Raw genomic sequence first — 60,127 nt, forward strand, 5'->3', positions numbered from 1 at the left:
TTATTTTAAAAAGTAACTCTGATTTTCAAAATCACCAGAATGAGCTGTAAGTATATAATTGGTATAAAAGTAAAATCTCACACTCAGAGCCCATTGAGATGGTTATATTATTCTCCATACCTGGAAAAAAAAAAATCACTAAACTCACTTCCTGCCTAATGCTTCAAGGCAACTATGATGCCGGCTGCAGGTCAATGGGGGACGTGTTCATACGCCTCGGGTGCAGCCTAGCCCCTTCGTGGTCACCATCTCCTCATTCACAGAACAAGAACGTTACACTTCCTACGTGATAACAACCACATCTAGTGTGGGCCAGGCCCTGGACACACTTCCTATGTCTGACAACAGTTACTCAAGATTCATATTACTGTCTCTATGTTACAAACTCTAGAGAACTTAAGTAACTTGTTCAGGTCACATTATTAATAAATAATGGAGAAAGGATTCGACCCCCATCTACTAATGTCAAGGCCACCATCTTCCCACCACCCCATGATTGCCGTTCTTGAAAGACCTGTGAGGCTCCTTCCCAGGGCTTCTGCACACGGCTGTGCTGGTTGCACCCCGCCCAAGGGGGTATCTGCTCAAAGCTAGTCCCTGTTCCCCTGGCTTGTCATGGCCTGAACACCCAGGGATGCTCCCACCAAAGGGGGGGGGCGGCTTTTCCTTATGCTCACCAAGGTCTCTAATGGGCTCATAGTGCCCCATCCCAGTCCATGTAAAGTCCAAATGTTCATTATAATATTAGTTAATGACACGGATTACAGTATGATAAAGATGATTAATTTTCATATGTCCCTGAAAGGTAACTACCATATGTGTTCATTGCGAGATCATCACTCATCCTCCTCCTTCTCCTTTTAATTTTGGCTGTAAAGGAAGAGTAGGGCTTCATGAGACACCCATGTTATTAGGACCCACATGAAATTCTTGCCAAATACACGACGTGTTATGCTCTCTGCTCATAGAATCTCCTTTTCTTTGCAGCTGCAATTCATCAATGAGCCAGCAGATGGCGTCACAACGACGTGAGCAAGGCCCCATTGCAACTGAGCTTCCGCCACCTGCGGGCCTTGTGCTGCGGTCGCCACACGCACGATCTCCCGTCATCCTCACTAAAACCCTGAGTGGTCACTCTAGTGACCAGTTACTGAGTTAAAGAATTAGAAACCTAGTTTTCTCTCTTGTAAAATAACCAGCTTGAATAAGATGATCTCTGATTTTGCTTTTCACTGTAAAATTTATGATTTTTAAAAAATATTATTTTTAATTGATTTTAGAGAGAAGAAGGGAGAGGAAGAAAGAGAGGAAAGGAAAGAAGGAGAAGAGGAAGAGGGGGAGGGAGGGGGGAGGGGGAGGCAAGAGAGAGAGGGAGCTGAGCCTTTTGTCTTGAGGACTTTTATCACACAATTTCCAAAGGTGGGGACCCAAGGGGAGGTGGGGGAGGATCTCAGTAGCACCTTCATCAGGTTTGGGGTGTGTCCTTTGGCCCCAGGGCAGTGAGTCATTAGTCAACACAGCTGGTCCTGATGTCAGCCATGGCTTCACTCTGCCTGTTTTTCTGCTTTTCTGGGCCTGGAGCTGAAACCCAGCTGAAGCCTAGATATTATCTCTATTTGACCAAAACTCTGTCTCTGTGATCAGCAGACCTGAGGCTTTGTCTCTAAGATTAGTCGATGGAGTTCAGAACCTCACTGTCCTGAAGGCTTAATGCTTAAGGGAGTGGTCATGCAGGGGCTTGCATGGGACCTACGAGGCTATCCCCGCACCTTGTTCATCCTCGAAGGGCGGTCCACCTGTGACTAGCGGCATGCCAGAGGACGAAAGGTCACCCTGGGGTTAAGGTCCTAGCCTATAAAAGTTGTTTTTTCTGATTTTTCTCATTGCTCGGCACCTGGGACCTTCCACCCTAGTGACATTCCGCACCTGGCTTACGGTCTCTACTCTGCTCACGTCTGACTGCCTACGCTGTCACACGGGCTTACGGGAAATATCAGTAAAGGTCTGCTTGTCTGTGTGTTATTTCATCACACATGGTACTCTTGGCCTGTTTGTTTGTTTTCACAAATGTTTACTGAAGAAATCACTTGTAAAACTCCACAGTTTCAAAGCAGATTCGTGGGGGAGAAGTGGTGAGATAATGACTTTATAAAGTTATTCATTGCCTCTTAATAGCGTTAAAGGACTTTTAACAATAGCTGTGTTATCTGATATAATATGAAATAGGGGCATTGATATAATATGTAGTTAAAACTAAGGGTTTTAACAACAGGGAAAGAAGTGCCTTTTTTATTTCAGCAAGATGAAAAGCTTTTACATGGTATGAAATTATTCAAATCTACATAGATATGTTGAAATCTTGAAGACTGAATCAAGGCAAGCATTACATATCTTTCGGTATCATATTGTGATAAAATATACAGAATATAAAATTTACCATTTTAATTATTTCACTTCATTTTCAATGACGGTTCACTGTTGTGTACGTTTCAGGTGCGCAGCATAGTGGTCAGACAATCCTCTCCCTTCGAAGTGTTTCCGCCGCCACGTGGTGCTCTTCATTGTGGTCAGTGGCTGGAGAAGCTGCTACAATGAGGCTGGGGCGGCTGAAACATGAACACAGGGCCGCTTCTGCGAGTGAACCTTTGATCTGGTGCACTGGGGGTGACTGACAAGCTGGAACACCCAGGGAACCTCCAAGCCACCGTGACAGCCCCTCCGTTTCCCTTGGCCGCTGTCCTCCCCTGCGGCAAGGAGGCCTGGGGTCTGCAGTCGGCCGGAATGGGGCAGGGAAAGGATCCGAAAAGAGGAAACATAAGTTACTATCTCCCCCCATCAGTACCAGCCTCCCAGGTCTGAGTCTAAGTTAAAATGCATATAAACATAGAAATATACAGATAGCAGCTGTAAATGGAAAGAAATTGCGTTGTCTATGTGAAACCCTGAAGAAGCTTCATCTGCCCGGGGGCTCACATGGGCCACCTGGTCTACGGCTGCTGACACCTCCTGGGGTGTAGGAGACAGCTTGTTGGGATAGGGAGTCCCTAACATCAGACCTGGACCACCATTTCCAAACACACCGGTCCAACAGTAAATGACACTAACTTTCCCATAGTCCCTCTCTCCTAAAGCACCGGGATGTACTCGTGTTCCGAGGTCATTCTGGGAACCAGAGCTATGGTCTGCCTGAAGGAACCAGGAACAGCTCCCACCACTGTTTTGAAGAACGGGGAAGAGATGGGCAGGTGAAGGAAAAGGTCTTAGGGTGAGGGCATACATTTAAGCAAAGACATAAAGGCATGAAACAGCATGGCCTGGTCACAAAGCAGTTTAGCGTCCATGGGGGTCAAGTGTGAGACAAGAAGTATGGAGGGAATTGAGGCGGGTGAGAGGCAGGACCAGGCCCAAGAGGGCTCCTTTTGTCCTGTGAAGAAACGTGGGCTTGACTAAAGGATTAGAAGCAGGAAGCTTGCACAGTCAGACCTGTACAACAGAAAGACCCTCAGACCTGTACAACTGAAAGACCCCCAGACCTGTAATAACAGAAAGACCCTCAGACCTGTACAACAGAAAGACCCTCAGACCTGTATAACAGAAAGACACCCCCAGACCTGTAATAACAGAAAGACCCTCAGACCTGTACAACAGAAAGACCCTCAGACCTGTAATAACAGAAAGACCCTCAGACCTGTACAACAGAAAGACCCTCAGACCTGTACAAGAGAAAGACCCTCAGACCTGTAATAACAGAAAGACCCTCAGACCTGTACAACAGAAAGACCCTCAGACCTGTAATAACAGAAAGACCCTCAGACCTGTACAACAGAAAGACCCTCAGACCTGTAATAACAGAAAGACCCTCTGACCTGTACAACAGAAAGACCCTCAGACCTGTAATAACAGGATCCAGGTGGGAACATGCCGCAGAGGGAAGGGCAGAAGGGCGGCAGCCTTCGGTTTGGAAAAGTAACAGGGTTGTTACGGGCTATATTGTGTCCCCCTAACTTTCTTATGTTGCAGTCCTGACCCCCAGCACCTCAGAATGAGACCATGTATGGAGACGGGCCTTTGAAGACATAATTAAGTTAAAACAAGATTAGCAAGGTGGGCCCTAATGCAACATGCCTGATACCCCTATAAAAAGAGGAGATTGGGGCCCACACACACAGAAGAAAGGCCTTGTAAAGCCAAGGAGAGAGGTTTCAGAAGAAACCAGCCCTGTTGACCCCTTAACCTCAGACTTTCAACCCCTAGAACTGTGAGAAATGCATTTCTGATGTTTAGAAACTGATTCTGAGGTCAAACACTTTTGAAACACGGAGGTGGTATTATCACTTTTCACCACTAGGGGAAAGCAGTCCACTGGCTGTAACTACTTCGTGTCCTGGGGTGTGACCGCTGGCTGGACAGGGGAACTTCAGTGGTTCCTCCAGCTAGATTCAGTCTGATCCTAATATGCATTTCAAATTTCAATCAAATTATAAAAGCCCTTTTATATTTTATATAAAATTGCTGGCTAAGTATCATGAGTGTCATTTCTCAGGGAGGTGCTTCAGGACCCTCCGAGACAGAAACTGTAGAATTTTAGAGGTCTTTTATCTTACAGTGATCTGTAAAGTCACAGCCATAAAGTTTTTCTAAAAATAAACTATCTGGTTAACTGACAACTCGTCAAGTATAAAAAGAAACAGGGCAACCCTGACTGGATCATTTTTTTATCCATAAAGGTTCACTCTTTAAAAGTTATTATCATTATAATAATATATGCCAAGAAAATTTGGAAAACAAAAAACTATGAGAAAGCAGATAAAGTTTAACCCTTCATTGATATTTTTATTTTTCTTAAATCATTGATTTCCTAAGTTACTGTATTTAAGTCAATACCTTAAATCTTTCCTGAAGTAAGGAAAGCAGGATGGATGGATGGATGGATGGATGGATGGATGGATGGACGGATGGACGGACGGACGGACGGACGGAAAGATACACAGGAGCTCAGCCAGTGTGGCTCAGTGGTTGAACATCAACCCATGAACCAAGAGGTCGCTGGTTCGATTCCCAGTCAGGACACATGCTCAAGTGTGGGCCCAATCCCCAGTGGGGGGCGTGCAGGAGGCAGCCAGTCAATGTTCTCTCTCATTGATGTTTCTATCTCTCTCTCCCTCTCCCTTCCTCTCTCTCTCTAAAAATCAATAAAGAAAAAAAATTTTTTTTTAAAGAAAGATACACAGGAACCATCTCAATCGTTTTTAAACCTGACTAATGGTCAAAATTACCTGATGATCTTTAAAAAACTAAACCAGAATCTACTGGGGGGTCAGGGGAAGAGGGTAGTAGATTCCTAAGTGAGTGAGTGAGTGTGTACAGTGTGTGTGTGTGTGTGTGTGTGTTCTCCAGTTGACAATTTAGAGTTGGCATTTGGGAACTACTAATGTCCTCAAATTTGTGGGTGGTGCCACAGAAAATATTCAGTGCCTGCAAGGTGACGGACTTAAATTTAACCCAAACTGTGGAGACTAAATGGGAATTAAAGTACTTTTCAAAAAAGAAATGATTTTGCAATAGACAAAAATTGTAGAAGGCATATATTTGACACATTGACATCTAATCATACTTAATTTTTTAAGTCAGTAATATTTTACTAGAGAAAGGACTTGATCTGAAATCTCCACCCTGAGAACAGGTTGTCTCTGGAAGTATAAAGAGAACAACTGCTGAACAAGGAAGTGAGTGCTTTCACTCACCACAGACCTTTATTCATATTACAAGGAAAATTATTCTCCAACAAAATAAAGTTCAGGGGATTATTGAAGGAATATTCCAGACCTACTCATGGTGAGATTAAGAGAAGATGACTCATCTTCTTTACTCTGAGCATGATCATGGAGGCAGAAGAATGTAAGGACATTCTTTAAAAGGTTTGTGGGCACATGTTCAAGTATAAAGACCTTGAGATTTGGCTCTTACAAGTCAGCAGGACTGGATTCCCTGCTAAGGTTGGATGAGGGGAGCTGGGAGGGGGAGGCCAATCACCTCAGGTGAGACTCCTGCTCCCAAAAAAGGTGACTCAGACCAGAGGTGTCTGAAGAACAGAAAACCCAAATGAGCCTGAAAGCTAAGACAAGAATAAAAAAAAACAGAAACCACCACCCTGGGATGCAGACACCGCGGAACCACTGAAGGCTTAGGAGATGTCTAAGGTCAGTCACGGTCACTGTTCACAGTTCAGGAGACACGTGAGGACAGGCAGACCAAAAGTCCAATCTTAAGTTCCCAGAGAAAGAACTAGCCGGTTAGAGAGGTTCACAGTTGAGAACTGAATTGGGTTGGAAGGGAGAGGACTGTTACAACTCACTGGCCACCAACCCAGCATACACGTCAGGAGCTGCTGAGAGCAGAGTCCACGCAGGTGTTCGCCTGCCTGGGCCAGCAGTCCAACTCAGAGATACCCAGGGACCTCAGAAAAGCCTCTCTGGAGGTCAGAAAGAAGATGGTGCTTCTTAAGCTAGACTGCTACTCATTGTGGTTCATGGACCAGCATCATCAGCATCACCCAACAGCTTGTTAGAAAGGCAGAATCTCAGGCTCTACCCCAGACCCATTGAATCAGAAACTGCATGTTTACAAGACCCTCAGGCAATTCTATGCACTTGAGGTATGTGGGAGACTTTTTGCATGGCGTCAATTTTGTTATAATCTGCTCTGCCATCGCCTGCCCCAAGGCAGGATATCTCTGCATTTTGCATTTCTTTAAGTAACCATTTACTCATCAGCCAGTCTTTACTGACCTTTTGTTCCTTTTGTAGTATTTCCTGGAATTGCTTCAGGCAAGCCTGGTGCTTGGCAACAGGTGCTTCTTGCCCTATATATTGTGTGAATTACCCCTGAATAAACAGACTTGATCAGAGCCCTGTCTTGTCTCCATTTCTCGTGTCTCTTGTCCCTCCTCATCCTCACTCCCCCTCTAGAGTCCTCGTTGCTCGACCTGCGGGACGGGTCAGAGGTAGATGTTCTGGACCACCCAACCACAGTGGGAGTGAATGGCACCAAGAATGATCATGGCAGACTTGTTCATCCGTGAGCTTAGGAAGACCTTCAGACTGAGGGTCCCAGTGTGAGTGCTGAGTTACCTGAATCAGTAGGTTGATCGATACTCTCCCTGAAGATAAGTATCCAGATCTCAAACAGAGTGCTCAAGATATAGCCATTTAGAGTTACATTTGTAGTCACTGGTAGAATTGATAATACCTCTATTTTTGTGTATTTCACTTCTCTGAAGCAAGGCAAAGTATTCCCTTAGCTCCAGGAAAATCAGGACTCCACACGTTGCGTGCTCAGGAGGTTTCAGGAATTCTTTCTCACACTTCACAAATCTCTTCCTCGATTTCAACTCATACATAGACTCAACTGGCCTCCACTTCCACGCCTTATATTCCACTCGAATTGTTGGGCACTGACTTTCTAACCCTAGAAATAGATTCTGTGAGACTCAGAAACATGCATTTTTATAGTTGTCAAATTTCAGACTCACCCGGAAAGCTTTTGAAAAATGCAAAGTTTTAACTCACGTTCCCAGAGATTCTGAGTCAGAGTGTCTGGGGTGAGACCTGGAGCTCTGTGTCTTTACAAGTACCAGGGAAATCTTGCACACATGGGCCACACCCACATGCTGAGTCTAGTGATTAATGATCGCTTCCTCCCGGGAGGCGGGCCTCCTCCCCAGGAGTGAAGAGGGATGGACTAGAACAGCCCCAGAGACGCGCTGGCTTTACAAGCACTTCTTTACAAGTGATGCCAATGAAATCCGGTTGAAACAGGGCAGCACTTGGAGTAAGTTGCCTGGTGATGCTTCCCTGGCAGGGCGAGTTACCTAGAACTTGAGCCTCTGCCACCCAGAGGGAAGGACAGTGACTCAGGTCAATCCTAAAATGTTAGGGATTTTGTATTCTCCAGTAATTCGGTCAGAAAACTGTCCAAATATAATACTCGTAGAAGCAGTGAATTGCACAATTATGCGGTTGATGCTGTGGTTTTATGCAAAGGGATTATAAAGGTGTTAAAATTGTTGGTGAAGGAGACTACAGCCAAGATCCTTGCAGGTGGGTTAGGAAAGGATGCCTCCTAGTGACTCTGAGGGGCACATTTAATGGCGTGGTGCCTCAGACTCACACATAAGGTTTCAGTGCAATAGAAAATGTAATGTCGGGTACATCAGTGACAGTCAGTCTGATGAAAGTATGCTAACTTCTCTGCATCAAGCATTCTCCTTGGACAATGCAGGGGACATGTAAGAATTGCTAGCCTTTGTTGGACCTTGTTAGTGTACAACACTCTACTCAAAGTATTTTATCTGTATTGATGAATTTAATTTTACAACAGCCCTTGGAGATAGGAATACTGAGAAAATAGAGGTAGAGAAGCATCAAATAATGTGCCCAAAGTCACACCATGAGGTAGTTTTGAGGTAAGCAAGCTGGCTCCCGATCCCCGTTTACTAACTACCACAGTGTCTGTTTGCATCTCACTTATGGTATTTCTTTATCTGTTCTGGATACAAATTCTCTGCTGATTCCAAGGATTGCAAATATCTTTCCTCATCCTCTGGTTTGCTTTTTCACTCTCTTAATGTCTTTTTCTTGAACAGAAGTTCTTAATTGTAAGTGATCTATCTTTTTCTTTATTGTAGTGGGTTTTGCTACCTTATTTAAGTCATCTTTGCTTACCTCAGGTTCACCCAAATCATCTCCCATGTTATGCCCTACAAGTTTGATTGTTTTACCTTTCACATCAACTTGGAAATGAGTTTTGTGTTTGATGTGAGGTAAGGGTCAAAACTCCTATTATCCCTTATGATATCCAGTTCAACCAACTTCATGTATTGAGACCAAAGGGCTTCATTTATTTTAAAAAAAACAAACAAAAAACACTGATTCCTGTCCACAGCTCTGCAGTATCAACTTTATAATAAATCAAATGCACAGATGAGAATGCTAACTCATTTTTAAATAGCAGTTTGGCATAACTAGTGCACAAAATAAATTATTTCAGAATACTTTTCAACATGAGGAGATTTTAATAAAAATCTGATCATGATACTCTAATCCCACATATTTAAATTTAGACTTACCCTTCCACTGGTGAAATTCCATGGAGGTTTTATTGCAGATATACTCTATCCCAGATCTTCCCAATGTTGTGTGAACAGAAAATTGTTCTCTGGGGATTTTGGGTGGGGGGTAAGGGAGGGTTTAGAAGTAAATGCAGAGAGGGAAAATATTAATCCTTCACCACATAAATTCATTTGTTCAGGCCAAAGAATGAGACCACTTTCTTTTTGACCCTGGGATTTTTCTAAACATGTGATGTGCTAATACCTAGGGAGCTGCATTAAGAAGAAGCATTTCTCAATTCAGTTGAGGGCTACAATCCAAGGTTCATCAAGTAACTGAGACTAATATCCTCTAGGCAAAAAGCTAGAGGATAACTAAACCTTTCCTGGGCTTGCAAATCTACCCAGGAAAGTAAGATTTGACAATGGTGTTTAACATGGGTCTTCCCACATTCATTTAAACCCAGTAGAGGGTGCCACAATCAGCAAAACACCAACACCCACAGGGAAAACTTGGCAGGCTCCAAAACCTACTGGGATAGCCAAAATGGTGAAACAAAGAAACAAATCCCAAATAAAAGAGCAAGAGAACTCTACTGAAGATGAAATCAATGAAATGCAGTTAAGCAAGTTATCAGAGGTAGAGTTCAAAGCCATGTTAGTGAGAAAGCTCAACAGCATGAGTAAGGACATCAGCACCATGAGTAAAGATATAGAAACATTGATAACCAACCAATTGGAAATGAAGAATGACATAACAGAAAGAAAGAGCACATTGGAAGGAATAACTAGCAGAGTAGAGGAAGCTGAGGACTGGATCAGTGACTTAGAAGACAGGGTAGAAAAAATTATCCAATCAGAAAAGCAAAAGGAAAAAACAATTAAAAAACAGAAAGACAGTTTAAGAGAATTGTGGGACAATTAAAAACGTAACAACATCCACATCATAGGAGTTCCCGAAGAAAAAGAAAATGAGCAAAGGTTAGAGAATATATTTGATGAAATTGTGACAGAAAACTTCCCTAACTTGGTGAAGGAAAAAGGCATTCAAGTTCAAAAAGCACAGAGAGCCCCAAGTAAGAAGAACCCAAACAGGCACACACTAGGATACATAGTAATTAAAATGCCAAAAATTAAAGACAAAGAGAGAATCCTAAAGGCAGCAAGAGATAAGCAACAGGTTATCTACAAAGAAATCCCCATAAGGCTATCAGTTGAATTCTCAACAGAAACACTACAGGCCAGAAGGGAATGGCATGAAGTAATCAAGGTCATGAAAAACAAGGATCTGCATCCAAGACTACTCTATCCAGCAAGGCTATCATTAAAAATAAAAGATGAAATAAAGAGCTTCCCAGACCAAAAAAAAAAAGACTGAGGGAATATATTAGCACAAACCAGCACTGTAAGAAATGTTAAAAGGACTGCTGTAATTAGTAGAAGAAATAGGAAGAAAAATATAACCACAATAAACAAAAATGTCCATAAATAAGAAGAAACATTTCCCAACCTTCTTTGACCACACAGTCCCGTGATCTCAGAGCATGTCATTCTCAGCATGGACTCCGTTCTGTTTAATGGGGATGAGAGAAGCCATTCTGTTCCTGCCCCCAAACCTAGTCACCAGCGTCTGACCTCACTTTTTCCTTCCCCCTCTGTTCCTAGGGCACACCCTCCGGTCTAGGGACAGCCCTTCACGGCTGGTTGTTGTAACCAGGGAGAGCTTTACTGCGTGGTGGCTGAAGCAGGGAGAGAGGTAGAGAATTACCATGCTAGTTAAGGTAGAATTAAGATGTCTTGGTGATTCTGCACTGAAGAGTGAGGCAAAGTACAGTAGATCCTCTACTCTAGAAATTTAGGTCACTCCTAAATATCTAGCTTAAGCAACAAAGTGGATGTCCTGCTTTTTAAAATTATTATTATTATCCTCACCCAAGGACATTTTTGCATTTATCTTCAGATAGAGTGGGAGAGAGGGAGGAAGAGAGAGAGAGAAACATCGATGTGACAGAGACACATCGACTGGTTGCCACCCACAGGACCCCAACTAGGGCCGGGCGCAAACTGCAACCGAGGTACATGGGAACCGAACCCAGGTCTCTCTGGCCCATGGGCCAACACTCTAACCACTGAGCCATACTGGCCAGGGCCCTGCCTTTTTTTTTTTTTTTTAATCCTCGCCTGAGGATATGTTTCAATTGATTTTAGAGAGAGAGGAAGGAAAGGGGTGGGGGACACACAGACGTGAGAGAGAAACATCGATCGGTTTCCTCCTGTATAGGCCCTGACCAGGGTTTGAAACTGCAACCTGGGTATGTGCCTTGACCAAGAATTGAACCCACAACCCTTTGGTGCACAGGACGAGATGCTCTAATCAACTGAGCCACACCAGCCAGGGAGGATGGAGGACACAGAAGCAGAAGCAGTCCTGGTGGGGATTAAGGAAAGAGGCAGCAGAACAAAATGTTTCCATTTTACAGGAGTTGAGTTTGAAGGACTTTGAGACATCCAAGTGGAAATGGGCAATAGGCAGGTGGATCTATGGGTCTGGAGTTCGGGTGAGTCATCCTGGCTAGTGATAGTAATTTTGCAAGCATTAACATATACCTGGAATGAAAGCAGGGGAATGATAAGATTGCCCAAATACAGTATTTGTGCTTGGATGACATGAGGGCCACATACTGAAACTTGAGGAAGTCCTACACTCACCATACAGGTGGAGGAGGAGAGACTAGAAAGGTGTGGTCTCAGAGGTAGGAGATAAAAATACTGATTAGAGGGCAAGAATAGTCAACAAGTTCAAATGCTGCTGACCAGTCAGCAAGATTAAGGACTGAGAAGAGTCCAGCAGGTTCTGCAAAGTGGAGATTATTTATCTTGGCAAGAGCAATATCGAAGGTCTTTTCTATCTTCACCAGATACTGTAAAAATGTAAGTTAGCTCATGTCACTCCTCCGCTTTCAGACTTACAGTGTCTGAAAAGTGATCTGGTCTCTCCACTTCCAAGCAGTTATTTCCTGGTCCTCCTGTCCTACGATTCTCTGCTCCTTCACACTTGCCCCCTTTTTGTGTCTTTAAAAAGCCAGGAAGGCTCCTGCCACAGGGCCTTTGCACTTGCTGTTTGCTCTGTAATAAAACGTCTCTATCACCATGCTCCTTAATCTCAGGAGCATTTGAAACTCCTGAGCACTCAGTAGTCACTGTTCCTTCCCTGGCTTTGGTGACACTAAACCTTGAATGTTATGAAGCTGAGCACAGTGACCAGCATCAGAGCTACATATGTGGTTATCCATTCAGGAAGCTCTCAGCATACCAATTTGCAATACAGGGACAGGGCCAGTTTTGTGGGTGTGTGATCTGTGTGGTCGCACAGGTCCCCATACTTAGCGGGGCCCAGTGCTTGGTTTCATGCTCTGCTGTTACCATCTTGTCATTCTCAATCGTTGTGAACAGAGCCCCCACATTTTCATTATGCATTGGGCCCTGAAAATAATGTAGTCAGATCTGGTAGAAGATTCTAAAATAGCAACGGACCAAATCAGAAATATAGGTCCCAATTAACTCAAAGTCCCCCTATTTTGATTCTCATACATCTAGTGAAATATAAATTGACTTTCTTCCCACATGGTACATAATGCCCTCAAATGAAAATCAAACACTCCTCATGATGCTACTCTTATCTGCGGAGTATTTAAAACAACAACAACAAACGTGCAAGTTTTAAGGAGCAGCTACAGACCACTCCCTCCCCTTGAGACCAGGCCATTTGACAGTTTCTGTCTGTCTCTCACCATCAAGGGAAATCAAATAATGCTGTTGTGGCATAGTGATTTGCTTTATTATCTAAAGTTATGATAACATAACTTTGTAATGTTATCTGTGTGTATTGGTTAGAATACAAATTCAGCTGCTAGAACAAAGGTAACTATAAGAGTGACCTAAACAAAGTAATAGGATGTTAGTAGTCCAGAAATGATTCACTGGCTTCAGGCTGTTGGTAACTCAGCTTCCTTATGTCTTGTGGGTCACAGTGTTGCTGCTCTAGTTCCTACCATTAAGGCTGCATTCCAGTGAGAGAGAAGGGGAGAAGAGGAAGAAGAAGGCTTTCTCTTTCATTTCATAGAAATCGTGAGGCTTTTTCCCTGGAACTACTTACTTTCTCTGTTTTCCTCCTGCCCCATCGGTTGCTACATTCCATTCTCTGTGCTGGTTCTTCTTTGTTCCAACATCTTTTTTTTTTTTTTAATCCTCACCCGAGGACATTTTTGCATTTATGTTCAGATAGAGTGGGAGAGAGAGGGAGGAAAAAGAGAGAGAAACATTGATGTGAGAGAGACACATCGACTGGCTGCTACCCACATGACCCCAACCGGGGCTGGGGCCAAACTGCAACCGAGGTACATGCCCTTAGCAGGAACCATACCCAGGATTCTCTGGTCCACAGGCCGATGCTCTAACCGCTGAGCCAAACTGGCCAGGGCTGTTCCAACATCTTTGTGTTGAAGGAACCTAGAGCTCAGTCCTTGGTCCTTCGCTCTTTCTTTCTCTCTATCTGCACTCCTTTCTTTCGTGGACTCCTGGCTTGAAGTACCATCTGTAAGCCAATGACATCCACATGTGTATCTCAGGCTCAGAACTACTTCCTGAACTCCATATCCGGAGTTTACATCTCCACATGGATGTCTAGTGGACATCTCACAATCCCGACAGACCCCTGAAGACCTGCGCCCCACTCCTTCCTAGTTGATAGCATCCTACTTCCCATTTTTGTTGATGACAACTTCCTTATAGCTGCTCAGGCCAAACATTGGAGTCACCTTTGACTCCTCTTTCTGTCACACCCAACCTCCATGAAGAAGTTGATGACCCCACTTGAAACATATACCCAGAATCTGCCCTGGCCGGTTTGCTCAGCGGTTAGAGCATCGGCCCTCGGACCAATGAGTCGCGGGTTCAATTCCAGTCAGGGGCACGTACCTCGGTTGTGGTGTCCCCGGCCCTGGTCGGGTCATGCAGGAGACAACCAGTCAATGTGGCTCTATAACATGGATGTTTCTCTCTGTCTCTCTCTCTCCTTCCCTCCCACTCTATCTGATAATAAGTAGAAAAATATCCTCAGGTGAGGAATAAAAAAATAAAGATATACCCAGAATGACAGTTTCTCAACACCTCCACTCACACCTCAGTCTGCGCCACCATCTAATCTTACCTACATTATTATAATGGCCTAACCGGTCTTTCTGCTTCTACCCTGGCTCCCTACAGACTGTCCTCAATCCAGAAGCCAGAGTTAGATCATGTGTTCCACTCTGCTCAAAACCCTCCAATGCTCCCACTGCACTCAGAATAAAAGCCAAAGTCCTTGACGTGGCCTGCAGGTCCTACATGGTCAGCCCTCCCTGTCCCCATCATTCATGGTCTTCCCTACTGCTCCTCACTGGCCTTCTCACTGTTCCTCAACAATGCCGGCATGCTCCTGCCTCGGGGCACGTGCCATGGCTGTTCTCTGGGCCAGATGAGCTCTTCCCCAGAATCCGCACAGCTCATTCCCTTACCTCCTTGAAGGCTGCGCTCAAATATCCTTTACTCCGTGAGGCCTAATGTGACCATGTACTAAACACTGCAACACACATACCCTCACTGATTGCCCCCAACCCCACCCCCTTACCCTGCTCTACATTTTCTTTTTCCTATAGCACATATCATCTTCTAATATACCAGGTAATTCAATTGGTCATTATATTTACTGCCGCCCCCCTCACCCCCACCACATACACACACACTAAAATGTAAGTTCCACAGAAGCAAAGATATTTGTCTCCTTTATTCACTGCCGGACCCCAAGTACCTAAAACAGTGCCCTGGGAGACGCTCAATAAATATTTTTAAATGAATGAGTGGGTGAAGAAGGGCCGTGCTTTGGAGGTTGCACACTTCGCTTCCACCCTCTGCTGTGAGCTGGAACCTAGTCACAGGACCTAGCCAAGCTTCTCGCCTGGCTGAATCTTCCGATTATAGACAAAAAGGGGAGACCAATATTGGGGGACAGCTCACAGACTCTACCACAGTGTAGAGGTTACCTTTATCCTCAGTGATTGCCATTGACTAACATTATCCAGTTATGATTTGAAGGGAAGAAATTACAAAATGAAAAAAGATGTCAAGCAAGTTAAAATATTATGCTGTGGTTAATACATGTAGCAATTCCCTTCATTTGAACATAGCAGGAGGCGTTTTAACTATATCTGCTTGAAGCAGTTGAATTATTAGCCTGGCCTGGATGACCCAAGAAGAGGTAAGTGACAGATACTCATCAGTGTTTAAACCATCAGGTCTCTTCTTGCTTCTCTGACTGCTCCCTACTTTGCCTCTTTCTCAGGTGTTGCCCTGTCCTGACAAGGGGTGTCTTGCATAGGCTCTGTCCTTCCCCTTGATCTTCTTGGTCTGTGATGGCTTCTCTAGAGAAACCATCAGACTCCTGGCTGTCGAACTCACCCTGTAAGCCTGTACAGTTGGCCCTCGTTTATCGCGGTTAATCAGTTCCAGGCTCTACCGGGATAAATGAATTTCCGCGAAGTAGGATTCTTTATTTATATACCGTCTATTCTCGCCACTTCGTGCTTCGACTTTCACGGCTTCACTCTACCGCGGTTCTTTCAAATACTCTACTCTACTCTACTCTACTCTACTATACTCTACTACACTACACTATATTTGAAAAAACCGTGATACAGGGAAGCCGCGACAGTCGAAGCGTGAAGTGGCGAGGGATGACTGTATCATCAGCTCAAGCTCTCATGGAACGTTTTTTCCATCTGCTTTCCCTTCAATGCTCCACTGGTGCTTCAGAGTCAACATTTATAATTAAACTCCCCATCACCCATCAACCTCCCTAAGCAAGAAGGGAGTGTTAGGCCCCAAACAGGGTAGTGATGTGTATTTTCCCACATTCATATGTTGTATCTCGCTGATTCTGCCTTTCATTTCCCAGATGGAGTCATCTAACAAGTTCCATCGGAAACACATGCTGCCAGCCAGCTTACATGCTGCTAAAAGATCGTTTTTCCAAAAGTTAAAATCACGATTCTCCTACAGATATAAAATAAATACCTGTTAGAGATTTTCTTTAACTCGTGAAACAGATAGTTGTTAAAACTGGTTCAAAAGAGAATTCTGAGAACCCACATATGTATAGAACAGGCATACTGAAATAAACGTGCAAATGGAGACAACACCAGCTTTCCCACAGCCGAGAGCTGTCGATTGAACTTCTACTGGACAGGGCATAATTTGTGCATCTACCGGTAAGACTTGTATCGCACTGCATAACAATTTCAGATTTGTGAAAGAATGTCCCTGAAATCTGAATCATATAACCCAGAAAAGTCTCCGCACAATCTCTCTGGACGATACAGAAGTGTCCACTGAAACACAGCTTTCCCCGACACTGTTCAGTCTTTCTCCACCCTTGACGCCATCTCTGTCAATCATACTAAAACACAGCTTTTCCCTCTTCCCAGCTTCTACAAAGCACATTATTGAATCCATGCTGACTCCCACATCAATAATAAACTCTTCTAGCCTTTCAAAATCCTCTTTAATCCAGCATCACTGTCTTTTATAACCACCTTTTATTCCAGACAGGGCTGAGCTCTATGCCCCAAGCCACGCCAACACTCTCCGACACATCCCTCCGTATCCTGATGTCCTCCTCCACCATCTGCATCCTTCTTATTTTACTGGCTTACTTCCCGCTTCTGTCCTGTTCTTTAATAGTCAATGCTACATCCACTAGACCTTAATCATGCATTCATTCAAGCATTTTATGAACACCTGTGTATGTGCCAGCCGTAGTCTCGACGAGATTCAGGCACTAGAAATCCAGAGATAAAAGCCTTGGCTCCCAAGATGCCTCAGGGTAACAAACAATGAGCACGCAGGTGATCAGTGCTTTTTTTTTAAATTAATTTATTTATTTTTGTTACAGATGTTTCTCCTTTTTCCCCCACTGATTTCCCCCTCTCCCTCCCTCCTCACCCTGTCCCCAGCTTTGTTGTCCATGACCTTTGTTCATGCATACATGCATATAAGTTCTGTGGTTTATCTCTCCCCCACCACCCCATGTTCTGGGGATTGTCAGTCTGTACCCTACTTCCACGTCTCTGGGACTACCCCATTCCTCAGACTGTTATGTTCATTATATTCCACAAATAAGTGAAATATTTTTAAATGAATGAATGGGTGTCTTTCTCTGTTTGGCCTGTTTCGCTTAGGATAGTACTTTCCAGGTCCCTCCATGTCGTCTCAAAGGATAAGAGATCTTTCTTTCTTACAGCTGCATAGTACTCCATCGTGTATATGTACCACAGCTTTCTTATCCATTCGTCATAAGGAACTGGAGCATATGTACATGTAACTCTATGAACACTGTAGATTTTTATCTCTTTAAAGAGATATATATCTTGTCTCTACTAGATTATAAAGTCTTTGAGGACAGGGACACAAATTTCGTTGTATCCTATGGTTTCTAACAGAAAAATATAGCAAACACTTTGTACTTAGAGTCTGATAGATGACTAAATCTTACACCCCAAAGTGGTCAATAATACTGTTCAGTAAGGACAAAAGTTTTTGGGCGGCTGTGAAATTTATTTCTCCCATATCCCATTGGGCACATGAAAATGTAAATGCTGTGGTCCTTGAAGCAAAGAAATAAATGAGGATATGCCAGGAAGCAAGTTATTCCTTGAGGGAGTAGCAGACAAATAAAACAAAGGGAACAATGGAATGGAGATAGAGACAACTCTGCATTGCGGAGGGCTCTGGAGCTCACTGAGCCCCCCCCCCCCAATTCATACACAAAATCGGGGCACAGGTTTTAATTTTTGGTTGTGGAAACTGCAGCCTGATCTCATTGAAACAACAAAAGTTATAAAGTAATTATAAAGATTTCTTTCTTAGATCTCTTATCCTTTGAGACAACATGGAGGGACCTGGAAAGTATTATCCTAAGCGAAACAAGCCAGGCAGAAAAAGACAAATACCACATGATCTCACTTATTTGTGGAATATAGTGAACATAACAGTCTGAGGAATTGGGTAGACCCAGAGACGTGGAAGTAGGGTACAGACTGACAACCCTCAGAAGAGGGCATGGTGGGGGGAGGGAAGAGATAAACCACAGCACTTATATGCATGCATGCATAATCAATGGACATGGACAACAAAGCCAGGGACAGGGTGGGGGGGATGGAGAGGAGGGTGTCAATGGGGTAAAAAGGAGAAACATCTGTAACAAAAATAAAATTAAAAAAAAAAATTCAACACATAAAAACAAAAATAAAGAACCTAGAAGCTTGGGCCAAGAAAAAAAAAAAGATTTTTCTTTTTTGAGTGAATATAGATGAATTTTGGAGAGTTTACTGAGTTTATGATGCTTTAACTATCTGAAGGAGGTGGAAGCCAAAGAGGACCTATCATCCCCAACTCTCCCAACCTCCAAGACAGGACAGTCAAATCTCTGCTGTGTGCAGCCCTTGGAGAATGAAATAGACAGACCCTCCTTCCTGCCACCGAGACCAAGGCACAGACTTGGATACTGACTTCCCCCGCGCCCTGAGCTAAAACCAAAGATTCAGCTAAAACTAGGTTGAGGTGTAACATTTAGGGTGGCTTTCGGATCCCTCCTTGAGCTTCCGCATGTACTCTGAATTACATTCAATAGTGTACTTTTCTTTTTTCAACTGTACTTTTTTATAACAAAATATTTTAAACCCCTTTAAAATATATATGTATATTAAACTGATAAGAACAGATACTACACTTGATCTTAGCCAAACGGCCAAGAATTAAAACAACAATGAGGTATCACCTCACACCTGTCAGAATGGCCACCATCAACAAATCATCAAACAAGTGTTGGCGAGGGTGTGGAGACAAGGGGACTCTAGTACACTGCTGGTGGGAATGCAGACTGGTGCAGCCACTATGGAAAACACTATGGTGTTACCTCAAAAAATTAAAAATTGAACTTCCATTTGACCCAGTGATCCCACTTCTAGGAGTATACCCTAAGAAGCCTGAAACACCAATTGGAAAGAATATATGTACCCCCATATTGATAGCAGCACTATTTACAATAGCTAAGATCTGGAAACAGCCCAAATGTCCATCAGTAGACGAATGGATAAAAAAGCGGTGGTATATATACACAATGGAGTACTATGCAGCTGTAAGAAAGAAAGATCTCTTATCCTTTGAGAAGACATGGAGGGACCTGGAAAGTACTATCCTAAGCGAAACAAGTCAAACAGAGAAAGACAATTATCATACAATCTCACTTATTTGTGGAATATAATGAACATAACAGTCTGAGGAATGGGGTGGTCCCAGAGACGTGGAAGTGGGGTACAGACTGACAATCCCCAGAAGAGGGGGTAGGGGATGCATGTATGCATGAACAATGGACATGGACAACAAAGATGGGGACAGGGTGGGGAGGGAGGGGTAGGGGGGTATCAGTGGGGGGAAAAGGAGAAACATCTGTAATAAAAATAAATTAATTAATTAATAAAAAAGAAAATATATATATATTTAAAACATTAAGCACTATTCGCAAAGCTCCTATCTTCAAACACAGTATTTGGGTTAACAGCCCTATAAAGGCACACTTTTGGGCCAGATGTAAAGTTCAAAAACTTTGAAGAAAAAAAAGGAAAGAAAACGAATTTTAAAAAACTCAGTAGGCACTTCACTCCTACCATTAGACCTCTGCCGTAAAGCGACGTGCATCTTCTATTTCTTGGGGTTCCACAGAGCCTCGCCTCCATCCCGCCCCTAGTACGTCTTAGACTAGACCCCGCCCCTCTCTAGCACGCTTGTACGAGATCCCCGCCTCTTTGTCCCCGATCGCGCGTGCACGCGAGCACGATGGCACGCCCCTGAGTGCTCGCTACGGCCTCGTGTCCATTCCCGCACCACTCAGCCCTCCAGGGCATAACCGCCCGCCCCGCCCCACCGCCCGCCCCGCCCCCGCTCGTCCCGCCCACCGCTCGTCCCGCCCCCTAGCACCCGTCCCGCCCACCGCTCGTCCCGCCCCCTGGCACCCGCCCCGCCCACCGCTCGTCCCGCCCCCTGGCACCCGCCCCGCCCCGAAGGCGCACGCAGTCTCGCTCGTGCCCGAGCCCATCCGCGCGCACGCGCCGGTCCACACGCGAGAGGCCCGCCCTCAGACACCTCCTGCCATGGCCCTGGCACCGCCCCCCGCCCCCACCCCCCCGGCATGCTCCCAGGTACCTGCCCAGCCCCCAGGCGCGCGCCCCGCCTTCCATGCGCCACGTGCTCGCCGAAGGGCGGTGCTGGGGAGTCGAAAAGATGTTCTTGCTGCCTCTTCCGGCAGTGGGGCGAGTTGCCCTCCGACGTCTGGGGTTGAAACGCTTCTGGAGTCAAGGTTTCGCTGCAGCAGACATGACGAAGGTGAGAGGCCGTGACTGGGTCCGGGGCCGACCCGGGATCGTTGCCCGCGGGCCACGGGGACTGCGGGGCGAGTCGAGGGCGCAGTGACCCCGGCTTCTGTGCCAGGTTACAAAATGGGCTCAGAAGAAAAGGTCTCTCCTTTTGCAGAGCTCAGCCTGGGCAGCGGCCGGGGCTGGGGCTGCCCAGTGCCCCGAGCATTCACCAGCCTTGCTTGAGAGGGCTAGGATCGCACTCTGGGCGAGAGAGGATGGCCATAGCTGCCACTGCCCGAGCTCGACTGTCATGCCCTTCCTTCATTGTTTTGTGTAGTCCTCGTAGTAACCCCGGAAAGGATGGTGCAGCCAGTATTGTTCCCACCACAGTAGGGGGGGGCCCAAGTTTGCCGAGGTGAAATGCCACCTAAGGTCGCAGAGTCGGCCAGTAGGGCTCCACAGCCCCGTCCTCCGCTGAAGTGGCTGCAAAGCTTTGTGCAGAAAAACAATCTCACTCTAGGGAATAGGGCTTTGCTAAGAGACCCATCTCTTCGTGAAATTAAAAGGAGAGTGTCTTCCAGAAGCTTTTCTTCATCTAATTGAACTTCAGAAAATTATAAAGACGATCCCTATTGGGGTGTGGAGGATCTGGAAAGGGGAATGGGTGGGTGGAAGGTGCAAGAGATTGGGGGTCATGCTTGAGGAGCAAGAAATGACTGTCCCTGGCGAGGAATGTTCTAGATAGGGATTGAGCTCAGGTCTCTCCCTTGTGTCAGAAGGCAGGGGACCAGGCACCTCTCCGTGCTCTTTCCAACACTGCAACATCCTACCCAGGTAATGTCTGTGTCCTGTCCCCCGAGTTCCACACTTGGTTCTGTGGAACCCGAGGAATGAGTAGGCTTAGGAAAGTTAGGACCTGGAAAGGTTACCAGCACCAAGGAAGCCCATTTTCTTTGATGGAAAGGACACAATTTGGTGTAGGTACCAGTGTGATTTTTGTGAAAAGGGCTGTGAGGAAGGTGTCAGGATTCTGGCAGAGTTCAGCCTCACTCAGGCTAGTATGTCAGACCAGGTTTCAGTCACCTCATCTGTCAGGTGAGAAGACTACACATTCTTTCCATCGCGCAGAGGTGCCATCAGGCAGAAAACATTTTCAAAGTCCTGCATTACGGGCAAAGGCAAATAGTGATTTCTGGGTTTACTTCCTTATTTCAGTTTCTTGAGGCCTGAGGGGGTAAGTCACTAACTGTCGGGCAGAAGGCTCTGCGGCTGCCTGCTTGAGCAGGTGCATCCTTTCTCTCCTTTTCAGCCTGTAAGCTGGCCAGCGTTCTTATTAGTATTAGCAAGTGCAGCCATAGGCTTTACTGGGAGAGCATCCCAGACTATCAGATTTGCGTTTGAAGGTTGTAGGGGAGGAAAACCTTCCTTCTACTTTCGTAGGTTCTGTGGCTGGACCAAAGACTTAAACATACATAAGATTAACAGGAGAAAAGCACACACATTCTGTTTGATATTTTAGTGGTTATGGGAGTCTTCAAAAGGAAAACAAAGACCCAAAAGCCTTTAGGCCCCAAAACGTATATACCCTTTTAAACAGAGAACGAAAAATTGCGGGGAGATGACAAGACAAAGGGGCCAGGGCTAGGGGCAGTAAATTGTGACCGTGACTAGGAGATATGTGGGGGAAACTAATGGAAGACAAGGGTTATTTTCGTAGGTTTGTTTGTACAGGGCCATTTTGGTGTCGATGCCCAGTCTCTGGTGATAAGTGTTCTCTTGCTGGTACAGAGAGCACCTTTCTCATGGAATATTTTATGACATGCTTTTGGGTAGAAAGTGGGAGGTCAGAGAGCCTTCCTACGTCTGCTGTTTCTAAAGTACCTGCAGCTCAAAGTATTCAGCATGACAAGCTTGGCCCCGGCCAGCGTGGCTGAGTGATTGAGCATTGACCCATGCACCAGGAGGTCGCAGGTTCGATTCCTGGTCAGGGCACATGCCCAGGTTGTGGGCCCAACCCCTAGTGGGAGGCATGCAGGAAGCAGCCAATCAGTGTTCTTATTGATGTTTCTATCTCTCTCCTTTGCTCTCTCTCTAAAATCAATAAAGAAAAATTATTTAAAAAAAATAAAGTACATCTTTCTTAAGAAAAAAAAAAAAGACAAATTTGGCATATTTTAGAGTGGCATGTTCTGTACCCCTTCTGACTTGGTTATAGATGGAACAGTTTTCTTAAACAAAACACCTTTCTGCTCTTATGTGAATGTGAAGGAAGCTCTTTATGTTGTAAAAACCCATTCTTGGGAAGGGACCATGAAGACCCAGGACAGGTAGTGATTCCCGTCTTGCTGTGGCAAGAATTTGAAGCAAGGGGGAAAAAAGGAGAAACATCTGTAACAAAAATAAATTAATAAAAATTGGAAAAAAAAGAAGAAAAGAATTTGAAACATTTAGGCAGGAGGTGAGTGTAGCCAACTGCCCAGCACCTGCTTTTTTGGCTTTGTTCTTCTGTCCTTGATGGGGACACGGTTTAGGTAGCATTATTACTCCTTCCGGAATTTGGGGACCTAGATGATATATATGTATTTTTTTTTTTTTTTTTTGCTTGTTCTCAGGGCCTTGTTTTAGGCATCTATACCCGAGAAAAAGAAAATGACGCGCCCCCATTTACAAGTGCGGGGGAGAACTTTGATAAGTTGGTGTCTGGAAAGCTGAGAGAAGTTTTGAACATGTAAGTATTCACCTGCGGGCTCCAGTTTTTAAAACGCCTTGAAACAAAGCAGAATCTTTTTTTCTATGCTTTATTGTTAGTGGGTAAAAATTCTCGGAAGCATGCTGGGGACTGCTCAGTGAAAATGAAAGTGTGTGTCTCTGGAATGCACTTTGGTACTCTGTGTTTCGTGTGGGTGAGCCTGCAGTTCTGGGAAGTCAGGCCACCTCAACCACATCACAACTTTATTATGGAGACTGACTCAAAAGGATCTGGAAAGTACCCCATTTCCTCAGTCCACCCTCCTGGCTCAGGTTCAGTTTTCCCTTCCTTTCTCCTACCCACCAGTTCACCTCCCACATCCTCTTTTTTTAATTTAATTTCCTTTTATTCATGGGGGACCTTGTGTCCCTAGACTAGTTCAGAATAGCCTAAGGGCGCTGCTCCCTTCATTGCTTATCTTGACTTTCTAAGGCTTCTCAGACATTATAGTCCATCAGATCTCTGGAGGGTGCAGTTAGAATGCAGATTCTTACTGAGTCCGGGTGGGCCTGAGATTTTGACCTCTCTTGGGTTAGCCAGGGTCTAGAGAAAGTAGAGAACCACTGGAGTTTCCAAGTCCTGAGCTGCAGGCCATAGTTAGCAGAAATGGAATCGTTAGCATAAGCCTTTGCAACTACACCTTACTCGGATTATAGATCATTTCTTGGCTCTAATACATGTAGTCTAATAATGGTAGTAATTGTCTAATCATTGGATAACAGAATTTGTATCCCCACTTAGTTAGCAGCCATTCACCAGTAGACAGCCTTCTCGTACACCTTGATTAATTCATTAAGCAGAAAACTAACTAGTTAGAGTACAGAACACCTTGGCCTTCCCGACTGGTAACTCTCAGCAGCACCAGGGCGTCCAGGCTATAACCCTGCATTGCCACCTGGTTTGTGTGGAAATTGCCTGGTCTCCCATTTCCAGATAAGTCCGCATAAGTGACCTCCACGCCTAACACACTACCGTCAGCCCACCCCTGAGGCTGGTATCTTATATCATATATTTAAAAGAATTAAACCCTGGCCGGTTTGGCTCAGCGGTTGGAGCATTGGCCCGCGGACCAAAGAGTCTCAAGTTCAATTCCTGCAAAGGGCACGTACCTCAGTTGTGGTTCATCCCGGCCCTGGTCAGGGTTGTGCAGGAGGCAACCAGTCGATGTGTCTCTCTCACATCGATGTTTCTCTCTCTCTCTCTCTCTCCCAGTTTCCTTCCCTCCCTCCCATTCTGTGAGAAGATAAATGGAAAAATATCCTCAGGTGAGGGTAAAAAATTTTAAAAAAGAATTAAGATTCTAGTCAGCCTTCATAAGTGCTCCGCTCTCCCCTGCAGCCAGGTGTTGTCCATCCATGGCATCACTTTCCATACTTGTTCTCAAATAAGTTTGTATTAAATCTACTCTGGAAGTATTCTAATTGTGAGCTAGAATTAGAAGTTACGTATCTGAGAAATCTGGCCTGAGAAAATTCTGTATTTTGATAAAAACAAGTACAGCAAGTTCACAGAAGTAGTGGAATATTGAATTTTAATTTTATTTTTTTGGCAGCAGAGTGTTTTAATAATGCTAAAGGCATGTATGAGTCACTTCTCAAAGGAACTAATATTTTACACAACTGTTTCCTCTTGTTTCAGATCTGGACCACCGCTGAAGGCAGGCAAAACCCGAACCTTTTATGGTCTGCATGAGGTAGGAGATGAAGATCAGGTTTGGCAAACCCTTAGTGAGCACCTCCTATATGCCAAGGACTGGCTGCCTAGCCTTGCAGAAAAGCTTGTATCGGATTGTATGTATTGTTTTGACTTAGTATTAAGCCATAAGTAATAGTTTAGATTGTAAAGAGGTGACTTGCTGTAGGAAGTATTGCCTCTTGTACTGCTTAATCTGTAGGCTTGATTCAGTTGTGGGGGTGGGGCACTCTCATACTGTATAGTAGAATTATTTGCAGGATTATCCTCACTCTCTACCTTTCAGACACACACTTTATAACATTTTAGCAACATACAGGGCTCAGAAAGCCCAACAACCAAGTGTGACTCTGATTTTACCATGTGCTGAGGTTACAGTAGTTGAGCTCAGATACCATTCCTTGTGGAATTGAGTACTGTAAAGATATACAAGATATACAGTGGCTGATTCTGTGTGTTTCCGGAACAGGACTTCTCCAGCGTGGTGGTGGTTGGGCTCGGCAAAAAGGGAGTTGGCGTGGATGACCAGGAAAACTGGCACGAAGGCAAAGAAAACATCAGAGTGGCTGTTGCAGGTTATTTTACTTTTGAAGTTTAATGTGGGTGGAGGTTTCTAAGGATCTACTCTTTCAGGTGACTCTGTCTCCCCTCTTTTGCTCCTCTGACCATCGCCACACTGGCTACGTTCACGGAGAAATAACCGATCTGGCCCTGGCCAGTTTGGCTCAGCGGTTGAGCGTCGGCCTGTGGACCAGAGAGTCCCGGGTTCGGTTCCTGCTAGGGGCACGTACCACAAAAAAAAAAAAACAAAACAAAAACGATCTGCCTGCTGTTTCCTTTACCCAGCATGCTTGGCTTTATATTAGATACAAATGGCTGGCTTATGGAATTTTATTTCTCCATTTCTTTAGCTTTTGTTGGGAGGTGTCAGGGCCATCTGTTCACTCTCACAGGATTGACCTTAGAGGCTCTATTTTACTAGAAAGTAAAATATGGAGTCATCATATTTACACATCAGAGGAAATGGACGCAAAGTGTGGGCCGCTTGTTTATCACAAGTTACCGAAGGTCCCAGTTTGTCCTGTGGCTGGTTTAAGAGTTGCGGCAGGTGCCACTGAGTGCCTTCGGAGCCGAGCAGCAGGACGAGGCCGTCACCGCGGAGGCTGGGTGCCGGTGCTGCGGAAAGCATCCCTGAGGCCGAGAGAATGAGCTTCACTGGTCTTTGGCCCGTGTGTATCGTGCTTGTTCCATTGACAAAGTTCATGGTGACTGATTATTTTATAGCTTTAATTTGGGAGATTTTGCTGAGCTGATCTTAATGAAATGCTGTGTTAATAATGGACTTTGCTCGGTCCTTGGAAGTAATTTTCATCTTATCACTTCTTTGTCCTTTTTAATCTGGCAAACTCCTGGTGACGGGGTCGCTTTATCTGGTAATCCGAGCATTTCAGAGGTCATACTAGTTAGTAGTCATAGTCACTGTGTGAGGGGCCAGACCGGTCATTTTACCCATCCGTCTGTCCTCCCCGAGCTGCAAGGTGTGTTCGCTTCTCGTTTCACCTAGGAGAAGATGGGGGCTAAGGAAGGTCACGTTTCAGAGCTGGGATTTGAACCCCAGTCCTGTGGTTTACTCAGCACCCCCCACTTGGTCTCTGACTGGCTCCTGTTTTCTGGTTCCTCTGTCCTTTCAAAGCGGGGTGCAGGCAGATTCAGGACCTGGAGATCTCGTCGGTGGAGGTGGACCCCTGTGGCGACGCCCAGGCGGCTGCGGAAGGGGCAGTGCTCGGCCTCTACGAGTACGATGAGCTGAAGCAGAAGAAGAAGGCGGTCGTGTCGCCGAAGCTCCACGGGAGGTGAGGGAAGGAAGCCAAGATCAGGGCGGCATCCCCGGCGCTCCGACCGCAGGGCCTTGGCGAGGACTGCCCGCCCTTCGTGCTGGGCAAGCCGCGCGGCCAGGCTGCGACCTCTGCCTCACCGCAGCCCTCTTAAGAGTATGGTACCTGTCCCCACGCTCTGCTCCTGGCTTTCGTCATGTGTTGCCTGGTGGCTCCCGGGCCCCTCCATGCTGCAGGTTACTACGAGGCCACACCAGGTTGGCTCCCCGAAGAGGGTGGGGACAAGATGCCCGGTCCCAGCGGGTTTCAACCTGGACATTCCCGCTTCACCAGCATCTTCTGTCAGATGCCAGAGCTACACAGATGATGGAGAGGGTCCTTGCCCTCGTGCCTCGTGGGAAAACTCTGTCAGCAGATTTATTGGGCACCTGCTACATCCCAGCTCTGTTCTGGGTCCTGGAGACCAATCCCTGCTGCCAGGGACGAACAGTGGGAGCCCCTCGGGGGGTGTGGCAGCAGTGGGGTCTCGGCACAGCCTGGCGGTTGGCAGCTACGATGTCATGGTTACGAAGGAGGGTTCTGCGACCTGTCAGCCTGGCTTTGAGTCCTGGCTCCCCCATGCCCTGGCTGGCACCTCAGTGACGTGACCACAGTCTCTCGGTGCTTCCTTTTCGTAGTTCCGATTTCACAGGGCTCATACGCTGACCGAACGGCACACGTGCGGCCCACGTACACCCCAAACGACGAGCCCTTGTTTACCCATCCGTGCCTCTCACGTTAATTCCCGTCGTGCTCATGGAGAGCTAGGGTCGAAACATGGCCGTGTCTTTTCTCTGTTAAAGCCGATTCTTGCCCTCGGGTGGGTTGGCATTCAGAGCCCTATTCTGGGCAAACATTAGGCGGAAGGGCCTTCCGTTCCCGTGAGCAGTGTGTCCTCTCTCCAGCTAGCGCTGGGGCCTGTGTCCTTGCTGATGCAGAGAGAGTGGACAGAACGGGCCACTGTGGAAACCGCTGCCATCAACTTGTGGTGGGTTTGGGGCCTCAGAGACCCTCAGGCAGCCCCTTTGTTGTACAGAGGAGGGTTTCGAGGTGACATGCTCACCCAGGTTTCCCAGCTTGCACAGTGGGGGCCATGTTTTCTAGCCCTTTACGCCATCCCGTCGGCCACCCTGGGTGAGATCCCAGACGATGAATCCGGGTCCCACGTGTCCACCTTCTGTGCAGTCTTCCCCTCGTTTTTATGAGCTGCGACACGGTCAGTGTCTCGCGAGCTTGTCTGATGGTGACCCTGTGCTTCCTTCTGCCAGCGGGGACCAGGAGGCCTGGCAGAAGGGAGTCCTCTTTGCCTCCGGGCAGAACCTGGCACGCCAGTTGATGGAGACCCCTGCCAATGAGATGACGCCAACCAGATTTGCCGAAATCATTGAGAAGAATCTCAAAGGTGCTAGTAGTAAGACAGAAGTCCACATCAGGTAATTCGGGGTTCTGCCCTAGACTCGTAGGAACTTATAACCAGGAGGGGCCGGGGGGTCCGAAATCCATCTCCCTCAGCTGTTCACAGGAGTAACATAGCCTGAGGTCAGAGGGTGCGATGACCCACTAGTGACCACACACAAGTGGGATAAGGGTTGTTTGAGGTTCTTCCTGTTACATCTTTCCTTACCTTTGAGAGGGTGTCATAACTGCAGACTGCATAGAGTGTGTGTGTGTGTGTGTGTGTGTGTGTGTGTGTGTGTGTGTGAGAGATCGTAGCTGTATTGAGATGTCATTCCATTCCACTTAGTTTATCCTGTGAGCTGTGCAGCTCAGTGATGGCCAGCATAGTCACAGTGTTATGCTGCCGTCACCACAATCCGCTCCAGAACATTTTTCACTCTCAGAAGGAAATCTTGTGCCCATTGACAGTCACTCCTCATTTCTCCTGCCCGCCCCCCCAGCCATCAGTTCATGGACGTTCAGGTTGTTTCTACCGTTTGGATGCTGTGAACATGCCACCGGGAGTGGGAGTGTACACGTCTTGATGTGGACAGCTGTTTCATGGCTCTTGGGGATGGGCCTAGATGTTGAATTGTTGGGTCACTTGGTCCCTCTGTTTACTTTCTGAGGAACTCGTACACTGTTGTTTGGGGAATCCCTCCTGTCTTTCCTCTGACGCAGTGGGGAACACAGCGCGCCTGGCGTGGCCTTGGCAACTCTCCGAGCTGGGGTCCCAGGCGTGCTCAGTCGCTCCTCCAGCTCCCATTACCCTCCTGGTACCCGCAACCTGCCCATCGCTCCTCTCCTTCAGCAAATCACGTTTGAACGTTTGGGGAGTTACGATTAAAAAGAATTGAGAGATGTTTGCTTTACATAAAGAATTCGTCACTATCAAGGTTGTTTCTCAAGGGAACTTCCGTTTGAAAGAATTCATCAGTACTTAGTTGTGATTGGCATTCACATTTTTCAGGAAAACCCCTGTGGTCTAGATAGACTGAAAAATGTGCACTCTGTAGGAAACACAGAACTAAGCCTGGAAAAGTTTTGGGTGGTTAGCATATATTTAGTCTGTAGCAATGTTTGGTGTCTGTAAAGGTGTCTTGGGAAGACTCTTCCTCGTTTTACGTGAGGAGACACCAGAGCCGGTGTGTGTTAGCAAATTGTGGCTGCGGTCACCCATCAGTGACGGCATCTGTGCGCCCAGCATTTGGCCTACAGAGACGGGTGACGGGGATTGTTGTCCTCAGAGGACCCGGTGGGAAGAACAGGCAGGTGAAGGGGCACACAGAGGGCTGCAGGAGCAGAGAGGTGAGGATGAGTGTGGAAAAGTCGAAAGGCTTGCTGACCGGGGTGCCTGAGCAGAGTGGAGGTTTGCTCAGAAGTTAACAAGGGAGGAGGGTGTTTCAGGTGGGGAGCACATGTGCAGAGACCCTTCGAGAAACTGCAAGGCTTGGGCAGAGCAGAGGGAAGTTGGAGGAACCAGGGTGGGTCAGGTGGGCGTAGTGTAGCCCATTAAACTGAGACAGCTGCAGCAGACCCGCTGGCGTGTAGGTGGGTGTAAATCAGAGGAGTACACAGCGCTTCCAGAAGGGCAGGGCTCTAATAAAACATCCGGGACTGAGTTTCTGATTAAAAGTACCCACATGGCCCTGGCCGGTGTGGCTCAGCGGTTAGAGTGTCGACCCAAGGACCAAAGAAAGAGTCGTGGGTTTGATTCCGGGCAAGGGCATGGACCGTGCTTGGAGTTCAGTCCCCGACCCTGGCTGGGTTGTGTGGGAGGCAGCCAGTCAATGTGTCTCTCTCGTCAGTGTTTCGCTCTGTGTGTCTCTCTCCCCTCTTTCCCCACCTCCCACTCTATCTGAAGATAAATGGAAAAAGTATCCTTGGGTGAGGATGAAAAAAATAATAAAATAATAAAAATACCCACATGGGCCCTGGCTGGTTTGGCTCAGTGGTTAGAGCGTTGGCCCGAGGACCAAAGGGTTGCAGGTTCGATCCCTGGCCCAGTCGAGGTTGTGCGGGAGGCAACCAGTCCATGTGTCTTTCTCATCGATGTTTCTCTCTCCCTCCCTCCCTCCCTTCCACTCTCTCTAAAAATCAATGGAAAAATATCCTCAGGTGAGAATTAAAGAAAAAAATACCCACATGATACAGCCTTGCTTCTTATGAAGTGACTTTTTATTGCCATACCTTCCATTTTTATATTCTTTTCCCTCAGAAATCCAGTGGCCATCTCTCCACAGTACAATCCTAGTTTAATAGTTTCAGCAAATAGATAAGCAAGTCAAGAGGAGCATTCCTTGGATACGGTTGTTGCTGGTCTGCCTGTAGCAGTGTAGGGTTTCTCTTGGCCTAGTTACAGTGGCCAGAAGGCAGCACAAAGCCCTGTTTACCCCCGCCCAGAAGGAACAGCGATAGGGCCTCTGTTGTCTGGTTGGCACGCAGGGCTGTTCCCATTATGTTACCCCTGTCGATCCTGTGTTTGCTAAGTAATAACTAGTTTTCCTACTTCAATCAGGCATCTCAACCTGGGATCCAAACCGTGAGAAATAGTGTGACCCCACTGAAAAGACTGGATTCCAGCAATTCTAAAAAAACAAAGAAATAGGATATTTTTGCTCACTTAGTAAAGTGTAGCTTTCTTGTGTTTTTTTTTTCTTGGTTAATTGTTTTAGTCCTTTTTCAGAAATACCAAAAGTAAAGCAATGGGCCCCTTAACTATCTGTAAGCACTCTCGATGGTCTCAGAGCCTTACCTGTATACTAAAACTTTAAAAATATGTGAAAAGATTAGGGGGAAAAATCAAGTAACGATTATTTGTTGACTATGCATTATTACCTGACATTGCATTATGTACCAGGCGTGAACTCTCTCAGTAATTCTGAAGTTGGTCTTTTGATGGAGGTATGATTGACCTCATTTTATAGATGAGGAAACAGAAACAAGTGACTGGCCCCAAAATGAGAGCAAATAGAGCATGTTGATTGAAACACTGACGTGTACATATTTTAAGAGTTTATATGTTAGACTTATACGTGGATAAGCTTTTCCTAAGCTATTTTGAAATGGAGATAACAGAGTGTATTTACTTTTTTCTCCTTCTGCCCCATAGACCCAAGTCTTGGATTGAGGAGCAGGGGATGGGATCATTCCTGAGTGTGGCCAAAGGATCCGATGAGCCTCCCGTCTTCCTGGAAATTCACTACAGAGGCAGCCCCAATGCGAGTGACGCGCCCCTGGTGTTCGTGGGGAAGGGGATTACCTTTGATAGGTAGGTCTTCCCTGTGTCTGCTTTGTGTTTTGGCGAATGCTTTGGGTGCACTGGTATTATTTGGTGTATGGCTTGCTTCAAAAGCATGGTTTTGGTTACATCTGATACGTTAAGTTTAAATGTACTAGGCTGCCGTTTATGAAGTGTGCACCATGTGTCAGAGACTCTGTGAGGCACTTGACATGTATTAGCCCTGGGAGGTAGGCACTATGGACCTTCTCCAGGTAAGAAACGTAATTATTGGCCATTGGGATATCTTTAGTGAGGTGTCTGTTCAAATCTTTTGCTCTTCTTAGAAATGTCTGTTTTACTGAGTTATAGGTTTTTAAAATTGTATTCTAGGTGCAAATCCTTTGTCAGATGTGCATGTTGGAAATGTAGTTTCCCCACCCTAAGGGGGGCCTTTTCATTGTTTTAAGTGACATCTTTCAAAGAGCAGTTTTTAATTCTGATAAAGTGTAACTTGTCCATTCTCAGTTTTATAGTTCATGCTTTTTTTGCCTTGTTTAAGAAATTATTGCCTATTGCAAAGTCTGAGGGTTTTTTTATTTTCTGTAGGTCTTATGGTTTTAGCTTTTAGGCTATGATCCATTTTGGATTTTTGTGTGTGGTGTGACTCACTGAGGTTCCTTTCCCCCTTCTTTCCTTTCTGTGTGGAATCCATTTGTTTTAACACCACTGTCGAACAGACTGTCCTTTCCCCATTGAACTGTGTTGGCAGCACTGTTCAGTCAGTTCTCCATATACCTGATGATCTCTCTGCTCTGGGTCCTTCCTCCAGGACCTTGTGACTGAGTATCTTGATTACCGCTGCCTTGTCCTGAAGTCTAGTCATTGAGGCCCCCAGCTTGCTCTCCTTTTTCCAAACTACTTTGGCTGTGTCCTTTGCAATTTGCTTATCGCTTTTAGAATCTCCTTGCCATTTTTCATACACATCTGCTGGGATTTTGATTGAGATAGACATTTTCTTGGTAAAAATTTGGTGGTTGTGTTGGTAGTGAAATGAAGAGGTAAGGTTGAATTGGGAGACCTGAGCATGTGGGCCATAGCGAACGTCTGAATGATAGACGGTGGACGAGGGCAGCCTCAACTAGGATGGATGCAGTGGAAAAGAAAGTGATGCATTCGAGAGGGACCTGGAAGGTGAGCAAAGATGACTGCGATCTGAGTGAGAGTCCTACAAACAGAGAGCGGGGCTCCCAGGACAGAGGGGCCGGTAGGCAGGACAGTTGGAGGGGCGGTGTGCTCCCTGTGCCCCCAAGGGCTTATTCCTGAATTTCTTGGAACAAGAGCGTGTTTCTTTTCTTTTTCTGAGTCAGTGGGTAGTCTTCGATTCTAGGGGTGACAGCCATCTAACTATGGAGTGCTTCTGAGATGAGTGAGAATTAGGACCCGATTTGTAAGGAACGAGACCCTCTGCAGGGAATAGTTTCTCCAGAGTCACCAGAGCAAGGTGGCTGCAGATCCCAGAACTTGAAGTCAAAGCCCCAGCTCCATGCCTGATGTGCAAAGCAAGTGTTGTTCGGATCTTACATCCGGAAGCCTGTTTGGGGAGTGGTGTGGGTTTCCTGCTGGTTGAAACCCTTGTCACCTCTGGTGTTTGAGCGCTGTCTCCGAGCCTTCAAGTCAGCACCTGTCTTGTTCCAGGTTCTGACATTGACTGGTTCTGCTTGTATGTTGCCATCAGCAGAGTCTAGCATACCTTGGGGATGTTGGAGGGAATTGTTCTCCACATCCTTCTGTGGGGTAAGAGCCTCCCAGTCTTCCATGAGCTTGTTGACTTTCCTTAATAGTGTGTGATCTTCAGGCTCAGTAAGTTCATTGAGTCATTAAATTTGCTGAAGAGACAAATCTGTGTGGGGCCAGGAGTTAAAGAGCCAATACAGTGGTGTTTCCAGGGGCACTGCTCCAATTTCATTCAAAGAGAAACAAAATGAGCTAAGATACCCGTCCGCAGTCTTATAAAGGCTGCACTATCATCTTTTAAAATGTTGTACTCACTCAGATTCTGTTTTAGAAATTTGAGTTTTCTTTACCAGGTAGATGGTGCTTTGATGTGGTGGTTAACCCTTTTGAGGACAGTGGCCCTCTTCTTTGTGGTAATAGTGCACGGTGTCCTTTTCCCGCAGTGGTGGCATCTCCATCAAGCCTTCTGCAAACATGGACCTCATGAGGGCTGACATGGGAGGAGCTGCCACTATCTGCTCAGCCATCGTGTCTGCCGCCAAGCTCGGTCTGCCCATTAATGTCATCGGTGAGTGGGCGAAGGGGGGTGTCGTGGGAGCTCCTGGAATCCAGCCCAGTGGTAGAACTGAAATAACACGCACGGTTTCCACTAAGCCGAACAAATCAAGAAATGTTTTTTGTTGTTGTTGCTGTTGCTGTTTTTATCCTCACCCGAGGACATTTTTTTGCATTTATCTCCAGATAGAGCGGGCGGGAGAGGGAGGGGAAGAGAGAGACACATTGACTGGTCGCCACCCACACGACCCTAACTGGGGCCGGGGACAAACTGCAACCGAGGTATGTGCCCTTAGTGGGAACTGAACCTGGGACTCTGGTCCGTGGGCCGAAGCTCTAACCACTGAGCCAAACTGGCCAGGGCAAGAAATGGTTTTGAAATAGCTTTTCATCAAGCAGAAGCTGTTTAGCTTGGATAAGTCTTTTCTGGTCTGAACTGATTGAAGTTCAATGTATTTTGCAATCATGGGCTATAATTAGAATTGATTTGTTTTACTTCTGCAAAAAGTAGTAGCAGTCAGGCATATAAAATCGAGTTTATGGTTTCTGCTAGTGGAAAGTGCCCAGTTGTCAGAGTGGAAGGACATTGCTGAATCATTTTGTGATTAGCACACACAGCTGTGGCCTGTTGAAGCTGTGATGCACAGAAAGTGGCTGACGCTGAAAGAGTCCTCTGTGTGTAATACGGATGCTGGACACAATGCCAGGACTTAGCCATGTTTCAGAGGGGGTTGGGGGGGAGAATGGGCCAGTGAGTCCCATCCATAGCACGGGAAGTTAGACATGGAATCCAGGTCTGTGTGACACCCGCCACCCTCATTTAATATCATAGTCTAAAATGTTTCTGCTTAACTGTAAGTAGCAGGCATCATGACATGTCACCCCTGTGTCTCTTAAGAACAAGGGCATTCTATGTAATAACAGTATCATTTTCATTTCCAAGGACTGATACAGTAATCAAATTCAGACTTCCCAGTTATATAAATTAGATTCTCGGTGCATGTGTTCACACACCTATTTATTTTTATTTACTTTTTAAAGCTAGGAGCCATTGAAGGACCCTACATTGCATGTGGTTGCTATGTCTCTTTAGTTTTTTTCATCTAGAACCTGATTTCTGCCCCTTCCCCTCACTCCCCTTTCATGAAATTAGCAGTTTCGAAGGATCCAGGCTTGTCTCACGTTGTTCCAGGATTTGGATTTATTTGGTTGTTTCTTCATGATAGAGTCAGGTTAGGCGATGTGTTCTGTTGCCGGTGTCTGGCTCGCTCCCGACGGCCCACCGGTGGCATCTGTCCTGGGGGTGGCATGTGTGGACTCAGCACATTCCATGTTCCTTCATTTATTTTTTTCCAATAGGTTTGGCCCCTCTGTGTGAAAATATGCCCAGTGGTAAGGCCAACAAGCCTGGGGATGTCGTTAGAGCCAAGAATGGGAAGACCATACAGGTTTGTGAATGGATGGCACAGCCTTCCCCATTCTGGCGCTCCTAGAGAGTCCCCAGCAGCCACACGGACACCCCTCCACGGGTGCAGAGGGCAGACTGCATGTGGGGGAGGGCGGTGTCTACTTCAAGTGGCTTTTCATGCAAAGTCAAAAGTATTTAGGGGAATTTTAGGGGAATTTCAAGGATGTTTTTCCTACCTTCTTGTTCCTCCTGCATCCTGTGTTCTCCGCACACAAGTGACCGTGGGTTTGCAGCCAGCCCCACAGAGCAGGGCAAAGCAGCGGAAGTACTGGCTGTTCCGTGAATGTGCCTGGGCCTTGATGAGCTCTCTCCTCGTCGGGGTGAGGGCGACACTGTCCTGAGTCAGCGGCTGCCTGCTGGGTGTGGAGCGGGGCCTCTGCTGGGACACGTGTGCACTGCCCTGGCGAACACGGAACCTAATGTGTAAAAAGTTGCTGAAGTGGCAGAGTTCTTGGGTTTGGAGGTCCAGGCTGCCACCCCGCTGTAACTTTCCTAAACTCTGGCTTATTTATTTTCAGAAATCTTGAAATTTCCCCCTTTCCTGTTAGAAATTTGTTGGTAAAATAGACCAGACGCTTTCTTTTTTTTTTTTTTTTTTAATTTTTTTTATTGATTTTTTAGAGAGAGAGAGGTAGGGAGAGATAGAAACATCAATGTGACAGAGAGACATGAAACAGCTGCCTCCTGCACGTCCCCCTTCCAGGGATCGAACCTACAACCCGGGCACGTGCCCTGACCGGGAATCGAACCAGGACCTCTCAGTCCATGGGACAATGCTCAGTCCACTGAGCCACCCTGGCAGGGCCAGACACTTTCTTGATTTCAGCTTCCAAAGTCATCAGCTCTGGCACAGGGGCTTATTAGATTAAGATTTGCTCTTCAGATTAACTATATTCCTGTTCTAACTGAAGTAGAAGCATGCTTTTGACCCTCGTGGTGGATAAATTCCTCAACCACAAACATCACACCAGCCCTTTCTCACTTTTGAACTGATCATTGATGTGACTAGTTGATACTACGTGTGCTAGCTGACCCCCACCTTTTCCCTCTCTGCAGGTGGATAACACCGACGCCGAGGGGAGACTCATCCTGGCTGACGCGCTCTGTTACGCGCACACCTTTAACCCGAAGGTCATTCTCAATGCCGCCACCCTCACAGGTCAGCGTGCTCCTGCCTCGGCGTGAAGGTGCCCTGTGCGGGCCGAGCGCACGCTGCGCTCAGGGCGGGGGACCTCTCACCAGGCAGTGGTGCCGCCGTTGTAAACTGCTTTGAACATTAGGTTTGTTGTAGGACATGCCAGGCTGTAGCATTAAAACAAGAAGTGACACGTGGGTCAGATCAGCCCTTTCAGAGTGACATCTAAAGATGATACTAAGAGATGTGTTGTTATGATGACCGTTTGATACAGATCTGAAAAGATTAGTGATAAATCCCAAAATCAATGGTGTATTTTTTTTTTTAATTCATCATGATGTATCTGATGCCCACTGAGTTTTGGGAACATTTTGTACCGGTTGTTATCTGGAAATAAAAGCATTTGGAGGGGAGAGGTAAGACCCTCATTTAACTGAGGCGGGGCCGTGGAACGTGTCGTGAGGCACCTGGGCTTTAAGGCCAACCCAGGGGTGATGCCCAGCTGTCCATCAGTCTTGGGAAAGTTACTTGACCCCCTTGAGCATCAATACCTGGGGCAAGTCGGTTTGCAGAGTTGTGAAGGTTGGAGGGAGTTTTGGGCAAGTTCCTTTGATGCGGTGCCCACGTGGGGTGGGCATGGTGAAAAGGCTGCACCACCCCCGGCTCTGTGGCAGGGTGGACAGATTCCTGAGGGGCTACCAGCAGGCCTTGGCTTGTGGCAGAAACCCCGTGTTCGTGATCTGTCCTCCAGCACTTCTCTTTCCGGGGATTCATTCTGCCTGTGCCTCTTTTAAGACTAACATTCAGATCAGTTTTCATCCTTTGTTCTTGGTTCTTCCTGTGGTCACGTGAGCCTTACGTTAGCAGATCTCTTCTTTCCCACCCGTGTGTGGGTCCGGCAGTGGTCCACGGACGTGTCAGCTGGCACTGATATTACTGCCATGTCCTTTGTTTCCCTGTTCAGTTCAGCCAACACTTCCAGCTGAGTGATGGAGGGGCCGGGGCAGGTGTTTGGGGCCAGTGGGAGGTGGGTGGTAGCACACCTTTCTGTAAATGGGCATCACACCCCCTCCCTTTTTTCCAGCCTGAGGGTTTGAGAAGTTTTGAAAGGTGGCCCCAGGTAACTAAGGGCAACCTAATGGATGAGCCCTCAGCTTGCCCTGGCTGTTGCCTTGGCTGAGAGCTGTAGATAGTTCATTTCGGTGCCCCAAATACCACTTCTAAGTCTGAGCTCGGTCAAAGAGGATAAGAAAGTTTCCAGCCCCGAGTTCATGGCAGAAGAAAATACATAGTGTTTAGAGAGAGACAACCTGATTTTAAAACTTGCCCTCCTCTTAATAGAATGTAACTCTGGACAAGGCCTCAGTTAATTCATCTGTAGAAGGGGTAGTATAGTAGCCCTCGTTCATAGGAAGGGTTTCTGAAGTATTTGCTGAAATCATCTTTAGAGCTATGATCCCAGTTGGATCATATTAAATACTTGTCGCTCATTTTCTATTCCTTTAAGAAAACATAAACATTCTTGTTTAAGACTAGTGCTCATCTTTTCTCGGAGACATTTAAACACTGATGCAAGACTTTTGAGGTTGAGAGGAATGTTTTGAAGACAAAGGAATAAATATGGAAAAACTGCTAACTTGGAAAGTAAAGCAGTAATGAATATGTCCCTGTAACTGCATGTGTGTCCCCCGCTGCATCATGTATACAGACGGACTATAGGCAGGGATAGCCAGCGCCTGTCATGGCATCTGGTATGCAGTGGGTGCCCAGTGAGTGGTTATGGAAGCAGCACGTGCTTAGCTTTGTTAGTGGCTGCGGATGAAGGTGGGTCAGGACAGATGTCAGGCCTCTGGTGGAGACTGGCTGTTAGCAGGTCCTCTCGGTGACAGGTCTGAAGGTGCAGGTGACGAGCAGAAGCAGCGAATTGGAAGGCATGTGAGAGCCTGTGCAGCCGGGGATGTGATGAGCCGGGAGGCCCAGCACCCCGTCTGGGAAGCGCTGGGATCTGCAGGAGGCGGCATCACGGAGTGGAGGAGGGAAGGAAGAGCATCCCAGCAGCCAAGGGCACACTTGCTTGGGGGCACGTGGGGGCAGCAGTGAGTGGGGCAGAGAAGAGCACATTGTGGCGGGGGGGACTGCAGGGACTGTGGCCATAGGCGCCAGACCCTGGCTGGCCGTGGCATGTTGCAGGGTTTTGTCCTGAGCCAGTGCAGCAGGAAACACCGAGAGTGTTAATCACGGAGACAGTAAGATCACGTTTGCGCCATGAGAGGGGCCCTGGCCGGAGGTGTGCAGAGTGGACTGGAGAAGGGCCAGAGGAGACACTGGCAGGCCTGTTAGGCTGGTGAACTGTGTGTAGTTGTTGACTTTTGTGGATGTGTGTGTGTTAAGGGTAAATATTACTATATCTGCGATTGGCCTCAAAATAATCTGTTGGGTGTAGATGAAACAAGTCTGCCCACGAGTCGATTGTTGTTGATGCTGGCTAATGGGTACCTGTGTGTTCATTATGGTATTCACTTTGCTTTGTGTATATTTGAAATTTTCCACAACAGATATTTTTAGATATATTCATAATCTAGTGGTAGATGATGGGAGCATTTGTGGTGCAGGGATCATTGCGAGGTAAAGAGTAACAAAGCCTGAAGGAACAAATGCACCGAGCAGACCTGAGTCGCCCACGTGTCATGCAGCATCACAGGTTTTTGCATATGGTCACCACATCAAAATAGTGATTTGTTTTAAATTGTCCACTGTTTGCAGTTTCTTACTATGAACTAATTGCAGTCCGACATCCTAACGGCACAGGGGTGTCTGACACTGAAGAAGGGTTGCTCCCTGCCCTGGAGAGAGTCCGTTTCATCATTGTGTGTGGCCAGTGACATTAACCAGACTGAAAAAATTAAATGATGGCTCTAAACTGTATTTCTGAAATCAGCCAATGGGACACAGCTTTGTTGGAGAAGGAAGCAAAGATGAAGCAAATAAATATGATAAAATAATAACAGACTTTAAAAAAAAGGCATTAAATTCTCCTGGCAGATACTTAGAGATGTGATTTAAAATATTGAAAAATTAGAGATGCCTAAATATCCAACAGTAAGCAAATTACAATTTTTCTACCCAATGGACTTTTAAAATCATTAAAACTACTTTCAAATATTTGTTTATAAAAGAGAATAAATGTTTAAAGCATAAAAGGAAGAACACACACTTGGACATATATATACAGTATGGCCTTCATTATGTGTTTTTGTTTTTTTGGGGGGGGTTCAAATTAAGAGAACTTTATTAGCCGGGCAGGGACTGTCCCATCCTACTCAGAGGAGAGAGCAGTCTGTTTTTGTTTTTTTTTAAGTTTAGAAAAAAACTGGAAGGAAATATTAAAAAAATATGTGATGGTTATTCCTGGGATGAGATTATTGGTGATATTTAATATTATTTCCTTTTTTGCATTTTCGCTAATAATGAAGGTGAATTCTAGATTTGGAAACTGGAAAGATATATAGAGTAAGGATTTCCTAAGCTACTCTAGTTTTAGAAATGAGGGAGACATGTAACAGGGTTGACTCTGAAGTTCTGTGCGAGAGCAGAGACGCCGATCGCGGTGAAGAGCTGAACCGCTGACCCGGACGTGTGTCTTGCAGGTGCCATGGACATAGCTTTGGGCTCCGCTGCCACCGGGGTCTTCACCAATTCTTCCTGGCTCTGGAACAGACTGTTCGAGGTAGGAATCACATCGACCTACATTGTGGAGATGATTTTCTAGCCTTAGAATGATCCAGTTCTTCAACCCCTGTGTTAAAGTGACTTTTATGCTGTAGATTTGCCTTTGGATTGAAAGTGCAGTCAACTTGATTCAGTGTGCTTTGGGTTTTCTATAAATGTCTCAAAATTACGGGTATGATACCACCTTCTTCCTCTCCAGTAGCCTCACAATGAGGAGGAGATGACTCCCAGACACCATGGCCGTACTGTAGAGTCTCAGGTAGAAAGGTAACAAGGACAGCTTTGTAAAGGAAGGAGTGGCCTTAATGAATGTGTGGCATGAGCAAAGCAGGCCAGCATCTAAGTAGGACTTGCCCGGGTCCGTTGGCGGGGGAGGACGCCTCCCGGGGCTGTGCTCTGTGCCTCTGCGCCCCGCACAGCCAGCCTCTCCAGACAGCGTCTCGTCCCCACCACCCCGTGCCAGCCCATCTTCCACCCACTGCCATCAGCTTTCCTGCCAGCCCCACTCCATCAGCCTCACTTAGGCTGTCTAGAGGCAGCATGTAACTTTGTGGCCTCTTGGTGACACCTTGACCTTGGCTTCTGTAATAATCTCTGCTTCTCTTCATCACCGATTTCTCTTTCAGCTTCTGTTGCCAGTTTTTCCTTTGTCTTCTCCTTCGGTGGGTGTTCAGTCCGGGGCCACGTGCCCTTCTTGCTTGCAGTCTGCTCTGGAAGCTCATCTGTCCCGTGGCGTCCGCGAGCCCTCGGCTGATTAGTCCTGGCTCTCTCCTGAGCTCCCGCTTGGCTGCGAGACAGCTCCGGGTGGCACCTCATTCTTTCTTCTTTTTTTTTCTTTATTGATTTTAGAGAGAGGAAGGGAGAGGGAGAGAAACATTGATGAGAGAGAACATCGATTGGTCGCCTCCTGCATGCCCCCCACTGGGGATCGGGCCCACAACCTGGGCATGTGCCCTGACTGGGAATCAAACTGGCGACCTCTTGGTGCACGGGTCGACGTTCAGCCACTGAGCCACACTGGCCAGGCAGCACCTCATTCTTTCAACAAATAATTAATGGGACCTTACTGTGTGCCAGTGGGACAAATACAGACCGTCCCTGAATACATTCTTGATGTTGGTCTAAGGTCCTAGACTACTTTTCACCCTCAAATCTTCCTGTTTGTCTTTGTCCTCTTGCCATTTGTGAAGCCCTCCCTACCCCACCCCTGTGCTATCAGCTCTGTTCTCTCCTTCCAGGCTGGGCCACCATCCTCTCCTCTAGCCTCCCATGCACCCCATGGCTCTGACTTAGCACACACAACAGTGTCCGATTTTTTTTAAATGTAAGCTTCTTTGAAAAAAATCAAGGTGATATGTGCATAAACATTATTTAAATAACAGTTAACAACAAGTAAAAGTCTGTTTTCTGAGGGTAGCACCATCAGCCCTTGGCTGATTCATCTGATATTTACTCAGCTTATAGTGCTGCTTCCTGACTTTTCACTCTTCAGTCTCATGTTTGACCAGGGTGTATTAAAACACTGGTCCCGTCGATGGCTCAGATATTACATTCTTTATTTCTCTAACACTTGGTGATGCTCAGTGGGAGTTGAGTAAATGTGGAATGAACAAATGAGTGTGTAAATGATGACGTGAATGAATGAGGCCACCTTGTCTTGGAGTCTGGGCTTCAGTGGTACAGTCCAGGCGTTTCCCCAGCCCACCAAAGGTGACAGCATCACTGTTTCACAGCTTGTATGTGCTACCGGATACCAGCTCAATAATTTACACAGAGACTCTGAATATTAGTTTGATGACTTCAGCAAATGCCCTACAAATTTGTGGGATTGTTTTACAACATACTTGGTTTCTTTTATAATTCTCAAGTAAATTTTAAAATTAAAAATAGAGTCATTCTTGCCCAGCTAGTGTGGCTCAGTGGTTGAGCATCGACCCATGCACCAAGAGGTCATCAGTTCAATTCCTGGTCAGGGCACATGCCCAGGTTGTGGGCCAAATCCCCAGTGGGCATGCAGGAGGCGGCCAATCAGTGTTCTCTCTCATCGATGTTTCTATCTCCCTCTCCCTTTCAAAAATCAATAAAGAAAAAAAATTAGAGTAATTCTAGAACCTGCTATGTAGTTTAATATTTTAGAATAATAGGTCAGAACCGCTCTTTTCTTCCTCACAACTCCACATTCAGTGCCGAATTTAGCGCAAACCTCATTTCATCCAGGCTTCCAACTGTTGTGCCTGTCTCCTCTTTAGGCCAGTGTTGAGACGGGGGACCGTGTCTGGAGGATGCCTCTCTTCGAACATTACACAAGACAGGTGGTGGACTGCCAGCTTGCTGATATGAATAACATTGGGAAGTACAGGTATGTAGAGTGAGCGGTGCAAGTGCTTGTTTGCCATCATCACTGGTTGCCAGAGTGACCAGTTTCGATTTTAGCCCCATTCACAAAAGGTTTAACTCTCCAATTTTCTCTTGATGTAGTGCTTGTAAGCACTAATTTCTAATGTCTTTCATTTTTAAGGTATTTCCCAACTGGTTCTCAAAATTTTGTGTATTTTCAAATCTGAAGGTCATTTTAGATAAATGGTAAGGGAAAGAGATGGATAACATAGGAATTCATTACCTTGGGAAAAGGGGAATCTGGAATTTGTCCTTTACGGCTTAAAGCTATATCTGGAGCCTTAGCCAGGTGGTTCAGTTGGTTGGAGCATCATCCCATACACTAAAAGGTAGTGGGTTCAATTCCCTGTCAGGGCACATGCCCAGGTTTTGGGTTAGGTCCCCAGTTGGAGCATGTATGAGAGGCAACCAATCGATGTTTCTCTGTCACATCGATGTCTCTCTCTCTTTCCATTCTCTAAAAATCAGTAAACATGTCCTTGGGTGAGGATTAAAAAGAGCCTGGCTGGTGTGGTTGAGCATCAACCCATGAACCAAGAGGTCGCCAGTTCCATTCCCGGTCAGGGCACATGCCCAGGTTGTGGGCCAAATCCCCGGGGGGGTGGGGAGCATGCAGGAGGCGGCCGATCAATATTCTCTCTCTCTTTTTCTTCCTCTCTCTCCCTCCCACTCTATCTGAACAAAAAATGGGCAAATGTCCTCAGGTGAGGATAAAAAAAAAAATTGGGGTGAAGATAGATATCTGGAAGCAATTTCTGGGGTTTTTTTTTTAATCTTCATTCGAGGATATTTAGATAGAGTCGGGAGAGAGAAAGAGAAAGATCAATGTGAGAGACACACATCCCGTACGACCCTGACCTGGGCTGGGGATCAAACCTGCATCTGAGGTATGTGCCTAGGAATCGAACCCACAACTCTTTGATCTGATGGCTGACGCTCTAACCACTGAGCCAAACCAGCCAGGCCTCGGTTAACTTCTTAATAGGTCTCATAAGCTTGACTTGCTCTCTGATCATAGAATCTGTTTAGCAAGAAGGAGGATCTTTGGAGTAAAATAGTTGCTTCTGTCTTCGCAGATCCGCCGGAGCGTGCACAGCCGCGGCGTTCCTGAAGGAATTTGTGAGTCACCCGACCTGGGCTCACTTAGACATAGCAGGCGTGATGACCAACAAAGACGAGGTTTCCTACCTGCGGAAAGGCATGACCGGGAGGCCCACGAGGACCCTGATAGAGTTCTTGGTTCGGTTCAGTCAAGACAGTGCTTAGTTCAGATACTCTAAAATCCCTTCATTCTCTCTTAAATGGGCACCTGAGCTTCAACTATTTTGCAGTGGATGAAAGTCTTTTAAAGGAACAAAAGATGGCATTTAAAAATGTAGAACAAAATGAAATTTGTATGCCTTGATTTGTTTTTCCATTTTTATGCAGGGGTTCAAAAATATAAAACTGGTATCTTGTTTGGCAAAGATTTTTAATGATTGAATATATATGATGATTGAAATTTTTAAAAACTACCTAATCACTTTTCAGAGTATATGTTTTTAATTGAGGAGTAAAATTTGTTTCAGATTGTGGTGCCAGGAACATGAACAAACTAAGTTACTGTGCATTTGTCAGAACCAATAAAGCCAGCTTTTTGTGCTCCCTCGCACGACTCTGGTATTTCCTAGGTACTATGTAAAGCCAGGGACTATATAACAGCCTTGTTATGGGAACTAAGTTGAAGCACAGGGATAAAGGTATGATCTAAATGTCAATGATCACTCTGTGGCACTCAAGGACGAACTTGTCAGTTTGTGATGTAGGTACTTTCATCCCCATATTAAAGGGGAACGAGGCACAGAGAGGGTCAGTAACATGCCAACAGTGTCACAAGCTATGGGAAGCGGGATTTAAACCAGACAGCCTGCCTCCAGAGCTGGCATCCCGTTACACTATAATGCCTTCTTTCCGTTCAGTGACTTAACGAATGTGCAATCTGTTTGAAATGCTTAAATAAGAAACAAGACCATAAAAGGGACTGTCACTAGGTCAACTATTTGCCTAACACCTAGGACTACACCCAATCAACCACAGTCCATTTGGCATGGGATGGAGCAGATTACCTATGGCTACGATGTGTGCCTTTTTTTTTTAAGACTGAGAAATTTGACAGGAGAAGCTCTTTATGGAGTTTAAAATATTTTAAAAACTTGCCATCTAAGAAGAAGCTGTTACGTGTCTACACCGGTATATAGAGAGCGAATGGAGATGGCCGTGCATGTCCGTGTTATTAGAATGAAAATCAGGCAGGAGTGGAGTAAATGAGTTCCTCCAGGTATCCTGTTTAGAAAAGGTGAAATCGGAAGGTGGAACTACCAGCTTGTGAAGGGAAACTAAAGTTAGATTCCTTCTGGGTGATTCAGAAGGCAAAGTAGGGATACAATGGAGGCTTTCTATCAAAGGCCTTTTAGAAATAAAAGAACAATAGAACTCCTGTTTACTAGAGTGTGAGATACCAAAAGCTTGGCACAGCCCTTGACTCATGTGCTTATCTAATCTGACTGATGCCCACGCATCTGGCTGCCAGGATTTCACAGACCCTCACTGGAGCCACAATCTGAGGCAGGTGGTGGTATCTGAACCCGTTTTAGTGAGAACTAGGCATGGCTGTGGAGGGCAGCAAATCGAAACCAGTAGTGGTTTAGAACAATAGTGTTAAAAGTTGCTGAAGCAGAGAATCCAAAACTCAAGTAGCCCCACAGGCTCAGAAACGTGCATCACCACCATGGCCTCAGGCTCCCCAGTCCCAGGTCGCTGCTGGGGTTGAAGGCTACCTGGAGATGAGGAAAGGGAGCAGGGATTAACACATGTTAAGGAGCTTTCACTGAAGTCCCACATAATGTGCGTATATCATCAACCAAAGTAAACCATGTGACCACCAGGGATTTGGGGACATGAAGATTAGCTGATGAAAGGGGAAAAGGGGACAAGAAAGTGGCAACTAACAGTCTCTGGGACACCACTGTAGAGACGAGGAAGCTAAATAAAGAATGTCATATCTGAGCCATCGACAGGACGCTCTAACTGCTGAGCAAACCCAGCCAGGGCTGTTTTAAAACAAATTATATTATGTCACTTGTCTTTTCTCAGTGGTACTCAATCTACGCCAGGCACTGCATTCATCTCCCTACGTACATCACCTCTTCTCAGTGAATTTGATGCCAGGCACAGTTCTGGGTGTTGGGAGTACAGGTGAAGATAGGCAGGCCCTGACTTCATGGAGCTTGCACTCCAGTTGCTGTGTCATATGTGTAAGGCAACTTAGTCGATGAAGAAGAAAAAATTAAGATAATTGCAGATGTTTAAGTGCTGTGAAGAAAATGAAACAGGGTAAAGTGGCTGAGAGCGTGGGTTTAAGACTAAGGCCAGGCCCTGGCCAGTTTGGCTCAGCGGTTAGAGCCTCGGCCTGTGGTCCACAGAGACCCAGGTTCGGTTCCCGCTAAGGGCATGTACCTTGGCTGCAGTTTGTCCCCGGCCCTGGTTGGGTCGTGCAGGTGGCGGCCACTCGATGTGTCCCTTTTACATGTCGATGTTTCTCTCTCTTTCTTCCTCTCTCTCCCTCCCGTTCTATCTGAATAAAAAAAAAAAAGGAAAAATGTCTTCCGGTGAGGATTAAAAAAAAAGACAGGCCAGGAAGATGACCTTTGGTCAGAGACGGATTGGCAAGGGGAAGGCCCTGCTCTCCCTCTGACCACTCTGCCCTGCGTCACTCACTCTGGCCCTGCTGGCTCTTCTGTGGTTCCTTAACTATGCCAGGCAGTTTCCTTCTTCGGGGCCCCTCTGTCCAGAAAGCTTTCCCAGTTACATTTCCTCTCCAGTCAGGCCAGTGCTCATCTCCCTGGAGGGCCCTTTTCCAACCACCCATCTCAAATCCATCACTAGCCATCCCTTGCCCAGGATACTTTTTTTTTTGTCTTAGCACTTATCTCTACATGGATTGCTATGTATATTTATGTGCTTATTTGTCTCTCCCACAAAAACAATGGTAAACTCCACCAAGGCAGACACGTGGAGCGATGTCTGTAACACGCAGATCATTAAATAGTACCTGGGACACGGAGGGCTCAATAAATGTGCTGCATTATCACATTTTGTATTATATATAACTGTAAAATTAAATACAATAAAAATATATTTGCCTCCCGACAAGATAAGCAAGTGTGAGAAGCAGGTTATTAGAACGTGAGCACAGTGACGTTCCCTCTGAAGGGACCATAACCACCTAACGGCTCCGAGCCAGGACAGACAGGGAGCCCAGCAGTGTCGGTGGCTTTGTTACCTGCCTCTCCCCAGAGGATCGAGGGGGACGCTGCCCGCTCGTTCTGGCTGCACCCACAGTGACCGCAGGGGGACCGGCGCACAGCGAGCTCAGTCAGGCTGCCTCCAGCCTCCCACAGCGGTAACCGGAGCCCGAAGAAAGGCTCTTGGCTAAAGTCACCCCGAGCGTGAAGGCCCAAGTCCGGCCCAGCACAGCAGAACCCTGACTTCGGCGGGAGGGCTCGGTCCAACGAATGCACCCCCTTCCCCACACAACCGGGTCCAAAGCAGTCCAAGCCCTCAATTGTCAAGAAAAAGAAAAGGAAAAGCCCGGCGCCCTCTGCGCGGGGAAGGGGGAGGAGCCAAAGCACGTAGCCGTCACGTGACCAGGTCGCCACGTGACCCCGCCCTCCAGCTGTTGCCCGGCGCAGTGGGCGCTTCCGTTCGTCTCGGGAATGGCAGCGCCGCTGGGAGGCATGTTTTCCGGTCAGGCGCCCGGACCCCCGCCGCCGCCGGGACTCCCGGGCCAGGCTTCGCTTCTTCAGGCCGCGCCAGGCGCTCCGAGGTCTTCCCCGAGTACCTTGGTGGATGAGTTGGAGTCATCTTTCGAGGTAAGAGGAGCGCGGGGGCGGGTGTGTTCCCATTCTCCCCGTTTCTCTGACGGGTAAGCCGCGCGTGCGCAGGCCGTCTCCTTCAGCGATCCCGCCTCCTACTTACAAATGGGGAAACTGGGTCAGAGAACGTTAGTCCCTTGTTTTCGTCTCGGCGGTGAGTGGGGGCCAGTGTCTGCGCAGGATTGCTGGCGGAGACGCGTGCGCTTGGCATTTCTGGTGGCACGTGGGCTGGGAGTTCGCCCGCCCCCCACTTTGGGACCCTTCCAGGTTCCCAGCCGACGATCGCACCACCCCGGTCCTTTGTCCCGCGTCCCTGCGTGTTTCGCGAGGGCCCGTCCTCACGCGACCCTGAAGCAATGGGGCTCCCGGAGCTGAAATGGGCTTGTTTGAAAGCTGTGCGGGACTCGATATTAGGGGCCGAGGAAGGAGAAAAGCAGGAGGTTGGGAGGGAGGGAGGCAGAGGTGACCCAAAATGTGGGTTTGGCCCAAGGAGTGTACCCTGTAGCCAGAAGATGGGGCGTCGTGTAGACAAAGGAGGTAAAAGTAAGTGCTTTGGTTGCTTTCAGTGGTCTCTCTCAGAGGGGAAGATGAGCCTTTGTGTGGAAATAAAATAATAACATCTCATTGGAGTGACATTTTTCAACATTTTAAACCTTAGTCCTGTGAGTTTTATACTCTACCTATATGACAGCACAGTACCGTATGGGTCTAGTTTGTAAATGAGTGTATTATTGGGGATGTATGTGCAGAATGCTTTTACTGATGGAGTGTACATTCAGAAATTTGGAGATAACTGATTTAAGGTGCTAAGCCCTTGGCCGGCAGCCCAGGAGCCCGGCCTCCTGTGGATTCCCTGCAGAGGCAGGGCGCTTTGTACCATCGCCTCTCCTCCTCCCTCCCTTCCCCTTCCCTTCTCCTCCCTTCTCGTTCCCCTCCCTGCCCTCCCCTTCCTCCTCCCTAAATAAAAATAATAAAGGTGCTGCGCCTTAAAGGAAAGGGACAGTAAGCTTTAGAGCAGCATCTGGCCTAGCGGCGAGTGCTTGCGGAATGACTGGCCCTGTGGAAACCTTGGCCAAAGGAGACCACCAGCACTCTAGTGCTGGAAAACCCTTTAGTGTCCACCTGTGGCTCTTGGGATGAGACCAGAGGTTTGCTGTGGTTTCCCCAGCTCTTCATGTTCAAGTCTCATGTTCTGGCCACACGAGACTTTTCTGCATGTGCCATTTCTTTTGGGGGCTTCCAGGTCCCACCCTAAGCTCTCACATCCCTTCCTCAGGGACCCTTCCCTGGTGCTCTTTGTAGCACCTTGCACTGACCAGGCTCTGAAGTCCGAGCACCCCACACACACCACCCCTTCCTCCCATGTCTCTGTAGTACTAATGGTACTAGTGGTAGCAGATAGCAGGTGCTTGATGAGTGTTAGTCCAACAGTGGAGGAGCCTGTGGTGTGCCGGGCCCTGTCCTGGGTGCTGAGAACACAGAAAACAGTCCCTGCGATGACAGCCCAGTGGAAGAAACAGATACATGGCAGGCAGTTGCCGCACTGAGGAATCAGTTCTCTGAGAGAAGAAACCTGGGATTCTATAAGGGCGTGGCTGTCAAAGAAGGCTTGTCAAGACTCAGCTCTAAGGCCACATTTTCATTTCCTGTTCCCTTCCTCGTGGTCTTCGTGGACCTCCGATCCACAGCCTCCAGTGGCTCATGGCACCTGCTTGCCCACTTTTATTTCTCTCTCAGGGCCGCCCCAGGAAATCTCTGGCTGGCTCATTCTCGTTGCTTAGATAATGCTCTTTGGTGGAATGAGTTGATTGAGGTCACACACTCTCGTAGGTGGGAAACTTGGAGATGATCCCTTCCTTTTACAGATGGAGAAACTGAGGCTCAGAGAGGGGGAATAACTTGCTCAAGCCCTCTATTTGTGGACATGAGTCCTACCACGTGGGCCTCCTGACTTAGGCATACTTGGCTAAAAAGCATATTCTTTTTCTAGACCACCACACATTTTCTTCTCTGTGCAACTGTCCATAGGCCTTTATAGGCCTGTGTGTTTAAAGTTTTTTTTAAAGGGGCATGAGTATACTAAAGTTCCTGAGATCAGGCTTCCTCCCACCCTGTCTGGTGGCCCAGCTTTGTTGGCCAATGTGTGACTGGTTTGCTTCCTGGGTGGGATGTTTTCCAGTCGCTGCAGGATTCATAAAGCAGGGCCACCCTGCTTATATGCAAATCCAACAGGAGTCATTTTTCAAAGTGTTACATGGAATGGGAAATCTGTTTTTCTGATTTATTGAATGGTTACAGAGAATTGCCTGGGGGAATCTGTGATTTTTCTCTATGAATCAAATGGTGGCAGCTGCAGGGCTGACATAATTGTGTCATCTTATGTCACTCATGATCAGCCTCTTGTGCTTCCACCTCTTTGCCCATTTATTTTCCAGAGGTGACCAGTGCTTCTGATTTCTTTCTTTTTTTATTTTTCTTTTTTTTTTTATTCTCACCTGAGAACATTTTTCCTTTTTTTGTTCAGATAGAGTGGGAAGAAGAGAGAAAGAGAGAAACATCGATGTGAAAGGGACACATCGAGTGGTTGCCACCCACACGACACAACCAGGGCCAGGGATAAACTGCAACCGAGGTACATGCCTTTAGCAGGAACCAAACCCAGGTCTCTCTGGACCGCAGGCCGACGCTCTAACCGCTGAGCAAAACTGGCCAGGGCCTTTCCATTGATTTTTAGAGAGAGTGGAAGTAGGAGGCGGGAGAGAGAGACATCAGTGTGAGAGAGACACATCTACATTTGGGCCCAGATCTACTTGCCTTATACCAAGTGTGGTTTGCTCGCTGCTGACAGGACTCTACTTTCCTGAGGTTTGAGGCTTCCCTTCTGACCCCTGCCCCCCCAGCTTCCATCCCATTCTGTTTCTGGCCCCGCTGCCCTGTGATAGGCCTTGGTTCATAGAACTCCCTGGCTGAGTCACACATACATCTGGATCGTTGTCCCTTTAGGGAGAAACCCTCTTTGGGACTTGTTTACCCACATGATACCACCCTTGTTCTTCTCTTGGGCCGTCCAGTCAGTCATTCCCGAGTGTTCATTGAGCACCCACTTGGTGCTGAGCAGTGTTCCTGAACTGGGTGCAGAGTGAGCAAGGCGAACTTCTCACCTGCGAGTAGGGCACAGCTGATAATGGACTAAAAGAGTGGAACGCTGTCAGTTAGCTGTGGAAGACAGTAGCGCTGGGCTTGGGGACAGAGCGGAGCAGGAGGGGGGCCGTTTCAAAAGGGTAGAGGGAGGTGGTCTCTCTGAGGAGGTGGTGGTCGACCTGAGTCCTGAATGGGTGATGCAGGTCATGTGAGCATCAGAGGGAGAAGCTGTGGGTAGGACTGGAATAGGGGTCCAGGACCTGGTGTGGAGTGAGATAGTGGGGAAAGGAGTGAGTGGCAGGAGAGAGACCCGGCGGGGTGCTGACATTCCAGCTGCCTCGTTCACTGGCTGTTCCTTCGTGGGCCTAATCGAGCCACTTTACCAAGTTTCTTCATTGGTTCGATGCAAACCATGTGTTATCAACTCTGAAGTAAGATTTTTGATGTGCGAATGACACTCTTTACTTTTGTGATATGTTTTGATCACACAGGCTTGCTTTGCTTCTCTGGTGAGTCAGGACTATGTCAATGGGACCGATCAGGAAGAAATTCGAACTGGTAAGAATTCCCTTTTTTAGACAACGTTCTTGCCTTCAGCAAGATTTCTAATTGCTGGTTATATACTTTCTATGTTTAAGTCCTGCTGGTACCCTAAGAGAACTTTTCTGGGGAGTAAGATTTATACAGATCATGTCTGTATACTGGTTCTCTGTTCAGTTTATTAATTGACATCTTATGTCATTTATGATCAGTCTCTTGTGCTTCCTACTCTTTGCCCAATTTATGTCCCCAGAGGTGGCCAGTGCTTCTGATTTCTTTTTTGTTGTTAATCCTTACCTGAGGATCCTTTTCCATTGATTTCTAGAGAGAATGGAAGGGGGGGGTAGAAATATCGATGTGAGAGAGACACATCGACTGGTTGCCTCCCGCACGACCCGGACCCAGGCTGGGGATCAACTTGCAGTCCAGGTACATGCCCCTGACCAGTCATCAAACCCACGACCCTTTGGTCCACGGACTGATGCTCTAACCATTGAGCAAACCCGGCCAGGGCTGATTTCTCTGTACTGTATTTTAAATGATACATTTTAACTCGAATCATGCTGCTTGCTGCAACTCTGGATTGTCTTTGTTCTGAAGAACTGTGTGTTGTAGTACGGTCTCTTATTCACCTGATAAAAGTACGACTTATCTACTATTTAATGTTGGTTAACACATGGAAGGTTAGGGGTCAATATTATTGCTGTGACCAGCATTAAAATCCCAGATGACATCTATGAAAAGGTGATGTTTTGATATTCTGACTGTTTATGTATGAGGGAGATACTTGTGTCTAATACTTTCTTGACTTAATTTTTTTTTAAGGTGTTGATCAGTGTATCCAGAAATTTCTGGATATTGCAAGACAAACAGAATGCTTTTTCCTACAGAAAAGATTGCAGTTATCTGTCCAGAAACCAGAGCAGGTTATCAAAGAGGTATGAGCTTCGTTTTCTCCTCCACTTTAGGAAGAGCACATGCCATCAGGGTTCCATCTCTGCTTAAATGGTAGTAAATGAAGACCTTATCGCATTAGCCACAGTACGCCTTTATAGGTGGAGCACAGATGTCGCTAGTTGTCAGAGTTCATGGCAACCTGGCCAAGTCGTGGAGGAAAGGCGCGCGGGGGAAGTAGGCCTTCCAACAGAGCAGTTGCATATACTGGCCCTCAGGGAAGATGTTTCCCAAAGGAGAGGTTCCTCTGCTTGACCAAGGTTGAAGAGCCTCATGGAGGCAATAAGCTCCTTGTGGACAGGAGCTGTGATCTGTGTTTCCCCAGTTGCCTAACACAGTGCCGTATGCACAGGAAGGGCTTTGTCAAACCTTGTTCAAGGAATCAGAGGTCACTGTTCTGTCCCAGCTCCTCCGAGCTCAGGACCTCACGTCCTCAGCTGTTTGAAAGGGGGCATTTGGAAGTGTGTTGGTTGCCAGGGGACTGGAAGGCTCCCGTGGCACGTCACGTGCTGGGCCAGGGCCTGCCCCTGCCTGCAGTGTGGGAGAGGGAAGGATCGTCCTGCCCTAACGGCCGGTGGTGCCCCTATTGAGAAACTCTAAACTGAGATGACCATTTTGGGGACAGTTTTTGAAATAACTACTCCCACAGACTGACCGATTAAAATGTTCTTTGTATTCATTGGTATCACCTGTTGAGGTGAGTGGTGAGGAGGAGATATTCTTTTTTTTTTAATCCTCACCCGAGGATATTTTTCTGTTTATCTTCAGATAGAGTGGGAGGGAGAAAGAAACGTGGACATGAGAGGGACACATCGACTGGTTCCCTCCCACATGGCCCCGACCAGGGCCGGGAACAAACAGCAACCGAGGCACGTGCCCTTGACCTGACTCTTCGGTCCGAGGGCCGATGCTCTAACCACTGAGCCAAACTGGCAGGGCAGAAGGAGATACTCTTACACTTCATCATGTCAGATCATTTTCTGACTTGAATACTTGAGTAGTAACCTAGGTGTGTTCAAGGCCAGGTCTTGATAAAGAATTACAATGCTAGCATTCATGAAAAAAAAAGCTCTTGAAAATGAGATTTTAACTCTTCATAATCTGAAATGATAGAACAGTGGTTGTGGATTCTTTTAAATAGTTGTTGCTGTGTAGTTCAGATTCTGTTTTAGGTTCTCGGCAGTTGCCTTTGGACAGAGGTGCTGAGGGCCTGGGCCCGGCTGGGAAAGAGCCTGGTTTCTTTCTGGCTGCTCTTTGGTAGTTGGGGCTATTGTAACTTGGGTATTACTTATTGAAAGAAAAGGAACTGAAAATAAAAACCGTCGAGGCAGACATCTCCCATCGGAAGTGTTGCCTTGGTTATTTAAATAGAGAAGCCAAGCAGAGTAATGGGCTTTGTGCAGTGTAATCAATTCCCTTTGCTTTGAGTTTACTTCTTAGTGCTCTTAATTACTCAGGAGCTGTCTCTGCTTTTCACGAGGTTGCTCTGACTTCATCACCCTCACTTGCAGGATGTCTCGGAGCTGAGGAACGAATTGCAGCGGAAAGATGCCATGGTCCAGAAGCACTTGACCAAGCTGCGGCATTGGCAGCAGGTGCTGGAGGACATCAACGGGCAGCACAAGAAGCCGGCCGACATCCCGCAGGGCTCCTTGGCCTACCTGGAGCAGGCGTCTGCTAACATCCCCGCACCTATGAAGCAGACCTGAGTAAAAGCCGCCTGACAGCGCCACCACCTGGTGGCATGGCTGTCTATTTGGAAGAACTCTGCCAGAGATCCAGATGATCTGAGTTGCATGCTCCCACTTAACATTTCCCCCCATTTTTATAAGCTCTTATTTTTTTTTATTACTTTATAAAATGCCCATAGCTTTTGTAAATCAAGAAATATTTTTGTTTTTAGCAAAATGTAGACAGTTAGTGTGATGCACTAACATTTCTTTTTTTGCTTGTTTTTATCTTTTAATTTTTGTGTAACTTTTAGTCTCTTTGTGTTTCCAGTTTTAGATTAGTTTGTGTCATCTGAGGGAAAACAGTTTGATCTGATCTGTGAATCAGAGGGTGAGGATTTGGGTTATAGGCCTTTGTGTTAATTATTCCCCGGTGGTAATATGTAAAGATACATAAATTTGCCACAGTTCAAGACTTTGAACTACCTCAAGAAGAGGAATCTAATGCAACAATGTTTGTGATGTATCCAGCCTCTCAGAATGAGGATATTTTGTGAATAGGTCGGAAGAGGATTGTAATACCCTAGGTTATTGTAATATTACAGCAGGACCCTGAAGTTGATGTTGACTTTTATTGGGGGTAAGTTTGTATCTTGTGTGGTGCTTGTTTACATTTTTGGGTGGGGGTTGGGTTGGGGGTGTGCCGTAGGAGCAGTGATGGGCGAATTTTGCTGTGTTCTGCAGTGATGGATCAGTCTAAGCACAGACCCTGTTCCCAGTAGCATGGCTGGGGCAGAGGTGAAGTGTGGGGGTTAAAGCCTACTGTGATCATCTCTCTTTGTTTTGAGTTTTGCTTTTTTGAGCTGAAATTTTCCATTAAGGAAGGTTCTTGCTAATGGATGGTATTGATTCTAAGGGACAGGGCCTCGGGGTGGGGAGTGGTCTTCAAGGTGACCCTTGGTGACTTACTCTCCACAAAGAGCATTGGGGGCCTTAGCATTTGGAAAGATGGCTTACTCTCCCATCTGTCACACAGGCCGACAGGATTCCTTATTGTCGGTTGCTGAGAAATACAGACTGGCGCTGTGTCTGGCTGTCCCTGAACAAGGCTTTCCTTCTTGGTTGTTTATTGTCTGACTAGATTACATCCCTTTATCCCAAACAAACGCTCGCTGTCTTGTGGACGGGCAGTGCCTCTGGGGCTCGGGTCTTGGCTCATTTTGTTTTCTCAAGCCTTGAAGGCCCCTCCCCACATTGACATCCACTTGTGGTGCCCTCTGGTCTGGATGCTACCATATCCCTGCCGCCTCCAAATGCCTCCCTTCCACCTGCCACCTCCCCCTGCCCAGGACACAGGACTTCCTATCTCGTACTATACTTGGTGCTCCCTTGAGGGCTAGTAATTTGTATTTGTCTCTGTGCCCCTCATGAGAATTAGGTAATATTTTCCTTTGCATGTACAGGGATCATGTATTATTGGTTTTTCATACATAGTACTTATTACTCATTTTTGTTTGTGTGTATAGTATATAGCTGGGGGCCGCTGAATCCCCCCAGTGAAAATGTATGGGTTACACAAAGCTTTTAAAATTTTATTTTTTCACATTATATGACCTCAAGGTTTAACCTGGCCATCTCATGCTAATTAGAAGCTATGATTGGCAGCTTTAGATTTCATCAAAAAGCTAAATAAACAGATTAATAAACTGATTTAGGCATCTTTTGGTAATAAGGTTCTTGGTGAAAAGTTCAGGAACTGTACTACTGGGTGCTGAGTGAAAATATTGTGAATTTATCAGTTATTGCCATTTTTAATAAAAATCAAAAAATTTCTAGCGAATAATTTTTTATTCTTGTCTGTATGTAAATATATTTTTCCTTTTAATGACATCTTGCTGGTTGATGACCAGTGAGAAAGCAGCAAGCCATCAGCCTGGGGGTTCCTTTGCTCACTCCCATCGTGATAAACCTGCCCACATCTTCAGGGCACCTTTTCCCTCCTGTTCCATCTGCTGAGGTGCTGGCCCGTGTAAGCCCAACTTTCCCGAGCTGTTCTGGCCTCGGCCAGTTGCCTTCTCTAGGACTTGACCCCTTAGCCCCTGCATCAGCCATCTACTGGATCATTCTGTGCTGCTCACAACAGTTCTTTTATTTTTTCTTTATTTGTTAGAGAGAGAGGAAGGGAGAGGGAGAGAGAGAGAGAGAAATATCAGTGAGAGAACACCAGTTGGCTGCCTCCTGCATGCCCCCCACTGGAGTTCAGGCCCACAACTTGGGCATGTGCCCTGACTGGGAGTCGAACTGGTGACCTCTTCGTGCATGGGTCATGCTCAACCCCTGAGCCACACCGGCCGAACTCACAACAGTTCTTTTTTTTTTTAATCCTCACCCAAGGACCTTTTTCCATTTTTTGTTCAGATAGAGTGGGAGGGACAGAGAGAGAGAGAGAGAGAAACATCGATGTGAAAGGGACACATCGAGTGGCTGCCACCCGCACGACCCAACTAGGGCTGGGGACAAACTGCAACTGAGGTACATGCCCTTAGCGGGAACCGAACCCGGGTCTCTCTGGACCGCAGGCCGACGCTCTAACTGCTGAGCCAAACCGGCCAGGGCCTCACAACAGTTCTTGATCGCATGCTCAGTGTTCCCCTCCGTGCCTCAGCCTCTGCCCCTCTTCCTTGCCCCTTCTCTCCCTCCTACTCCAGGCTGCCATCTGCCCCTCCCCTGTGACCACAACTGTTGTGCTGGTTACAGTCACTTCACTGCCAAATCGAATGGACACTTCAGCTTTATTTCAGCTCATCCTCTTCAACATATCTGCCTTCTCTCTTTCCTCCTCCACCCAGCCCCTCATGGCATTCCTGCTTTGTCCTGGGCCTCTGCAGGCCAGAGGAGGGCCGCTCCGTCCTGGGGGCAGCGCCGTGGGGATGCCGTCACCAGGGCTCCGCCTTCGGGGCGCTGCGTGGGGCCAACACAGGCCGCGCTCGGTGTGACCGAGCCCTGGGCACGAAGCCCGGTCATACTGCCTGACACCCTCCCCTAGTGGGCGGTCTGACCTGCAGCGCCCGTCAGCCTGGCCAAGGCTGTCCCACCTGAATCTTCGTGGCCCCCCTTTCACAGTTGTCAGCCCTGTGTCCTCGTCTCAAGGCTCTTCCTGTCCTCTGCTTCCTCTGCTGTTTCTCCTACACAGCTGTTTCCCCTGAGTGGGTGGGGGAGAAAGCGGTGCTGGCGTCGCATGCTGACCTAGCCCTGCTTGGCCATGTTCCTCTCCTGCTGGACAGGGACGGTCTCAGAACACCGGTCTTGGACAAAGTTGCTTTGAGACCACGATCAAGTAGTACCAAAACCGCTTCATGATTTTGTCTAAACAGAAAAACAAGGTCACTGTGCTGCCCCCAAATCCCAAACATCCTCCTGGCTAAAACGAGTTACCACCTTTTTTAAAAAAAAACAAAACGTTTACAGCTTTATCCTCGCCCTAGTCTGGCCTCTCTGTAGATAAGATCTAAGACACCTGGTCATAGGATGGCCCCTACCTTCTGACAGCGTCCAACCTAGAGCGATTCCCTGCTTCCTCTGATTCCTTGGAATCACCCAAGGCCAGAATCTTAAATAGGTTCGAACACCGTTTTTCTGAGAAGCCCCCACCACGATGAGCATTTCCCGCTACGCAACAATAAACCCAACTTCAGCTACAGTGTGTTTCTGGTGGTCTTTGACCGAATGGCATGGGTATCTCATACATTTCTTGCACCTCTAATTGTGTCTTGGGGTATGTCCCCGGAGGCCCCAGCTGACGTGGCTGTCATGGACGTGGTCCGAGGGGGCAGGCAGTCGGGTGAGGTTTGGTGGCTCACTCACTGTCCCACTGGCAAGTAGGACCCATTCTGAGTGGTGTGTGAAGTACAGACAGTCACTGGCACAAGGGGCGGCCTGGGTGCTGAAGATGCCACCAGTGGTGCCCAGTGGAAGTGTTCCGGGGGAAGGGAACAGTGCAAGGATTCAGACACGGAAGGTCAAGAGAAGACTGCATGCAAGACAGCAGAGTCGGCCGATTGTCACTACCCTGCCTTGACTTCCAGCAGAGAGACAATGACAAAGTAACAGTGCTTAAAAGTCAAAGGCCATTGTGCCGGCCTGAGTCACCTTTGGTTGTCTCCTGCAAGGGGGGTGGGGGACAGACTGCTGAGGAACTAATAGGAGACAGTAGATAAAATAATAACATTATAAAAATAATACTGCATCCTGGTGGTGACAGTGGAGATGAGTCAGCACTACCCTTGCCAATCTAAAGGTTGTGGGGAAGGCGGTCCCTATCATAGCGCCTTTTAATGTGCAGAACCAGACGGAGCCTGGAGATTGAGTACAGATGGACCAAGTAGCTCCAGTCCAACTGCATCAACGCCAGAGCGGCTGATAAGCATGTAGCTATTGATCGGGTGAGTTCTTTTCCACCCCGGTTAAAAAAAAATTCGCAGCAATATTCCTTTCCAGTTTTGCTCCAGGGATATAACTCTTCCTCCTTTTGTCATAATATGACCTAGAGATGTATCATCAAATCCTGTTGTTTCTCCTTCCCAACTCAATCCTGAACCATTCATTTCTCTTCATCTCCACTGTTCCCTCCAAACCATCACCATCAACTCTAGACCACTCTGCTCTTGAGAGGTTGATGGAATAGGTTTTGCAAAAGAAGCCAAGAAGATGGTTTTATCAATTTGAGTTTCTTACTGTTATCTAGGGTACAGAGAGAGAATGTCAGTCACTGCCGGACAAAGTGCAAACTGCTAGGAGCCTTCTGGATGGGAATGTGGTCATATCAAACAAAGCTTAAGTGTGTATCCTTTGATGCTTTAGTTCAATGCTCAAGAAATATGTCCCAAAGAAAACATGATGGAGGCATGCCAAAGTTTAGTTAACAAATATTGGGTAGAATCTAGAAACTTAACAGGATCTGTCACTCACCTGAAACAAGAAAGGAGTCAAAACAGATGCAGAGTCTCAGTGAACACTATTCTAGTCCTGCAGCAGGTGTTACTCTGAGTTACAGGACAATAGAAGGAAGTGACACCTGCTTTGCTCACGAGTTGCAGGGTGGTGGGACAATGTTTCAACCAGCAAAAGTAGAAAGTATGTAGTCTTTAAAACATAAAATACAGACATAATCTTACAACGCTCACTCTAAGCAGGAAACCAAGGACAGCTACAAACTACTTGATACGGAAAAATAATACGGCATGTTACATGTATGGTAGCAAGTATTGGCAGTTAAATCATTTCATTGGGGCCATGTGTTTTAATTTAAAGGTAAATTTACCTTTAAATTATGAGTTTTGAGTTGAAATTGCATTGCTCTCAAAAGGACATAAGTATGTAAGCAGCCACTTTTTATTTGAAGATGATCCGATCGAGGTCAATGTGAACTTGCTATTTCCAAGTTCAGCCTTCATCTAATTTCATCGTTCTCCTTGGAAAATCAATACCAGTCACAGCCACGTTTATTGCCCAGTTGTTTAAGATTTTATTCAAAGAGCAAAGATTTGACAGTGCATAGAACAAACAACTGATTATGGGCCACCTTGCTGGGCCAGCACCAGAGGAATGGCATCATATTTTGCCCATTAAAAGATGTACTGAGTCTGTTTCAGTGGGTCAGGCAGCTCAGGGTGGCCTGACAGCGAGTCAGCACCAAGAATGGCCACTCCCCGCTCCCGTTAGCCTACCGAGCATCCATGCAATGGGGAAGGAACGCACCATGAGGCAAATGGCCCAAACCCAAAGACCAGAGGTTCAGGGGATCTTTGACTTGAAAGAACAGGTAATCCAGAAACCTTCACAAGTGACCAAGGTGACACTGCTGTCCTTGGAACTGAGATGGATGACGGGGCGAAGTCTAGCTATTCACAGAAAAACCTGGCAGTGCTTAATTCCAACTCATGATCCGGGTCACTACCCACACTGTTTTGCTTAATCCTCATACAGCCCCATTTTGAGGTAGGTGTTAGCCCCTCTATTATCTATGTCACGTCCTGGATTAGGAAATCAAGAGATTTAATCCAAGTGTCAAGGCCTGCTACCGTGTAGCCCCAGTCGTTTTGAATTGTTCTGTTTGTGTTTCAATTGGCGTTCCTGGTTATTCGGAACTTTGTTTTATTCCTCCTGTCACTGAGGTTGGAGGAGCATCCTGAATGACGTCACTTACACAGAAACACTCTTCAGGTGGATTCGACTTGCATCCTAAGGGATAATGAAGTCCCTTTAAAAGTAGAACACAGAAACCGCAACGTGGAGTGCAGTCTTGTGGATACTAGACATACACCAGGTAGGCCATCAGTAACACTGATAACATCTTCCCAC

General features: G+C 46.7%; 2 protein-coding genes and 1 pseudogene across 2 annotated transcripts; 2 read left to right on the forward strand and 1 right to left on the reverse strand.

Moving 5' to 3' along the window:
- Window positions 1-18,737: 18,737 nt before the first annotated feature.
- LOC118620974 lies at window positions 18,738-18,962 on the reverse strand (annotated as a pseudogene).
- Window positions 18,963-20,479: 1,517 nt separating this feature from the next.
- On the forward strand, window positions 20,480-44,190 carry LAP3 (leucine aminopeptidase 3). Its single transcript, XM_036281182.1, has 13 exons — window positions 20,480-20,584; window positions 23,169-23,284; window positions 24,944-24,998; window positions 25,467-25,572; window positions 26,691-26,850; window positions 28,140-28,304; window positions 31,421-31,579; window positions 33,709-33,833; window positions 35,180-35,268; window positions 36,345-36,447; window positions 40,071-40,150; window positions 42,402-42,511; window positions 43,626-44,190. The coding sequence occupies exons 1-13, from the start codon at window positions 20,483-20,485 to the stop codon at window positions 43,813-43,815; spliced, it is 1,560 nt and encodes a 519-aa protein (XP_036137075.1). The 5' UTR covers window positions 20,480-20,482; the 3' UTR covers window positions 43,816-44,190.
- A 3,095-nt stretch (window positions 44,191-47,285) lies between these two features.
- Window positions 47,286-55,587, forward strand: MED28 (mediator complex subunit 28). Its single transcript, XM_036269025.1, has 4 exons — window positions 47,286-47,459; window positions 51,095-51,161; window positions 51,969-52,081; window positions 53,609-55,587. The coding sequence occupies exons 1-4, from the start codon at window positions 47,304-47,306 to the stop codon at window positions 53,804-53,806; spliced, it is 534 nt and encodes a 177-aa protein (XP_036124918.1). The 5' UTR covers window positions 47,286-47,303; the 3' UTR covers window positions 53,807-55,587.
- Window positions 55,588-60,127: the final 4,540 nt, after the last annotated feature.

Source organism: Molossus molossus, unplaced genomic scaffold, assembly GCF_014108415.1.
Source record: "Molossus molossus isolate mMolMol1 unplaced genomic scaffold, mMolMol1.p scaffold_m16_p_1, whole genome shotgun sequence".
In the NCBI taxonomy this organism is placed as follows: domain Eukaryota; kingdom Metazoa; phylum Chordata; class Mammalia; order Chiroptera; family Molossidae; genus Molossus; species Molossus molossus.

Coding starts and splice junctions, on each gene's coding strand:
- MED28 (XM_036269025.1), top strand. CDS start 47,304: ATGGCAGCGCCGCTGGGAGGCATGTTTTCCGGTCAGGCGCCCGGACCC. Junction 47,460..51,094: donor AGTTGGAGTCATCTTTCGAG/GTAAGAGGAGCG, acceptor TTGATCACACAG/GCTTGCTTTGCTTCTCTGGT. Junction 52,082..53,608: donor CAGAGCAGGTTATCAAAGAG/GTATGAGCTTCG, acceptor CCTCACTTGCAG/GATGTCTCGGAGCTGAGGAA.
- LAP3 (XM_036281182.1), top strand. CDS start 20,483: ATGTTCTTGCTGCCTCTTCCGGCAGTGGGGCGAGTTGCCCTCCGACGT. Junction 33,834..35,179: donor TCTGCCCATTAATGTCATCG/GTGAGTGGGCGA, acceptor TTTTTCCAATAG/GTTTGGCCCCTCTGTGTGAA. Junction 42,512..43,625: donor AATAACATTGGGAAGTACAG/GTATGTAGAGTG, acceptor CTGTCTTCGCAG/ATCCGCCGGAGCGTGCACAG.